General features: G+C 35.0%; 3 protein-coding genes across 8 annotated transcripts; 2 read left to right on the top strand and 1 right to left on the bottom strand.

Annotated features, from left to right (window-relative positions):
- The first annotated feature begins 13335 nt into the window (after nt 1-13335).
- On the top strand, nt 13336-19641 carry LOC123528069 (uncharacterized). Its single transcript, XM_053531240.1, has 3 exons — nt 13336-13693; nt 17599-17703; nt 19616-19641. Exons 1-3 carry the CDS (start codon nt 13381-13383, stop codon nt 19639-19641), a joined length of 444 nt encoding a protein of 147 aa, XP_053387215.1. The 5' UTR covers nt 13336-13380.
- An 8215-nt stretch (nt 19642-27856) lies between these two features.
- LOC128551002 (uncharacterized) lies at nt 27857-30537 on the bottom strand. The gene is made up of 2 exons (XM_053531239.1): nt 30446-30537; nt 27857-28290 (listed from the first exon to the last, which is right to left on the bottom strand). The coding sequence occupies exons 1-2, from the start codon at nt 30534-30536 to the stop codon at nt 27857-27859; spliced, it is 525 nt and encodes a 174-aa protein (XP_053387214.1). The 5' UTR covers nt 30537.
- A 9166-nt stretch (nt 30538-39703) lies between these two features.
- Nucleotides 39704-59825, top strand: LOC123564312 (multiple epidermal growth factor-like domains protein 10). Of its 6 annotated transcripts, XM_045357807.2 has the most exons (7): nt 39736-39797; nt 40858-40906; nt 44162-45427; nt 46009-46224; nt 47845-47965; nt 50438-50535; nt 57906-59824. In XM_045357807.2, the coding sequence occupies exons 2-7, from the start codon at nt 40858-40860 to the stop codon at nt 58100-58102; spliced, it is 1947 nt and encodes a 648-aa protein (XP_045213742.2). In that variant the 5' UTR covers nt 39736-39797; the 3' UTR covers nt 58103-59824. The 6 variants fall into 6 exon arrangements, with proteins under 6 accessions (XP_053387476.1, XP_053387475.1, XP_045213745.2 ...); XM_045357808.2 differs by lacking the exons at nt 39736-39797; nt 40858-40906 and adding an exon at nt 42027-42444; XM_053531501.1 differs by lacking the exon at nt 44162-45427 and having other exon boundaries at nt 39704-40906; nt 57906-59825.
- The last annotated feature ends 9141 nt before the right edge of the window (nt 59826-68966 follow it).

Here is a 68966-nt window from a genome sequence, read left to right as displayed (position 1 = left end):
GACGGCAATGCTGAGGAAAACAGTGAAGCTTTATCCTGTGAAAGCAAGTCAGAAGTAGCCTCAAGTCAGGGAGGTCAACACAGATGAACCTAGAGCCAGCACAAGCAGTGGGTCCACAGACTGGACAATGGTAGGAGCAGGGAAAACAACAGCAGAGCTGAGAGCGAGACAGCTTGAAGACTTGGACATAAAGACGGTTCTCTAGACCAAGGAGGAGGGTAAAAAACTTGTGAAGGAACGGACAGACATTATGAGCCCATGTTCTAGACATTACCTTCTGTTGTGAGATCAGCTGAAAGTAGCAGATGGTGTGCTTGTGAAGGAATTCGTAAAGAGAGATTGGTCAGGAACATATGGACAAGTAATTGTACCAGAAAAGGTGAAAGGGAAGATACTACAATCTATGCATGGAAGACTATTGGCAGGTCACATGGGAACAAAGAAAACTAAGGCTAATTCTCCAAAGATTTTACTGGTTCTGTTTAAGAGAAGATGTGAAACTGTTCTTTCGTCAGTGTAACATTTGTGCTAGGGATAAGAAACCACCTTAACCCACTAGAGCTGCTATGGGATCAGTTCGGACTGGTGCCCCATGGGATGTGTTAGCGACTGATTACTTAGGTTCTTTTCCTGTAACCCCTAGAGGAAACCGTTATATCCTTGTGCATACTGATCATTTTTCAAAGTTTGTTGAGGTAATTGCGGTCCCAGACCAGACGGCCGAAACTTGTGCTAAGAAAATTGTTTATGAATTTGTTTGTAGGTGGGGATGTCCAGTATCAATCCTGGGTGACCAAGGCCGGACATATGAGAGCAAAGTCTTTCAAGAGCTGTGCAGATTGTTAGGGGTAAAGAAAGTGCGGACAAGTGTGCGAAATCCTAGATGCAACGGTTAAGTCGAAAGATTTAACCGGACACTAGTCCGCATGATCAGAGCCTACCTTCAGAGAGTACAAGAAGACTGGGACTTGAACCTAGGATGATTAGCCGGAACATACAGGGCGACGTCAAACGAGGCCACAAAGCTGACTCCGAATTTGCTAACGATGGGAAGAGAAGTGCGAATCCCGGCAGAGCTTGTGTTTGGCAGTACCACCAATAAGTCTGAAGTACCAGTGACCAGCTATGATGACTATGTTAATGGTATCCGGTCAAAGATGAACCATGCCCATGACATAGGCAGGAAACAGTTACAGAAGTCAGCTGCACAAAGCCAGGAGATATATGACAAAAGGATGTTGGTGAGTAACTACGAGAAGGGTGATATGGTTTGGTGTTTAGCTGAATCCAGGAAAGTTTGGGAAGCTCACAAGCTGCAGCCAGCTTTCGAGGACCATGTTTGGTGTTTGAAAGTTGTCTCCCTTGACCTTTGTAATACAGCTAAACGATCAAGGGGCGCTCCGGAGCGTGTTGTTCATCATAACAAGCTAAAACCATATGAGGGATGCAGTGTTCCGAGACGGATTAAAAAAGTGAAGAAGACATTAGACCTCTAATCTTGAAATCAATATTCATCATTATCACATAAACATGTTTGGTTTATAACTCCCACGTCATTGTATCAGAAAAATAATTTTGTGTATTGATTTGTTTGTAGTTGCCTTTTCTCTTAGCAATTGCGCCAAACGTGAGTTTGTCAACCGCGACGTAACGGTTTGTAGCATGAGACACGAGAAGGGTCGGTCAACCTCCTTTCCCCACCAAACAATAAAGACAAAATCGCAAAAATTCTACATTTTGTCATTTCAGAACACTATGGCTGAACCTAGAAGGGGTAAGACGTACATGTGTCTACACTGTCAGGCGGTTGGGAAGACCTATGTGAAAATGAAGTATCGTCTAACAGCGCATGTATAAAAACACCACTTAGCGTTAGACAAAGCACATTACTACTGCACTCTATGTCTCATGAGGCGCACCACCAAATCAGCTCTAATTAATCACGTTACAAAGTACAGCAGACATCGTTTGACCGCAGCAGAATTGGGAGCAACAAATGATGAACGCTACTTGGTAGAGAATCCTCGGGCGGCTGAGCTTGTGTGTGGCAGGGACTACCGGGATATAACTCCCATGGAAACCTCCAAATTATTCCGGAGAAACGACAGAGATAGTGTAGAGGACTTTTCTGATCAGGAGGTAGAGTTTTGCCAGGAACCAGCGCAAGCAGTAAGAGCAATGCCAGCGGTCAGCTCCTTGCAGTTTGTGAGAAATGGTACATCTGGCCTTATCAACGTACAGCTTACGCCAGAGATGCTCTCCAACCTTCTAAAAAACCAACACTTGCGGAACAACGTCTTCCAATCATCATTGTCGCAGGCAACCAGTTCTGAGATGCCTGTTACAAAATCAGCAGAAGTTCCTCTTTACAGCCCTGTTGTGGCCTCAGTGCCGTCTTATACACCTACACTTATCGCACCAAAGACACAGCCACTCCTTAAGTCGTCGCCGTTCATATCATCAGCCAACAAGAGTACTTCTTCGTTGAACCCTACTGGAACTGCGTTTGGTCCACCTCAGCTGTCCGTGTCACAGATTGTAACTTCGTCAGAACCGTCTACTTCTCATGCCCAGACACATCGCATTAGTACAGAAGAACGACAGCTAAAATCTACATTAAGCACACCCCGTATGAGCAACACAACCAAAAACCTAATGCCAGACATTCTTGGGGATATGTATGACTTCGGGTCGGAGTTTAATTTTGACCATGACTGGCCAGACAGCCCTATCTCAAATGAACAGCCTATCAAGACATCGACGTTACCTGTTAGCCAAGGACCTGCGTCTACTGCAGCACGAATCACTAATCCGCAACCTACAACAGCACAGATCACTAATCCTCAACCTACACAGCACACATCACTAGTCCTCAACTTATAGCAGCTCGAACCACTAGCACTAAGAAAGTCAAAGAAACTGTTACTTTAATTTGTGAGGGAGAACCAGGGCCACAAAAGGGCGAAACTTGGCGCAGAGGAAAGTAAAAGACAGTATGAAATGATAGCTAAAGATGTAGAGGATAGCACTAAACAGCTAGTTTCTGCTATAGAAACCAACAGTAGAGCAATCAGAGGGGTTGATAAAACACTTGGACACTTTTTAGAAGTATTGCAGAAGATGAATAGGACGATGGAAAGGATGGGTGAGGAGCAGAGGAGGGAGCACGAACGTAGGCTGGAGGAGAGTCAGAGGCGAGAGAAGGCGGAAGCAACAAAAAGAAGCGACGAGAGAGAGAGAGACAACAGTAAGGAAACCTCCAGGAAGAATGAGGGGAAAGAGAACAGAGTGTTAAAATCCTTTGTTAAAAAGGTGTTAATCAGTTAACACAGATAAAATATATGTAATCAGACATGGACATTCAGAACTGTATTTCTTTTTACGGGTTTCAAGTGGTGCTGAACAGAGGTAAATTAACTTCCAACCATAGGAACATTCGGAACTGTATTTCTTTTAACGCGCTTCAAGTGGTGCTGAACAGATGTAGATAAATCTCCTATCTCAGGAACATTTGGAACTGTGTTTCTTTTATGCGTTTTAAGTGGTGCTACGCAGTTGTAGTTGAATCGCGCAATTCAGGAAAGAATAGGACTGTATTTCTTACTAGATAAACTTTTAGACGTCTCGAGTGGTGTTGAACACATGTAAAGGAATTAACAAATTCAGGAATATTTACATTTACTCATATTTAGAGAACTATTTACGCGGAGCAGTATTAGACGAATCACAGAACTCAGGGACATGAAGACTGTATTGCTTGTGCAATTTGGTGGGGAGCCACAATGTATTATTATTGTTTATTTTAGTATTTATTACATGTTTTCAGTATGTATGGTTTATGTGTTAATATAGGTATATGGCAGCCTTATTAGACATTTAATGTTAATTTTGCTCAAAATGAGGTTGAATTTACTAGTCAAGGTATGGAGTGTGATTATGGTCAAAGACCATGTAAAATTAGTGCTTGTAGGCATTTTTGTATTCAAATTTAGATTTTCTCCTTTTTATATGTGCTAGTTGACTTAAAGTCATCATTTCAGATGTTTTGTCTTTAATACGTAATTGTTATAATATTAGTTAAATTTTGCATAGTTTAAAGATTAACTGTCTTATAAGTGAAAATTATTAGTTAAAGATTGACTGTCATGATGTAAAGTGAAAATTCCTTAAAGGTTTACTGTAAGGATAAAATGTTTTGCAATCTTTAAAGATGAATTTTCTGTATTGATGTTAGCTGAATTAAGGTGTAACTTTGGCAAAGTGATTATTTTTATTCTGTTTTGTCAGTCGGAACTTTGATATTGTAAGAGGGGGGTGATGTAGTGCCCCAGATATTTTACAGTACATGATTTTTATTGTTACTTTAATGTATGGTACATGTATATGATACCAGTTCAGTGTAGAAATTATGCTATGTCAGATATTTTAAGCTGATAACTGTTTATCCGAACGTGTGTATCCGAATTTGTGAGGTCCACTTAGAGATCGATTTTTGCATAATGAACCAGGTAGCATTGTCATCTTTGGATCATTTCTGTGAGACTCATTTACCACCTTCAAGTCATGATGTATTTAACTGCTTATCAGATGTATTTACGAGGAAATCTTGCTTTGTTTACAAATTTACATTCACTTCCGGGTTGTTATTAAGCGGTGTCACTGTAACTTTCTCCTTGGCAGCGATAGAACCATTTTTATTTTGAAGGCAAATAGACAGAAAGATAAGCTACAAAAGGACTTATGCTGTAAGTATGTGATAGATTATCATATTTTTTAATGATTCAAGCTAAAGTCTAATTATTTTAGTTTAGCACTTTTATCGTAAATTATGGTTGCCGACTCTGAATACTGGTTGCCAGTGCGCAAATTTTGTTTGTGTACATTTTTAGCCAATGGCGTTGGCGTCTTGTACGCATTTTGTTTTGGTGCATTTGATGCATTTTTTTTGCGTACCCGCACAAATTTGCGGCGTACCCACTTTTGGTTGTAGTGCACAGGTTTTGGGTATATATACTCGTTGTTCCCGATTTTCGGGGTATCCACAGTTCAAAAACATTGAAGGGCAAATTCTTGTTAGTTCACATCAGATATTCAGATTAGATTTATTTCAAGGCCGGCTACCATATTTATCATAATAAATCAGAAATATTTTAAGGTCATTAATTCTTTAATCTGTCTCAAATATCAGACTGTTTATTTTCTTTGTATTAGACAATTTAAGGCTGACTGATTTTCACAGTATTTTAAAGAGAATTTAAAAGTCTAGGTTTGTGCACTACAGATTTAAGAGAACTGTTTTATCATAGACTACTGTATTTCTTGTCCTGTTAATTGTTGACAGATCATTGTATTTTCACGTGATATTTTTAGTAGTGCCTGACCGTGCTTTTTCGCGTATTTTATTCGAAGCGTGTGACATTGTAAGTCTTATAAGATACCGCATGTATGTGCTATTTATTGTTGTGATATTTTCGTTTTATTGAATCGAGAATTCTAGTCACTCATTGAGTATTTGTTAGGGAATAAATAAATAAATCATTTTATTCTTTAGAATTCTATTGTTGTATTCACGTGATTAATTAATGCTAAGTGTAGTACATTTCCCAAATGCCCTGTGGAGACCAATCCTTTCTATCTGAGTAATTCTTGTAAGTCCTTTAAAGAGCCAACACAACTTATACCAAGGTAATCTTGTTGCCTTAGTCTACGCAGAACTTCAAAGCCAGAGCTACAGTCATAGTCCACACCGGGTTGTCTTCACGTCATTCGTAGTCTACATGGATCCAGATTGTCGAAGTTTCCTCACAATCTACTTAGACACATTCAACTCAGTCTACAGACGTAATACATATATACTCAGATTCAGATATCCTAATCCATTGACACAATACAAGGCTACCGAGGTGTCGTTGGGTTAGGTAATCTTATTCACGCTACCAGTTAAAACTCTTAAGGCCACTAACTCGCTACAGTACCTCTTTTAAGGTAAACGTCTTTCGGATTCATTCCCCAATACTGACTGTCAGCAAATTGTATATGTATCAAAATCTGTCTCCGACTTTCACAGCGGTGGACGGATAGCTCAGTGGTTTGCACACTGGCCTTCCAATCCTGAGGTCGGGGGTTCGATCCCCGGCAGCTACCCGGGAATTTTCAGAAACGCTTTTCAGTGTTTCCCACCCAACTAGAGGTGTACTGGTCAGGAACCCAGGCAATCCTTGCGTGTATCAGTGCTATACACTGGGCACGTTAAAGAACCAGGCTGTCTATTCGCAACGAGCTAGGCTAAGTTAGCCGGACAAGCCTTATCTGATTTCTGATCTCTCTGTCGTGGGGGCTTTGTCTCACTCTGTCCCTCTGGTCAGATCGCTCTGTAGAGGATGAATAATGCGCCCTGCATATGTGGCTGCATTTGAACTATGTAAAGCGCCTTTGAACGTGAAATTGATCATGAAAAGGGCGCTATATAAATCTGGTATAATAATAATAATAATACAAAGATACTCTACTCCAATCAAATACTACTTTACTTTTAAATGATATCAGTGAATCCTAACAAATCCTGTAAAACAAAGATCGTTTATAGTGGTAAGGACATTGTATAATTAAATTACACTCTTTGGTATGAACATACTTTTCTCAGACAGAGAAACAAACCTAGAAATCCGGTTTCTACGGGATCCCGTTAGAGCCATTGCCGCCGCGTACTGTGACAAAAGAACGATGCTGCGATGTTGTAAATTGAAAATTTCGATTTTTCACCACCATAATTTCGTTATTTCGACTTTTAAACATTGTAGTATCCGCTCTTTTGTTCCTTCGAGCCCATATTACGCGGTGATGGTCCTAACGGGACACCGTATATATCTGCATACTACCAGTATACCATTTTTGTAAAAGTTGTTTTTATTAACTTAGCGCGCATATGGTTCAATTATGATAATTATTATGTATATATGAATTTTATTGTAATATCCTTGCTGTATTTATTTGCTTATGCATCAGTTCCTTCGAAATGAATAATTATTTGTCTTAGAATATAACCAAGACCTATAACTAAGGGTGGCGAATACCCCCAGAAAGCAGCTTTTTTGTCAGAGGTACAGGGGTATTGAAAATATGATACATTGCAATTGTATATTGTACAGGGAGAAAATGTACAAAAATGCACAGAAATGTTGTGCAAAACTGTATAAGTTCTCCAGATTTCATTGATTTACCTTAAAAAGAAGAAAGTAGGTCATTAAGTTCAAATTCAGTAGGTCAAAATCAATGTCACTGAAAGTCAGTTTTGAGATGTGTGTTCAAAACTGTACAAGTGGTCCAAATCTTATGGCAATATCTTAAAAAAGAAGAAAGTAGGTCAGTAGGTCAATATTATGGTCAACAGACCATGTATTCACTAAGGGTCACCAATTATATATACTTAACAGCATATGAAATATGTTAGAAAATTATTATTTCTATTGTTAGAATATTTTCTAATATATTATCTTCTGAAGATATAAGAATGTTATAATTACAAAAGGTTATACGTTCATGAAGATGAAACAAATCATTACCCGCGTTTTAGAGTATGTGGCGTCAAACCTGAACTTTTATTACCTCTCTTGAACAGACTCAGTCTAATCGAGTCTGCTAGTGTTTTCCTTGACTGCGTTCTATGCTTCTAAAAGATCTTCTTTTATTAACTAACCTAACAGTAATCTTCAAGTACCGTGTGTCGGCTGTTAAATGTGTCCTCATACTTGGACGAGTGCTGTTATATTTTCGGTCATTTGGGATCATGGGGTACATCCAACTTTACTTCAATAAAATATTACGCCTAATTAGGTGCTAGGGGGCGTGAGGGATGTTGCACATTCCTTTACCTCTCATGAACAGACTCAGTCAAACCGGGTCTGCTGTAATTTGCTCTGTAATGTTCTCTGCTGCAATTTCCTATTTTGAAAGATGTTTTAATAATGAGATGGAATACTTTCAAACGAGTACAGTGATTATTATTTTGAAATGGCATATGGAACACTAGACTTTGTTTGAACAAGGGGGTTCCCTGTCTGTCTGAAGTACTTGTACTTATCACCATCTTCAAGAATCTAATGCATCAGGTACCGTAGACTTCATATTAACCATAATATCAAACAATCCATTTTCGTTTATATCCATCAAAAATACAATACGTCGTGGAATGTTAGTATAATTATACACTCTATTTTTAGAGATAAAGCTCCAACTGCACCTGTTCAATAAATTTTCCCTCCAGTATTTGATCATGAATCAATCGTAGCGAAGCTTTCGTGTCCTTTGTAGTGTAAAGTGTAATTAAGCGCCACCTAGCGCCTAGAAGTCTACAGATTTCCTTCCAAAATGGAGTCAAAACAAGATAAAACAAGAGCTGTCGGAGGACAGCAACGCTCGACTATTCAACAGCCTTGTCAATTGAATGAATACAAAAGTTGAAAAAGGGGCATAATTTTGTAAAATGCAAAGTAGAGGTATTGAACCTCTGTACTGCATGTCATATCATGACAGTGAACAAGTGTGTGAAGTTTCAATCCATTCCAATTAGTGGATACTGAGATATCAGATTACATACAAAAATTTAACCAAAAACTGCTAAGTCGAAAAAGGGGCATAATTTTGAAAAAAAAGAGAGTAGAGTTATGGGACTTGCTTAGTGCATGTCAGATCATGATAGTGAACAAGTATGTGAAGTTTCAATCCATTCCCATTAGTAAGTACTGAGATACCAGCTTACATACAAAACCTTAACCAAAACTTTCTAAGTCGAAAAAGGGGCATAATTTTGTAAAAAAGCAAAATAGAGTTATGGAACCTGTGCAATGTAGATCAGTTCATCACAGTGAATAAGTGTGTGAAGTTTCAATCCATTCCCACAAGTGGTTACTGAGTTACCAGCTTACATACAAAACCTTAACCAAAAATTTCTAAGTCGAAAAAGGGGCATAATTTTGTAAAAAGCTAAATAGAGTTATGGAACCTGTGCAATGTAAGTCAGTTTGTCACAGTGAATAAGTGTGTGAAGTTTCAATCCATTCCCACAAGTGGTTACTGAGATACCAGCTTACATACAAAACCTTAACCAAAATCGGGACGCGGACGCGGACGCGGACGCGGACGCCGACGCATGGGCGAGTGCAATAGCTCACTATTCTATGAATAGTCGAGCTAAAAAATGGAAAAAGATATAATTTTAATTTTCAAATTTCACGGTGCATATCCATATCGGCGGACTCCTTGCGAAATCTGCTATATTGGCGGTTTCTTTGCGTCGGCACCGGCTATTCTTTGCTATTAATAATGTCCAGGTCGGTAAAGGAGGCGAAAAATCGAGCTGTCATCCATGATAATAGGTATGCTGCTCATAAAATAAGTAAAGCACGGAACATAAGAATGTCTTTACTATGTATTGTAGTGTTTACTTTTTAATTATCAGCGATTGACCGCAAACTCGATGAAATTAGTTGATGGTGTACTGACATGGAACACTAACCCGACCTTTTCCAGAGTCTTTAACGAGTTTTTGCTTTGATGTCATACATAGCAAGCGCACTATTTGTATTCATTTTTCAATATTCTTCCAGAAATACTGACAGATAGGTCGAAATGTAAATGGAATTATTCAAAAACCCTTACTTTCGGTTTTGTCGGGGTACCGGTGGTCTCTCTGCACACCAGTTTTTGATGCACAGGCTCTATGCTAATGGCTATTTGGACACATTATAGCTTAACTAATATGGTCTTTTTATAACTGTCAACCTTCACGCCTTATTTTAAAACGTCGAAAACCAAGCTGAAAATGAGTTTACTATCGACCCATAATATTACTGTATTAAAATACTTAAAAAAGATTTACGTTGAAGTGACAATTTTCTGTTTAGATGTAAGATTTTTTCAGGAATCCTGAAGACGTCTGAAAAGTCATCACAGGGCAGCATTTAAATCTATAAAATATCTGTTTGTGTAGTGCTACGAACAGCCGATTTATCTCAAGAAAAGCTACTTTGAAAAGTTGTTTCTCCTCTTAAATTTCTTTCACTATTGTCGGTTTCAATTGTTCTCAGACGAGTGTAAAATTAAAATTGCTTTTTTGTTTAGTTATCTTTATCTTTCTTGTGTTTTTTTCCAGATAACACAGACTGTGCAGGGTTTTGAAAATGAAACCCCTATGTTATTCGAGTCAATTTAATGTGAACATTGTCTCGTGCAGACTAACATGTGGTTAGAAAAGATTCAGTCATATGTATGTATATACAGAATCTACAATACCTGAGTCTTCCATAATTCTACAAGCTGCTGTTTCATGGTTTATTCAACTGCATTTTTTTTTAAAAACGCAAAGTAACTTTCTGTCGCTGTTTCCAATTTTGTCCTGAGTATAAATCAGATAAAAACAATTTACATTTGACTTCATAAAGTATTAATATCAAAGTTATTAAATCGTACAGATTAGTCCACAAGACTGGATTAATAGACGGCGGCTTCCGTGGCCGAGTGGTTAAGGTCACTGACTTTAAATCACTTGCCCTTCATCGATATGGGGGTTCGAGCCTCACTCGGGGCGTTGAATTCTTAACGTGGGGAAGCCATCCAGCTGGCTTACGGAAGGACGGTTGTTCCATCCAGCTGTCCGCTCGTGATGAAATAATGCACGGAGGGGCACCTGGGGCCTTCCCCAACCATTAATGCTGAAAAGTCGCCATATGACCTATAAATGTTAAATACAAATACAAATACATGGCATTTATATAGCGCAAAAATTATAAAATATTCTATTGCGCTTTACAATTACATAACACACATTTAACATATATACATACAAAATATGAACAGGATTCTAGAACTTAGATTTAAAGATATGGACATATATAAATACTATTTTACACCACTTCTGAATATTTTGTATTTTAACAAGACTACACTCATTGTTCATAAAACTGCCTAAATAAATGTGTTTTCAGTTTTGATCTAAAGCTGGCTTCAGACTGAATGTTTTTCAGATAGCTAGGCAGATCGTTCCACCATTTGGGACCAACGACTGCCATAGATCTGTCTGCTAGTTTTGTTCGCCGTCTAGGGATGTTAAAGTTAGTGTCACTTTGTGAGCGAAGTCTGTATCGTTGTCGAGTAGGTACAAACATTTCCCTCAGGTATACTGGAGCTGTACCATTGATGACACGGAAGACTATTACTAAAACTTTGAACATGAGTCTAGCCTTAACTGGAAGCCAGTGTAATTCTTTCAGAAGTTCGGTACTTGGTTTTTCATAGGAAGCATTCTTGACTACTCTAGCGGCATGATTTTGGACTCGCTGTAGTTTATTGATTTGGTAGGCTGGAATTTCTGTAAATAAACTGTTGCAGAAGTCAATGTGAGAATGAACCAATCCATGCACTAATGACTCAGTTGACTTCTGTGTGAGATGTTTCCGTATAGCCCTAAGGTTTCGTAACTGTACATGAGCTATCTGACACTTTTTCTGAATGTGATGGTCAAAGTTGAGTGTATTGGTCATAGTTACACCTAGGTCTCTGACGTGATCGACGCATTTTACGTCACACCCACCAACGTTTACACTTGTGATGTCCAATTTCGCTAACTGTTGTCTTGTTCCATACATAATAATTTCAGTTTTAGACTGATTCATTTTCAGTTTGAAGGTTGTCATCCATTTTATGATTTCATTTAGACAACTGTCGAGTTGTTGAAGAACAGTTGTCTCATTTTGAGAATTTCCCGCTTGAATTTTTAACGCAATCTTGTGGTCGTCCGCGTATCCATAGAGATCAGCTGGATATTTCTGCACCACTCGGTTAAGAGCCGATATATACAGGGTAAAGATCACAGGTCCGGCACAAGAACCCTGCGGGACACCAAACCTCAGTGGCTCCGTGTCAGATGCCGACTGTTCGACTAAAACTTTCATTGTTCTGTTCGTGAGATAAGATTCTATCCATTTCAAGGGAGTGCTATGTATACCAAAGTCATCTTGAAGGATTTGAATTAGTATCGGGATATCGATGGTATCGAACGCTGCACTCAAGTCGATCATGACCACGATTCTTATTTGATTTTCATCTATGGTTTCCAAAAGATCATTATACATTTTGACCATTGCTGTTTCAACCCCATGATATGTTAAACACAAAAAAAAAACCAACTAAAATAACTAAACTTGCACAGCGGCCGGTCCATTACTTATACCTTCTGTTTTTCGTTAACTAGAAAGTCGAATTATTTTCAGAAAATGTCGAATACTTCACGTTAATGGAAACAAACTGGTTATTGTAGTCGATAAAAAGTTTCCAGTAAAGGTAAAGGATAGACAAATGCATTGAAAAAAGATGTCTAATTACGAGTAAGACGACGTAAAATAAAGTAAATGTAGTTTGGGTAGTGTAGCCGCGAATGAATACAACCACTGATAAAATGCTTGCAGGTTTTCGTTTTCCTATTTTTTCTGAATCATACTTTCAAATAATGAAACAATGCAGGCGGATAGTAAAGTAATTTTGGCAAAAATCAACCAAAATTCAATAAATATCTAAATTACGCAGAGAAAAGCATGGATAAACATGTTTTATGGTTTCTTTCTGATGTATATGACAAAACTATTTAAACAGAAAAAGGAAATGAAGTTGTCCGTTTATAACATATGATAAAAATGTAGTGTTTGTTATAATTTCAGCATATCCAAGAACTTTTCTCAAACATAGAAATTAAAGAAAACATCTTTTTCTGTTATTAAAATTTGAAATTTATTTAAGAATTAAATGCATTTTTGTGCATTTTACGGGTATAAACAATATTTAGACTTCTTGCAAATCCTTAAATCGCGCTCGGGATTCTTGGATTATTTTCAAAAAGTCCCAATGTGGTTTATACCCATATAAACGCACACAAACATTCAGTTCTTACATTTACTTTTTCACAGTAGCTTGCTACAAATAGTGGTTTTCTTTCTATGAGTATCAAGAAATCAAAATAAATGTCAGGATAGGTTTATTTTAAGGTTTAGCTTTAAAATATTTAATTAGCGAGTGATAACTCTTGCTACCCATGTTTACTTACTCTTGTCACTGTTGTTTTTGTCACACGTTCTTTTTCGAAAAATCCGTAGTAGTTTTTGGGATTCAACAGTATCCCTACATGTTAAAAAATTAGATTATACTGAGATAAAATATACAGCACTGAAATTATGTAAAAGTGGAAAGGAGTGGACTAAGCACTATAAGTGGCGTATGAATAATACGTTTTGACTTCATTTTTGAAATTTGTGGACTTGATTTGTGAAGTGATAGTTACTGAGTATGGCCACGACCAACAAAAGAAATACAAAAAGACAAGATTACAAAAAAATGCACGAAGGAATCGATCTAGACGTTGAAGGGTTCGATAAAAGTCTAAAGCAGGAACCAGTTATAACAACGAACACCTCTGGCGGGGCCTCCTTAGAACCGGAAGATACACAGATGAGTCATACTAAAGAAAGTCATGAAAATGGCGATCTCGCTACGAGCAAGGAAGAAGACGAGGAAATGCGTCTCATAGAGCAGGCGATCGAGGCAGCCGAGGCGGAAAAACAGTCGATTTTGAAGACAAGAAAGAAAGTAGAGTTACGGGCGCAGTTGCGACGTAAACAAATAGAAGTGAAGCAGCTGAAAGAGGAAGGTAATGCTGTTTATCATTTTGATATTGAACCTACCCCACCCCCAGTTCCAACACCAAAACGGCCAAAATTGCCGACTCATAACAAGTCAGAAGGCCAGGACACAATAAACACTCTAAGAAAAAACAGTAAGCTTTCAAAGAAGGCAAACAAGCAGATGAAACAACTAGGTCTAACAGACCCTGATTTGGATGTGTCAGATTCGGACAGTGACTCGGAGTCAGAAACAGACTCTAGTACCACCAGTTCCAGTGACAGCAGTGATACCGAAAGTAGTTCAGATTCTGAAATAGAGACAAAAAGAAACACAAGAAATCTAAAAAGAAATCAAAAAGTAAAAAGTCAGGTATTAAAGCCAAAAGTTCTGACAAAGTAAAATTCGCACAAAAATATCCACACTCCCAACTTCGGTATGAGTTTGTTAGTAAGCATATTTCTTTTCAAGATATAAATTTGAATCTTTTTGTAGCCGGGGAACTTGAAATAATATCAGATAAAAATATTAAGTCCAAGGAAAGAAATTGTAGGTTAAAATTATTGAAGCGTTTAATGTATCTGAGTTCCTCATACAGCTTTTCCATTCTAAAATCTTATTATGCCGCAGTGCTCAGAGAGATAGAATTGGGTGAAAAATCATGGTCAAACGATTTTCATTATTTAGAAGTGGCAATTTTACATAAGTCTGGGTCAACTTTCAAGGGTAACGCTGGTGGATTCAAAAGTAAACCACAGTATAAATCCAAATATGATACAAAAACAGATGAGGGCAAAGATGAATCACCAGTTTGGTTCTGCTTTCTATATCAAAGAAACAAATGTCAACATAAATCAGGTCATATGGTAGTTGTCAAGGGCCAGATGAGACTAGCACAACATATTTGTGCTACTTGCTGGCAAAAAGACCGCAAAAAACTGCAGCATCCAGAAAGTTCTAGTGAATGTGTTCACATGTCGGCTTGACTGGTTAACCCAATATTGTCTTTTGAAAATAAAATAGAAGACATTTTCTTGCCAGATTTTTGTTATACCCAAACAAAGAAAATTGATAAATTTTGCAACCACGAGGTCATTTCTGTTAATAAATTTGATAGTTACAAAAAGTGTTCCATTTACTTCACATACAAATACTTGCAAATTATGCATCCAGGTCAAGAAAAGTCCCAGTTTTTTTAAAGTTAATGATAGAATTAGAATGCATCAATTAGTAAAACAATCAGGCAAGCATAATTTTGAAGGGTGTCGTTTTAAAGTGAATGATAAAATTGACAGATTATTTGAGACGAAATCTTGAGAATTTTGGTTATAAAGATTTATTGGTTTGCGATTTGATTGAATTTGGATTTCCAATAGGTTTCACAGGAGATGATAAATTGTTTCCTCCTCCCAAACCAGTGTGGCAATATAAAAATTATGAAGGTGCCAATGAATTTCCAAAGCAAATGTCAGAGTATTTGATTAAGGAGATGAATGAAGATGCTATTATTGGTCCATTTAAATCCAATCCATTTTCTAGCAATTTACTGATTTCTCCACTAAATACCGTTCCAAAGAAGGATATTTCAGACAGACGGGTTATTTTAGACTTAAGTAGTGCAACTCGGTGTGCTGTAAACAGTTTCATTGATAAAGATGTTTACTTAGGTGAACAAGTAGCGTTAATTTTTCCAAAAGTGGATGATTTTGCACGTTTAATTGTTGCCAAAGGTCAAAATTGCCTTATGTTTAAGAAGGATTTATCCAGAGCCTATAGACAGATTTATATTTGTCCTGGCAGTTACAATCTAGTTTCATATGTCTGGAAGAAACATGTTTTCTGTGATGTAGTGTTGTCCATGGGTTTGAGAAGCGCAGCTCAAATTTGCCAACGAGTCACCAATGCTATTGCTTTTATTCTTTTATCATTATCCTTATCTGTTTTAAAGTATTTGGATGACTTTGCTGGTGTTGAAAAGCCACAGCATGCAGAATTTGCTTCGTGACATTAGGTCGAGTATTAGAGAGAGCAGGTATAAAGGAATCTGTTTGCCCCCTTGTCAGATTATGTCATTTCTTGGTGTTTTATTCAACTCTATCACAATGACAATGGAAATAACCCCACAGAGACTACATGAAATTACAGGCCTAATTAAGTCTTGGTTAAGTAAAGATTCAGCCAATTAAAAGGAAGTTCAGCAATTGCTTGGTAAACTCAATTTCATTGGTGCTTGCGTCAAACCAAGTAGGGTATTTGTATCCAGGTTACTTAATTGGTTGAAACAATTGTACAGTATGGAAAGGTCAAGGCAGGTGTTAATTCCAACTGAGGTAAGGAAAGATTTACTTTGGTGGGATACTTTCCTACCACTGTACAATGGAGTTTCCATGTTGTCATTAGGTGAGTGGTCAGAGCCTGATCAAATTTTCTCCTCTGATGCATGTTTAGATGGCTGCGGGGGTTTCTGGAATGGAAAATTTTTCCATACTCAATTTCCAAGCAGTATCTTGGACAAAAAATTACACATAGGTGCTCTGGAGATGTTAGCCTTGGTAGTTTGTCTACATCTATGGGGTGAAAAGTTTAAACATCATCGAATAGTGGTCCTATGTGACAATAAGTCAGTGTGCATTACACTCAACACTGGTAAATCCAGCAGTTAACGAGTTTGAAATTCGTGCTCAACATATTTGTTCAGAGGAGAACCGTATTTCAGATTGTTTATCAAGATGGCATAAGGATGACAAGTATAAACAAATCTTTCACTCTACGGTCAAAGATTTTAGGTTACGGGAACATGTTGTTCAGTACTCAGATTTCCAGTTTTTAAATAACTGGTAATCAAATTTAAATTTTAGAGACCCAGATTAAAGAATTAAAAGATGAACTTGCTTACTCAAACCGGAATGCTTATGCAGAAGGATCCAGAAAAAATTTAAATATACAATGGAAATCCTTTTTATTGTTTTGTACTTATTTTAAATTATGTGCTATACCAGTTGATACATTAACATTACAATTATATGCTCAATTTTTGAGTAGAACATTTAAATCTGTCGACTCAATTAAAAATTAGGACTGTTAGTAACCATAAAGTGGTCCAAGACCATTCAGCAAGGTGAAAGAGTGCTTCAATTTCCTCTGGCACCTATTCCTCACTCACCATTGTGTCCAGTTACAGCCTATAATAACATGATTTCCTTGATTCCTAGGTCTCATTCCTCGCCACTGTTTGTTTTGAAATCTGGCAAATTTGTTTCATATCGTATGTTCTTGAAACAGTTACGTTTGGCAATTTCACAGATAGGCCTGGATCCTTCCAAGTACTCGACTCATAGTTTTCGTCGTGGTTTTACAACGTTAGCCTTTCGTTTGAATTTACCACCTGACATTATTCAAAATTTGGGGGACTGGAAATCTGATTGTTACAAAAAGCACCTAGAATTTACTTTGTCAGACAAGGTTAGAGTGTCTAAGTTTATATCTAGCAACTTACAGAGAGGCATTTTTGAAGCAGATGTGTTTTCAAAATGTTTAGTCTTATTTTCATGATACGTGTGTTTGTCTTCGACCTTAAGAAGGGGAGACGATCCTACTTACAGTGGCAGTTTTGACATCACTGGGTAGGATCACGTGGTTCAGTTTATCATGTTTTGAGACTTTTCAGATTGTATACCCATTTGTGTTATGTTTTTTGTCTAAGTATAAATTAGATTATGAAAGTGTATATATAGTTTTAGATTATTTCCTCTGATAGTCTGAATAGTTATTTAGGCATGTTCAGTGTATACTTGACAGTAAACTGAGATTCAAACTCAGTTCGAAAGTATTGCCAGTACTATTTACTTGTTTTACTCATATTGTCTTTATAATTATTTATTTTAATGTTATGATTACTTTTGCATGTTTCTAATACTTTTTTTTTCTTTGCAGACTGTCACAAAATCCGTAAAGTTCTCATTGTTGGGGATTCCATAGTGAAGCATTTACCACATATTGAGGGTGTTTCTAATTTGTCTTTTAGGGGGGCAACTATAGGTAAATTGCAACATCTTTTTGATCAAAAAGTCATTTCTTTAACTAATGTTGATTATTTGATACTGCATGTAGGTACAAATAATATTAGCAACAATTGGTCAGTAAGAGATATGCAATCAGCCCTAACTAATTTATTGGCCATTGTTCGTAAAAAATCTAAAAAGGTATATATTATTGTGTCCTCCATTTTGCCCCGTCCAGTAGATATGGAAATAACTTCTGAGAGGATTAAAGAATATAATAAATCGCTTGCCGATGTATATGCCAAGGAACTAAATTTCAAATTTATTAAGTCATACAGACCATTTTTTTTTACTAAAGGTGTGGTTAAAAGGAATCTCTTTGCAACACTGGACGGGGGACTTCATTTGAATTTTGAAGGTTCAGCTCGTTTAGGTCATTATTTGAAAAACGTAATTGCGCACTTGCCTTAACACACTTAAATGATTGATGAACAAAAAAGGTAAAAATCAGATTACCTACATTTTCATTAGTTACTAAGGTAGACAATCGCGAAAGAGAAAGTCATTGTTATTATATCATTGTTAGCTCCCTTAGTTTAGTGTCACTATTTGTTGTCAAATTTTATCAATAGCCTTGTTTATCTAGCAATAAAATAATTTTACATTAATTTAATCCAGGGATTCTATGAAGTTGAACAGTGTGTACAAGAGAATTTACTGTATAAGAGGTAGGCTATTATGTTGAACTGTTGCCATTTGTTTTTACTGCGTTTTGCTCCTTACAGCTTATTTGCAATTTGTATTTACTAAGGATACATGAGATTAAAAAATTATGTTTTTTTTTTTTTTTTGAAACTATTTGAATGTCTTTTTCTAGAGACATATTGGTGTCTCCAGGCATAACCTTATCATTTCAGTTATACAAGCTACATTCATCATTCACTACTATTTATGAATTTCATGTATTCTTATATTAAATCTTAACCACCTTTTTGCTTATGACATGCATTTCTTTTGTTCTGGTACTATTGTTTGCCTTACCATATTTGCCTTGGCTTAGTTTGCTTTGTCTTGCTTGCTTGCCTTACAATTTTTGCCTTTATTGCCGTGTTTATTTGTGTCGTTTGCCTTATGTTTATTTGCCTATGTTTTGCTTGTTGCTGTAATTTGGCGGTTTTCAGTATATATTTATATATTTGATAATTAAATTGATACACATTGATTATATTTGGCATTAAAATTCATATATATTATTTGTCGTTTTCATTTCCCTTATTGAAAGAGCTAATTGGTTTATTTTAAGGTTTAGCTTTAAAATATTTAATTAGCGAGTGATAACTCTTGCTACCCATGTTTACTTACTCTTGTCTATAATTACCTTTCTTGAGAATAATTAGAATAAACCAGTCCATATTTTTTGAGTTATTAAATTTCATTGGTCATAGTTCCGAATTACATTTTGTTACGTACTTTTTGATTGGTTTATTCTTGGCGCATTAGACTGTATTTCCCCGCGGTTTCTGACGTAGTTTGAGGCCAGTCCTTTGTTTAGAGTTAACTCTTTTCTTCACTGTTGTTTTTGTCTTCGAACTGATCACACGTTCTTTTTCGAAAAACCCTCCCACCCTCCGCTAACTTACAGCCAAATAATTATGTCATGTTTTTTCCTTCGTTTCAGTTATTAATTACCTTATGTTTACATAAATATTTATACAATTTTGTTTTTAATTAAATTCATTCTTGGATTACATGTGCATGTGTGTGTGTGTGTGTGTGTGTGTGTGTTCATACAATCTTGAACTCTGTATCAGAGATGAACTTTGTTTATTCATGTGCTAATGATGGTGTTAAGGTTTATTAATACATGAACTTGTGATAAAATGAGGTGTTCATGAACTCTGTTAGGCGCAGAGATGACGAGTTGTGTAGTGTCATGAACTCTGTTTCAGAGATGAACCGTGTTGAATTGTCGTGATGTTGATATAATGTATTGCTAATGTTGTTAAAAGTTAACCTGCCGTATGGCGGTTTTCAGTATATATTTATATATTTGATAATTAAATTGATACACGTGTGATTATATTTGGCATTAAAATTCATATATATTATTTGTCGTTTTCATTGCCCTTATTGAAAGAGCTAATTTCGATCTTTTCACAGCCAAAACGACCTGCCCGCGAACAATAAAAATGCAGTTCCTGAATTTTTATTTAAAATAACGTTAAATCCAGTGAAAAGTCATACAGACGTGTCGTTTCAATTTTGATCGTTAAATAAAAAAATAGTTAAGACTATAATTTAATGTTGGCGTCAAATAAACACTTTTTTCTTTCCATACAAAATGTACATATACTAAATTATTTGTGTCAATAACGTGATATTTTATGTACAGAGTTTAAAAAATTTAGAAAATTTAACGAATTTGTCCTTGATTTTATACATTGTTCGCTTCAGTTCTTGGCCTTCATATTTGATGACCAATTCAAAATGATGACCCAGTCTGGAAAAGTTTACGATAACTGAAAATGAGTATACATATAGTGTACAAGTAGGTTTATTTAAAAACTTAAATGAATGCCTTTAATATGAGTAGTGATATGCCCTGTGAAAAGGTTCAGAGGAAAACTTAACACAGAAATAAATGTAGGTATCTCAAAACAAAATCGTTCTTGTCTTTCAATATCATAATAACAATCCAGGTCTTACAATATCATAATAACAATCCAGGTTTCCGTATTTGTTTTTTTTTTTTGCTTCTGAGAAAAACAACTAGATGTTTTTTTCCCATCCTCAAACAGTATTTCCATGTAAGTTTTGTATTTTGAAGACGAAAAAAACTGACCAGCCGGCATTCTAAATACCATTTAATTTCCTTTATTCCTTGTCACATTTCACCTTTTTTGTTGTGAGATGCCAAAATGTTATTATGGACAAATGTATTTTTTCAACAGAAATTAAAATGAATATAAGGTGTGAATATGAACTAAGATGTTTATTGCAACATTCTAACACGGCTCGATCTGATTTCCAGTTAAACAAAGAAGGAAATCAAGCTCAGTATATTCTGCGATAAACAACGGTTGACGCGCGGACCGGTAAGAGAGCATTATGACGTCAATTATGACGTCAAATTGCCGTATGACGTCCGCTACATTACTCCTCGCGTAAATGAAGACCAGTATAGTGTTTATTAAGATATATCAATGAGCATGTCAGAATGAAAACAATCAAGGCCTTCTTGTGATTTATCGTCTAATTTACCATGGTTCATCGTTCAGACGCTTCAGTATTTAACCACTCGGGCTAACGCCCTCGTGATTCAATTCTTATGCATCTGAACTCTGAACCGTGATAAATCAGACGATAAACAACGCGAAGACCTTGATTATTTGTTAAATGTATATTAGGGAGACGTGGGATGAACCAGGCAGTAGCATCTTTAACACGTCGGAATCATATTTTAATATACGTTTTCCTTACTAATTTATTATGTCATATTGGAAAATGGGACTGCATGTATTTAATTGTAATCAGTACTAATTTACAAAAGTAGGCTGAATAAAAGTGTGTTTTTTCTGGATGATTAGTCATTTTTATGTAATATGATTTATCGTTATCAGAATCCAGACACCATATTTAGCCACTCAGCTTCGAGAGAAGTCGGTAGTTACTGACACCTTAACCGCTAAATAATTCATGAATATCGAACTCAGACAGAACATGAAATTGCAGAACTCAAGACATATAGATGCATTAGTTAAACGGCATTTCCTTCCACGATCAATCACTTGTGTGTAAAGGAATATTAATTGGTCTTTGCTTTATAAATATACAATTCAAACACGACCAGCAAATAGCCTACATACATGTAGAGCAAAATCTATCTCGGGTTATTCTGCAATAAACCACTCGCATGCAATGACGTCATCCAATCCAGGTGCGTAGCACGGTCGTAAAAAGTAGTTACCATTTTTTCTAACACTGTTGATACAAGTATGTCGTATTAGAATCGAAATAATAAGTTCCCAATAGTGATTTATCGTAAAATAATCCGAGTGTTTCGTTCTTATGCGAAACAATATATCACTCAGGCATACAACCTTCGTGATATATACTTACGCATAAGAATTCAAAACTCGGGTTATTTTACGATAAATAAACCTCATTCGTTAAATGTTGTCATAAAGAAATGTTACGCCTATATTATGTTCAATAAGCAGTTTGAAAGCTTCAAAATGTGAAAAATGTAATAATCTTTAATTTTGACTTTATACACTTAAATACAAACAGCCTTAGGTGGCAAAAGTTTCCTTTTTTCATTTTGCTAGGAGAATACAACCGTTCAGCACCTCCAATACATTATTCAACAGAAATGTAAACATGGTATTTACAATATCCCGTATTGGTTATGAGTATCCTGAAGTAAGCAAGTAAGCAAGTAAGCCAGCAAGCCAGCCAGCCAGCCAGCCATGTGACGACCCTCTTGTGACAAGAGATTACGCGGGAGTTAAATACAGTAAAGAATAGCCAACCATCTAAATCTAACGCGGTTCTGTTAGAGGAAAACCAGAACGACGGACTTCTAGGACTTGAGCACACAAACCCGATTCACCATTTTACCGAAGTTTGAAAACAGAACACAAGTATAGTTTACAATCACAATATGTATAATTTCATTTCATTTGTTTCATTCTACAATTAATTTATCATTCATTTCACAACATATAAACATTCGTAAATACAAATCATATATGAAAATATAAAAAATGTGAGGGTATTTTACTGCCCATGCTGCGAGATCCGGTCTGTCACTGTATGCATCTAAGGGCGCGTTCCTTCTCTAACATTAATTGATAATCAAGTAATCATGCAAAACACATCAAGTCACGAGCCTAGCAATATTCAGAAGGAACCTCGAAAGGGGACAAGGCCGGGCTGTCTCAGTTTGTTCCTTATATGTATAAAGTACCTTTATGGCCTCGCATTCCTTTATCGTATTAGTATACCTTTAATATGCAAATTAATTACTCCTTTATAAGCACTGTGGCTTTTTATGAGTAACCTTTTAGGTTAAATGGGAAAATGTAAGCTTACTAAACGCACTTAACTTGAGGACTTTTATTTACACAGTTACATACAATAAATTGTACGAGGAAATTGCACTTGATACAAAGAGCGGCTGCTATGGTCAAACGGGGGGTCCAGAAGTAAGTTTGGTGTCTACTGGCTATTTTGATCGGTCAAAATATGCTTAGAACGATTTGGCTCACTACTGCTCATTTGATTGGCTGAGGGTTGTTTTTTTTTATTTCTCAAAAGTAGGTTACAGCATATGCCATATAATATGTGAAATAGTCTATAAGTAGGTGATTATAAACCGAGTTATTTGTAAAATTAGCATAATGTAAACTTGTGTAAAGCCCTAATCTTTGCCATGCTAAATTTCTTTAAAGAGTTTGTCTGTCCTTCAATTCGGACAGTACCATCGAGTGATTAAAGGTTAACAAAAGATACTGACCGATAGGCGAAACAGCGCAGATCTTGATCAGACTGCATTGGTGTGCAGGCCGATCAAGATCTACACTGGTCTCAAAGGCAGAATTTATTGTGTCCATCAAGGGTTAAAGCAATACCATAGTATATTACTACTGTTGTGCTAAATAGAGGGAATTAACTCCTACAAGCGTACTACGCTAATCATAACACAGTTATTTATCTTTCGTATTTGTAATACCTTCATCTTATAACCTAAATAAAGACAAAAATAAAAGATACCAGATCTGCATGGAGGCTATGCCAGAAAGCTAGAAGAAAAAAAAGTTGAAAAAGGACAAAACAAAGTGGGGTTTGGTGGTGCAGCATTTGGGAAATTCAGAAACAAACAGTTCAGAAAAAAGAATAGTTGTTTAGTGAAAGCAGAGATAAACAATCACTCCATTTCACATTGAATTTGTTTAATTTGTTTTCTTTTTAGCATTAAAATGTTCAAGTTTCAATAGCATTTCCATTTGTGTTTTGAACAATTGAAAGCTTGGAAATATGTTCCTAGTTCGACATTGATATATAATAAATTTCGCATTTAGTAATATATTCATTAAGGCAATGCTATATTTTTCGTTACCTAGAATAATATCTGTCTCTGACCATTCAGTGGAAATATTCGGACAAGTTTCGTTTATCCATTTTTCGACCTCAGTTCAGTATAGGTTACTGTATTGGCAATCATAAAATAAGTGTTTTAAAGTTTCAGTTTCTGTATTACAGAAAAAACATAGCGAATCATTTCTTAAACCCATTTTTTGCAGGGAGTAATTTGTTGCAATGATTCTATGGTTCAGTCTAAATTGAAACCATTGCAACTTAGTATCTTTAGTTACAATGAAAGAGAATTTATATATATATGTTTCCAGTTAAAACACGCATTTAGATTTAATTCCTCAATCCATTTTCTCCTTGAAGACAGGATTATTTTTGGCCTGGCAAGTAGGGAAGCATAAAATTTTCTACATCCTTTTATTTGACTATTAATTATTTTAACTGCAAATGGTTGTAAAGGTGAAACTTCCCTTTTTTGCATAATGTGGAAATCTAACCTTGTCAATGAAATCTCGTATTGATGCAATAATACTTTGGTATTGTAAAACATTTGTTCTGACTTCATACTTATCAATGAAATCATTATATAACAGAAAATTTCCATTTCTATCTAATCGTTGACTAATAAAACCCCTTTCCTTATAAACATGTGATAGTGAAAACTAGCACCACCAATTTTAAAATTACTGCTGTGCCATACTAGTAGTGCACAGAAATCACTCCAGCTTTTTGGATATTGGTCATTTATTCGTAAGATTCCTTTAAAGACATCATTTCAAAAGTGATTTCTGACAGAGTTCATTTTATTATTCATAAAATTATTTCCATATTTACTGTAAGTTTGAAGAAAAGGGTAGAGATCTGTAATAAGTTCAAAATATGTAGTATTATATCTCATATATCTGGAAGCCAAGTCAGTTTTAAAGCGATAATGAAAGTATCTAACTCTATCATTTTCATACCTCCGTTTTCATAGGACTGAATAATAGTATCTTGGCCATTCCATAAAAAAAAAAAAAAAAAAAAAAAAAACCATGAAAAGAATTTTGCAATGTTTTTATGATATCATTATTTGGATTGGCAAAGTGTTTTTATGACTATATTTCTACCTTGTAGGACTAATGACCCTTTTATTCCAGTTTTAATTTCTTCAATTTTTGGTAAAAAGTTAAGTTTTGCCATATTTTTGAGGTCATTTGTGAATGTCACTCCTAGTAAATTAAAACTATGAGACTCCCACTGAAGTCCTAGTTCTGGACATTAAACCTGCCATTTTTTAAAGATCCAATCAGAACAGCTTTTGTTTTATCTATGTTAATTTGCAGTCCTGATATTCTTGCAAAAAAGTCTAATGTTTGTATTGTGTTTTTAAGGGACTTTTCAGTCCTGTCTAATAATACAGTTGTATCATCCACATACCTTGACAGGAGAAATTCTATATCATTTATTTTTTGTCCTTTTAATATTTTGTTTTGTTTCAATATTGCTGCTAATACTTCCGCACACAGAATAAAGATAAAAGGGGACAGAGGATCCCCCTGACGGTAACCATGTTGGACCCTAAACCAATCTGACAGGTGAACATTTATATTGACACAAGATTGTCTGATAGAACAATTTAACTCAGTTTATAATGTTTTCTCCAAAATTACAATACTGTAACACTTTGTACATAAAAGACCATGAAAGGGAGGGAAGCAAAAGCCGTTGCAAAGTCCATTAACAATAACATTCCTTATAGAACAATTTAACTCAGTTGATAATGTTTTCTCCAAAATTACAATACTGTAACACTTTGTACATAAAAGACCATGAAAGGGAGGGAAGCAAAAGCCGTTGCAAAATCCACTAACAATAACATTCCAGGAATTTGTTGTTCTTCTGTGTTGAACATTACATCATAGACTAGTCTTGTATTATCTGCAATAAATCTCCCAGGAAGGAAACCAGTTTGGTCTGGACTAATCATATTTGGTAAGACATGTTTTAATCTTTGAGCAATGCTAGCAGAAGCAATTTTGTATAACGTTCAAAAGAGAAATGGGACGCCAATTTTTAATGTAACGTTTATCCTTTCTCCCTTTGGGATACAAGTTACAACCCCTAATTGGCTGAGTGTTGCTGGGTTACGCCAATATGGCAGCTACCATGACTGAAGATAAAATGGGCGACAAGGAGCGAAACTTCCAGGAAATTCAGCACGTATTAGTAAATATTAAGTAAACTACATTGAACCATGAACAGGTATTTTGCTGACATATAGAAAATGAGCATTATTGATTATAATATGTGTTTCTTTACCAGCATATCTGCAGAGAGAAAGAAATAGTGGGAAATGTTCAAGGTAAATATTTGGACTTAAAGCTTATGGGCTCAGACACGGTCGTTTTATAACACCCCCTCCCCCAGCACAGACACACTGCCGCCATCACCACCACCAGCAGCAGCAACAGCACCAGACAGGCCGAAGGTGCCTTAATGTTACATATCTAAACTTAAAAATGACCATTGTAATGATCATGATACAGTTCTACAAATAATTCCAACATCTTTTGAGAAAACCCCTGTATTTGTTCCGCTTTCAGAAATCCGATTTCCGATCTTCGACCTCCGTCACACATGTCTATTAATAGCCCGCCCGCTTAGCTCAATAGAGAGAGTACATATCTACGAATCTCGGGGTCGCGAGTTCGATCCATGGGCGGGGCGTATATTCTCCGTAACGATTTGATAAAAGCATTATGTCTGATATAATTCGTCCTTCTACTCGGATTCCAGTGGGGAAGTTGGTAGGTACTTACGGAGAACAGGTTTGTACTGGTACAGAATTCAGGAACACTGGTTAGGTTAACTGCCCGCCGTTCAATAACTGAAATACTGTTGAAAAAAATCTTTTTACATGTTTATACAGTATAGTAGAATTATAAATTTCAGAGAATTGAAGCATGGTGGAGGCACCTACGACAAATGTGCATTGGATTCTGGATGGACTTTTTCGGGGATATGGATGACCAAGGTTTACTGTCCACAGCAAATGACTTACATGTGTAAGTTGTTACTATACTGGAGTCCGGTTATCTAAAAGTTATGTTAGGATGTCTTGCTGTCATCATGCATCTATCACACTTTGACTTGATTTTCCATAACATTCTATACTTGAAACAGATCTACTACAATCTTCACTGACTGATGAATAGCAATAAGGAGAATTACAAACACAAGAAATAGAACTCTGCTAACATGCAAAAGCTGCAGTGATATTTCTTAGTGTAAAAGGGCATAATACTGTCAAAATTTAAGCAATACTTCTGACACCTGCTATGTGAGGGCATCTCATGATGTAAGATTTGTATGCCATGGAATTTAAAATATATGGTCAAGAAGTTTCTGAGAGACATGCTTACATGCATAACTTTCAAAAATTTTAACAAAGGGTATAACTTTGACTAAATGAACATCAGGGTTATGTTTCTTGCGTATGAGGTCACCTTATGATGTCAAAGATACTTATGAAGTATAAAAGCAGTCAACTTTGTATTTTTTGAAGAAACCTGCTTACATGTTAACTTTAAATCAAAATTGCTAACTTAAACAAAAGTGACAGACTGTCACAAAATATGCCCATCATTGAACTTGGTCTAATTCACAGGCCATAATCTAGGAGTGCCTAAGGTGATTTGGCTGGTTATTACACTTGGCTGAGATATTAAGCCAACAAACATTGTCTGCAAGTTTGGTGAAGATCTGATGAAATCTGTTCAACTTGGAGTGTGGACACAATCTGTGACAAACAGAGGCATCAACACATTAACAATATTTCCGGTAATTCAAAGGCCATAATTCCGAAGTACCTTCGCCGTTTGGGCTATAGTTATCGAACCTGGCCGAGGACTTTTTGTCAAACACATTTAGTTCAAGTTTGGTGAAAATCGGATGAGAACTGTTCGACAGAGAGTACAGAATAGATTTGAGACAGACACAAAGACAGATATACACATAATGAACGGCTAAACAGGCTTACCAATAAAGGACTATCAGAAAAACTAAAGAATATCAAGCTTTAAAACAAAAACAAATGTATGCATATATTAATTTTAAAGAAAAAATCTGATCACCTTTTCAGTTTGTAAATAAATTCTCACTGGATTTGATTTCCTGCTGTCGCAGTATAATCCTACTGTGAAAGGATCATCTCCAATCGTTTCTGGGAGTGTATGCCCGGAGTAATTTACAACTGTTGCATCTACTTCATTAACATGCAGGTTTCCTGCTTTACAGTGTCCCCTCGGAAAGTACAGGTCAATAAGTAAGCTTTTCAACTCACTGAGAGTACATCCTTTATTTACATCTTGAACGAACTGGCCGCCTCCTTTAGCGGGATGAACAAGTCTGTACAGATCTTGATGGCCATGTTTCCATCCAATATAGAGTCTTTTAGTTAACTTCATTTTCCTAGAATTTCTGTTTGATTTTGACTTTGAATTTAATTCTCGAAATTTTGACATAACTGGTGAATCCAACGACTTTCCTGAAATGAAGAATATTTACATGTTCAGGTGAATTAATATGAGGTTCTTGCAGTTTAGTTTTGTATACTTTGTGCACTGTCTATCCACGCAAGAAAATCGTATGAAATAAGGAATTCAATAACACAGACTTTAAAAACATCCTTCTACATTATTTCTGTATAAGTGCCGCAACTTTGGTATAAATGACCAACGAAAAAAGCTAACAGAACATTTTTCAACTTTTCAAGAGTGCTTACAACTTACTGTGTCTTTAAAACAGTATCATATTTTCTGTGCTACAGTGACATAATCTGTTCTAACATTGCAATTTTTTTCTTAATTAAATTCTAGATCCTCCAGGTTGCAGTATTTGACGATGCTATAAATAATGGGTCAGTCACACTACACCATATAGATTTAACGGACATCCAATGTATAACAAAATTTTCAACACGTTTTATTTTTTCGCATGTGTTTTTTTCCCCGTTTCTCATGTGGCTCCTGTGTTCCTTGTCTGGAGATATATGTTCCCTCCAGTGCAAGGTTTTGAGCGTGTTCAAAATTTGGAACGTACACTACCAGACAAAGTTTCTGTTTCATGTACAGTTACTGTACTACAGATGCAATGTGCTTTGTTCCTTACTCGTACATTCCTTATTCCGTACTTGTTTGGATTGCATTCATTCTTGTCCGGTGGACCTGATTCATGACCGGACTACTACTTGACATCCAAAGGATGTTACATATGCTCGGTAACTGATAATACATTCCTCAAATGATCAAAGAACGTTTCTTCACAAACAGTCGTCAAAAAATGTTTGTAAGTTTCTCATGCGTTGCACATACGTTTTATGCTGTACAAGTCCCTTACTGTTAGGAGATGTCTGTTAATTGAATGTTGTTCATCCTGTATATATGTGCATTGATCTTGCCGTCACTTTGTGTTTTGTCAGTTTTACACTGATCGCAACAAATGAGGGAAGTTAAGAAAATTTGTTCATATATATTGCATAAAAAAAGAAAATATTTTTGTTTTATTGTTTTCAAACAATATTTCATCCAAAAAATGCAAATGTAAATGGGGATAAAGTAACAAATAGTTGGGCAAAAGCTTAAATACAATCCATTTTATTCCAACAGAAATAAAAAAGATATTGCATCAAAACTTAAACTCTCAGTTAATTCTAAAAAATCAAGGGTATAGAGTTATGTACTCTTGGTCAAATGAATGTGTGATGTTTGGGAACAACAGTTTGTTTTAACATAAGTTATAAATAAGTAAAAAAGAATATAATTTATGAAATACTAGTGCCATAGTTATGGACATTTTTCATATGACATGCATGATAATGTAAATGAGGAACAATCAATTGAAGTTTGAATCATCTCCATTAAGTAACTAGAGCTATTACTAAAGGTGATGAATGTACCCCCCACATGCACTGACACAGTACATTGCAATTTGACGCACACAAGATTGCATAATTATGTGGACTGTATATATATAGACTGTATGTATACAGTATAGTAACAAAAAACAAAGTCCCATAACTATGCAGAATATTTATCTAAAAGAACGTAACATGCACCATGCACAACTAGGGTTGGTACTGATCACTTGTGTGAAGTTTCATTAAATTGTGTGCAAGGGTTCAGAAGATTATGCGCGCACAAGATTGCATATGCAGACTGTATGTACATAGTATGTTAACAAGAAACAAAGTCCCATAACTCTGCAATTTTTGTTGTTGAAAGAACCTAACATGCCCCATGCACAACTATTGTTGTTACTGATTACCTGTGTGAAGTTTCATTAAATTGTGTCTAGGGGATGAGGAGAGATGGTGCGCACAAGATTGTGTCTATGTATATAGTATAGTAACAAAAAACAAAGTCCTGTATCTCTGCAATTTTTTTTCTGAAAGAACCTAACATGCCCCATGCACAACTACTGTTGTTACTGATCACTTGTGTGAAGTTTCATTAAATTGTGTCAAGGGGATGAGGAGAGATGGTGCGCACAAAACTATGTCTACAGACAGACGGACAGACAGACAGACAACCTGAAACCAGTATACCCCCACTTACAACTTTGTTGGCGGGGGTACAATAACTGCAACAGTTGAAGAAGACCAAAACTTTAAACCAAATACAAATTTAATTATAAACATGTACCTTTCAAGTAGTCCTTGCATCTCTGTTTAAGCCTGGCTTTGTCTCCAATTGTTGTCACCCCTAATGCAGTAAACTCTTCTGGCACAAGCATTTCTACTTCCTTTGGCCCCACCTATTAAAATACGCTATTTATTTTAACTGTTGCTTAATGCAAAAATAAAATTTTGACAAAACAGATATCAACACTGTAAACTTTGATAAAAATCTCCTGATAACCTAACTCTGTTATTTCAGTACAATTTTAAATTTCAAAGTAAAACTAGAGCTGCTTTTGAGAACACAGCACATCTCCCACAGCAGCATCTTAATAGTAAGTCAGTCTTTATATACTGAGTCTGTTTCCCCACTACAAATATGCCTTTATACATGTACTATTAAATTATAATCTATTAACTCACTACAAATATATACTTTTATTCATCTGAATTGGCTGAAAGCTGCAGCAGAAGTTGATTACACAAGAAAGTGTGATGGATGAACAGACAAAACGACACACAGATAGATCAAACACTACATGCATTCCGGGTCTTCAACTGACGGGGCATTAAGACAACATGATGAGTTGTAGTTATGACTCAATAACCTTAAAATGCATACAATATAAAACAAGAGCTGTTGGAGGAAAGCAAAACTATTCAACAGCCTTTTCAACTGAATGAATATAAAAGTATAACAAGAGTGCTAGACTGTCAAAAATACACCCGACATTGAACTTGGCCAAATTCAAGAGGCATAATCCAAGAGTGACTAGGACTATTTGGGTGGTTATCTTACCTTGGCAAGATATTATGCCTGCAAACATTGTCAGCAAGTTTACTGAATATCTGATGAATACTGTTTGACTTAGAATGCGGACAAGGCTAAAGTCGCAGTTTTTTGGTATTTCAAGGACCATAATGCAAGTGCTTAAGGTGATTTGGTTGGTTATCGATCCTGGCCGAGAGATTATGCCAACAAAAATTGTCAGCAAGTTTGGTGAAGATTGGGTGGAAACTGTTGGACTTACAGAGCGGACAAGGCTAAACTCACATTTTTCGAGTAATTCAAGGGCCATAATTTAAGACTGACTGGGGCGATTTGGCTGGTTATTGAACTTGGCCCAGATATTATGCCCACAAGCATTGTGCTTGTGAGCAAGCTTGGTGAAGATCAGATGAAAACTGTTCCACATGCTTTTGACAACGCCTGCCAGTGGCACCTCCATAGGTTTTTACAAAATTATACCCCACTCTTTCAGAGACAGGCATATTAAAAAAGGGCATGTTGTAAAATTGCAAGACATGGTTATGGAACCTAAACAATGCATATCAGATTATAACAATTGACAAGTATGTTAAGTTTCAATCCTTAACCATTAGTAGGTACTGAGATATCAGCTAACATACAAGAACTTAACCAAAAACTTATAAGTTGAAAGAGGGGCATAACTTTATAAAAATTCAGAGTATAGTTAAGGAACCTGTGCCACGTAAGCCAGTTCATCACAGGGAATAACATACAAAAACTTAAAACAAATTGGGACACAGACATGGAGGAGTCCAAAAGCTCTACCTATTACTTGTGGAAACCACAGGCATCTCTAACAACGTAAACGTTTACCAGTCAACTAGATACAAACTTATTTGGTTTTAATGACATCAAACTTGGCCACGGTACCATGTTTCTCTCTTCAGAGCAATTAAAAGTTGGAAAGTTTGCTACACAATTGAGATCATACAAATTAGTAAGAACAGTGAACACAACCTTACATCTAACAAAATGCCCTGAACCATGAAAATTCTTGGACGATTGTCTACTTTCAAAACAATATATATAAAGTGTGTGATATAAATGTACAATGTCTATTTTTAAAAACAAACAGATGAACCATGTGTTCATTTACCATAAACAGAATGTACTTTGTGTTCAAACGTTCTGGCTAATCTCATCAGAAGAGGAGTAATACTCATTTAACAATTACACGTCCTTTTAATTTCTGCATTACTAAGTGTAGTAAAATATATTATGAATTAGTAGTAAGCCATACCTGATTCTCTACAAACACAGGCAACAAATGCTGCAGTCCTAGAGAGGATAATACTGACTTCATTTCATCTGCAAAATATACAAACAAGAATGAAACAATGTATCACATAATTATGCCGGGCATAATTTATAAGGTTTAATCAGGGGGCATAAAACTCGATAGACTAATTAATGAAGAAAAAATGGGCCTACTTCTAGAAAACAAGAGAGCCATAATGGCTCTAGTTTACTGACCTGAGTTATGCTCTTTGCATGAACAGTTTTGGTAGAGAAAATGTTTATGAAATTATAGTAAAAGAGTGCCAGAGTTTAACAACAAGAATTCTTTCTCTGAAATACATATCAGCAAGTAATGTCACTGAAGAGTAAGCAGTTTGGGGAATGATGTGATATGAAAATAGCAACAAAAAAATCTATACAACATACAAAGTTTTCACACACACACACACACACACACACACACACACACACACACACCAGCAGCCCTTTTTTGACGAAACAGAAAGTTCTATTTGTACAATCTTTTTAAAAGTCACCTAAGTACTTTCATATGTGTCCATTTTTTTTAAACTTCTGACAAATACATTTTTGAAGTTTGCAATATATATACATACTGCAAAAAAGTCAAAACTTATCAAAATAATCTCAACAATCTTGGTAAAAGGTCATCCTGTTTCTGCCACCTCAATTCTCACCAATCACATTGTCGCCTTGTCTCATAACATTATGTACAAACAGATTTAACAACTAATGCTTGGGAGGTTTTCAAGACATAATTATCATTCTTAGTACAGGATTCTGTACACAAGGACCATTCTTGTGCAATTATCTTATAAACAGACCAGCAGTTTCATACAAGTGATTTTTTTTCAGTTTCCACTATACACAGTAACCAAATAAAAAAAAAGTGAATATAGTGATCAAACCATCTTTAGAACAGAAACAACCATCTTTTTTTTGGAACAGGGTTCCCACCAGACTTTTGGTGTGGGGTTTTTATACCCCCTAGGTAATCAAACTGGGGGTGGCACTTCAAAAGTAGGGTGTTTTGATATTTTAAACTTCGTTTTCTACTATAGACTATATCATTATTTAAGGCCATACCAAATTGATTCATAGTTCTTCGGAAAATTTTCAAAAAAAAATGGGAGCGAGCGAGCGAATTTTTTTTTCTTTTCAATTTTGATTTTTTCAGAGGCTGGTAGCTTTTACATGGAGCGAGCGGGTATTTATTTTAAGGGAGAGCCGTAGGATTAGCCTGTGAGGCTATTCTTACGGGACCGTAGGAATAGCCACTTCCTTGTTCTTTTCACTGTACTGAACAATAGTAGAACGTGCCTACTCCATCACCTACCGGCACATCGAAGGCCATGTGTTGCACTAGCACAGACACTCCAGGTTTAAAACAAATTATGAACAACATCATAAATCCTGACTTTTTGAGTTTGAGTCATCAGCTACATGTATTACGAACGCATGAATTCCGATCAGTATCACTTTGACGCATTAAAACAGTGATAAAACCTGTTTTGCTGTTATCATTCCGGACCGCGTAAATAGAAAAAAAAAATTTCGGATATTTTTATGTACGTGCGGGCAGGTGAATTTCTTTTTCTTTTTCTCGGGAATGAAATCATTGATGCGGTAGTTCCAACGAACGACAAATCAATTTGGTATGGCCTAAGTGCTTGGTGCAAAACTAGTTTATTTAATACTTTATCAATAACAGTTTAGCACAAAGCTCTAGCATTAATGTTGACTTGTATTATTGAAACACAATAAAACTAATATCAGAAATAACTTTATTACTTTTATTTTGTTTAACTGCTATGCAATTACCATTCTTTGTTGCCGATGTATCAGTCTTTAATATTAAATGCTACGTATGAATTGGTATCCCCCGCCGAAAGGGTTTGTGGTGAGAAATGTTAAAAAAATATATCCACAATGTATTTTATCAAATCGTCATGGAGAACATGCAATCGGACTCGCGAACCCACGATCCGTAGATCGCTCTCCCTACTGAGAAGTGTATGCAAAACGTCAGATATAGTTGTAGACCTATTATAGTGTAACAACCAGTTCACTGGCCAGTTTTAACACAGCTGTTTCCCAAAGACCGCAGCCCCCCCCCCCCCCCCCCCCCCCTCCAACCAGATTCCCTATATATTCTGTATAAAACTGACTTTTTTTAAAGAGCTACCAAACATAGCTAGACCCATTTCAGAGAATAAATCATTATCTCATTTTAAAGAGTTATGATAAAACTAATATAAAATAAAGAGAAAAGTAGGGGTCATGTATCTTCAAAGAGAGATTTCTCTTGTCACATTTACTTACTGTATAATCACATCAAAATCACACTGCTGTGACCTGGAAGTACTACTCATACTAAAACTGAGTTTCACTTCACCAAATACAACCTCCTCTTTTTGATGTAATTTGTATTTTAAGAAAGTTTAGACCGTTACAAAAACATAACCGATTAGGCGATTACAAAAAGCATGGACGACCGGCTTCTGCCCACCCGATCGCCGTCTTATCAGTTCTAAAAATAGAAAATACACCGGATTTGTATACAAACATGATCTCTCCTTCAAAAAGAACTCTACAGAGCTGATGTCCTTTAACTTTAAGTTTGATTCACAAAGCAACAGTAAAATTAAATAAAATATGTTGTTACCGTCACCTTTAGTGTGACACCATTTAACATGCTTTTACAGAAACAAGCCTATTAGAATGTTTATTTTTGGTTGTAGTTGAATCATACACTAAATCTTGTAGCTTGAATCAAATAGTATGAATTAGTAACAAAGGGAAGTAACTGACTAAAGTGATGTTACACACTGGAGGTTTCTAATACGGTTACCAGACTGTGGCTGAAAATCAGACTCTGGTATATAGCGGATATAAGAGGTCCGAACGAAGAGTATATTTGTTCTTTACCCGCAATGAGCCACGCCTAACCCTTGTAGCTAAATTTTGAAGAATCACTGGCGGGTCCAGCCTCCGCACTGGCACTGCAAGATCATTTGACTTTACAGATTTTTTAAGTGTTTATAGTCTGTTTAAAACATTTATCATTTATATGCACTGTCTATTAAATTGATTGTCACATACAAAAATAAATTATCAAGTTCAATTTGGGAATACCTTTCTCACTGACTCTCTCACCGCCATCTTCTTCTGAAGCCATTTTCTTTCCGCGCGGTTTATTCGGTGTATTGATAAATAATACCCAGGAAGAATTACATCGATCAATTTGTCCGGAAATTTAACCCCAAGCGACAGTGCGACAATGCGACAATGCGAGGTTTTACTAATTCTCGCAACTATGTCTGTTGGAGTTCAATTTCACGACGCGAGAATTAAGAAAGACAAGCGACAATTAAGACGATAATTGTCGCCCTCTTAACCTCGCGAGGATTGTTAAATGTCGCATGTACATATGTTTTTGGACAGGGCGACAACGCGATAATTATCGCGTTGTCGCGCGTTGGCGAAGCGACAATTTAAGTGGCATAAACAGGATTCCGTAGTAAATAGCACTATAAAGAATTTTTAATCGAATATATAAATACGACAGTACAATATAAGGAGTGGTAATTGAATGTGAGCTAAAATAGACGAATAGATAATAAAACATTTCGTCAAACAGTATCGGCAGCAACCACTTACTAGGAAAATGTACTAGATCTAGGATATATGATGACGTAATAATAACTACCTGCACATGAATGACGTCACGCTTAACTGCATGCATACACAATGGCGGACATACTTTTGGATATGTAAAACAAAATTTTGAAGCTTGAAAAAATGAAATAGTTACTGGTGATCTAACAATGTTTACAGGATGAAGGTTCCTACATATATATAATGGAAGATCGATATGACATAATGTAATTAAGCCAGAAAACGCGAAAATTTGCATAGGAATTAGGGCTAAATTAGCGAGGCATGCCGGTGTAACATTAAATACTGACCCCGTTGAACGTTGAGAATTGACCCCGTCAACACTATAACATTAAATTTTGACCAAAAGGTCCCTTTTCAACGTTTAAAATTGAACCCGACAACATTTCAATATTAAATTTTGATCAAAATGTCCTTTTTCAATGTTGAGAATTGACCTCGCCAACATTTAAACATTAAATTTTGATCAATGGCGTCAATTTTCAACGGGGTCAATATTTAATGTTACACCGGCGCATCACACTATCACTGAATGAATATGGAAATGCCATGAATGCATTTGACTTAAAGTTAAACCGAAACCGTATTATTTTTAGCTCACCTGAGCAATGCTCAAATGAGTTATTGTGATCACTAAATGTCAGGCGTCTGTCCGTCGTCTGTCAACATTTAGCTTGTGTATGCGATAGAGGCTGTATTTTTCAAATGATCTTCATGACATTTTCGTCAGAACGATTGCTTTGATGAATTCTAGGTCTATTTTGTATATGGGTCATCTGGGGTCAAAAACTAGGTCACTAGGTCAAATCAAAGAAAAAACTTGTGTATGCGATAAAGGCTGTATTTTTCAATTGATCTTCATGAAATTTGATCAGAATAACTTCCTTGTTGAAACCTAGATCAAGTTCGAATATGGTTCATCTGGGGTCAAAAACTAGGTCACTAGATCAAATCAAGGAAAAATCTTGTGTATGCGATAGGGGCTGTATTTTTCAATTGATCTTATGAAATTTGTTCAGAATGATTGCCTTGATGAAATCTAGGTCGAGTTTGAACATGGGTCATCTGGGGTTAAAAAGTAGTTCACTAGGTCAAATCTAAGGAAAACATTTTGTATGCGATAGAGGCTGTATTTTTCAATTGACCTTCATGAAATTTGATCAGAATGATTTCCTTGGTCAAATCCAGGTTGTGTTTGAATATGAATTATCTGGGGTCAAAAACTTGGTCAATAGATCATATCAAAGAAAAACATTGTGTATGCGATAGAAGCTGTATTTTTCGATTGGTCTTCATAAAATTTGGTCAGAATGATTTCCTTGATGAATTCTAGGTCGAAGTCGAATATTGGTCATCTGGGGTTAAAAACTAGGTCACTAGGTCAAATCAGAGAAAAATCTTTGTGTATGCGATAGAGGCTGACTTTTTCAATTGATCTTCATGAAAATTGGTCAGAATGATTGCCTTGATGAAATCTAGGTCTAGTTTGAATATTGGTTATCTGGGATCAAAAACTAGGTCACTAGATCATATCAAAATAAATATTTTTTAAACTCAAGAGACCACATTTTTGGTCCAATTCTAATGAAAATTGGCCAAAAGATTTGTTTCCATGAAATCACTAGGTCAAACATGTTTACACTATTATGATGTGTTTCTCAGGTGAGCGACCTAGGGCCATCTTGGCCCTCTTGTTTATTAACTTTGTTAAAATGTTACAGGAAATGATGAATCATATTACAGCGCACGTACTAATTACCTATTTTAGCTCACCTGAGCCAATAGCAGGTGAGCTATTGTGATCGCTCACCGTCCGGCGTCCGTCCGTCCACACTTTTCTTTAAACTACAACTCCTCTTAAACCACCAGCCCTATTTTGATGAAACTTCATTGGGATGTTCTTCGGATGGTCTTCTTTAAAATGTGTTCAAAAAGTTGAATTCCATACAGAACTCTGGTTGCCATGGCAACCGAAAGGAAAAACTTTAAAAATCTTTTTGTCCTAAACCACAGTTTATTTGGCATGTCTTATCATCTAGCGGTCTTCCACCAAGACTGTTCAAATGATCCTTCTATGGTCAAATACGGCCCCGCCCTGGGGGTCACATGAATTACATAGACTTATATAGGAAGACTTTGAAAATCTTCTTGTCCAAAACCACAGGTTCTAGAGCTATGATATTTGGTGTGTAGCATCATCTAGTGGTCCTCTACCAAGATTGTTCAAATTATTCCCCTAGAGACAAATATGGCCCTGTCCTGGGGGTCACATGGTTTACATAGACTTATAAAGGGAAAAACTTTGATAATCTTCTTGTCCAAAACCAAAGGGCCTAGGGCTTTGATATTTGGTGCGTTACATTATCTAGTAGTCCTCTACCAAGATTGTTCAAATTATGCCCCGGGGGTGAAAAGTGGCCCCACCCCGGGAGTCCTAAGTTTTACATAGACTTACATAGGATGTTTTAAAAACATTCTTCTTGTCTGGAAGTTCAAGGCCTAGGCTTTGATACTTGGTATGTAGCATTGCCTAGTGGTTCTCTAACAAGAGTGTTTAAATTATGCCCCTGTGGAGATAAGAGGGCCTGTGCCAGGGGTCACTTGTTATAAACGTTATATAGGAAAAAATACTTTAAATATTTTCTGATCATATTTCCTAGACTGTTTTATTACAATTACCTGATGAACCCAAGTAATTAAGGGTCACTTGACTTTGACCTTGACCTACCGACCTACTTTTTGTTTTTTAAGAGAGAGCCTTGAAATTTGGATGACAAATACAGATTTGCACACCGATCTTTATACAGTTTGCACACCAGTCTTAACAGCAAAGAAATTTGGACCACGTCAATAACTTTCGATAAAGATTTCAATACTCATCTTTAATGTTCTTAGTCTTGACCTACTGACCTATTTTTTTTTGTTTTTGAAGCTACAGCAAAAGGATTTGGACAACATGTATAATGTTTAATACAGATTTCAATACTCATCTTGAATAGTCTTAATCATGACCTACTGGCCTACTTTTTCGTTTTTGAAGTTACAGTATAGAAATTTTGACCACCTGTATAATTTTTTTATACAAATTTCAATGCTCATCTTGAATAGTCTTAATCATGACCTTCTGACCTACATTCTTGTTTCTGAAGATACAGAATGGAAATTTCGACCACATGTAGAACTTTTGATACAGATTTCAATACTCATCTTCAGTATTATTAACCCTGACCTACTGACCACCTTCTTTCTTGTTTTTGAAGCTACAACAAAGAGATTTTGACCACCTGTATAATATTCAACAGATTTCAGTACTTATCTTGAAGAATCTTTACCATGACCTTCTCACCTAGTTTTTTTAAGCTTTTGCAAAGAAATTTGTTCGAACAAGCAACTAACCTCAGGTGAGCGATATAGGGTCATCATGGCCCTCTTGTTTATTTTTATTATAATCACATCTGGTTTATGTAGACTGGTTGCACTATTTGTTTTCTTCCTTATACCTACTCACTGTTTTTTTCCATTTCCGTAGTAGACACACGGAACATATTACACTTAAAATATTATAACTTAAAAAATATAAAGAACTTGGATTTACAAATAAAACTGATAAATTTACGCCGCAAGCAGATAAGTACAGATTATGTTTACTATAATAATTGATACAAAATGAATTTAGGGTAATCGTAAACTGATGTGGTTGTGACAGAAGTATAAAATAATATTTTTGAATGTCTTGCATTGCCAACAAGTAAATTTCCGTATTACCTAAGTCAACAATCTTCGCTGTATTCCTGTGTATTTTTGATTTTTATATATAATGACGAAATGAAACTAACTCTTTCTGTTTGATTAACACTTTCTGTTTGATATATCTCTGTTATACCAAAAGTCTTCAAAATTGGTTACATACGGAAACCCTGATGTCTCATTTGGACTTATTCCTTAATACATACTTATTATAAGTTATTTGTTATTTTTTCTGACTTCATTGTTAATACCCATTTATTATTACTTATTTGTTACGACCTAAAGTTTGAAAGAGAGGGAAAAAAGAATCTCTGGTTTAAGCAAATGTAGCATGGTTTTAAAGCGTGTAGCCGCTAGTTAACGATTTTGTCATTTTAGACACCTATTACAACTGGATCAAACAGTCAAATCGATTCCATGAAAAATATATAAAGCACGATTTAAAAAGTTCCATTTATATAAGGCACATATAATAAAGTTTTACTCACGCGTTGATGTCTTAGCTCTTATTCTTTGCATGTCCGTTTCTTTGGAGATAACTTAAGCGTAGTTCTTTCTAGATTAGCTCTATAATAAAATAAAACTACAAATTGATCGTTTGCAAGCATATGGAGCAACCAAGCATGCATGTGTTTGATTTAGTCTATTTGTGAGATGTAATGAAAACTGCAATATCTCTCATGTCCTGCTTGAGTATAGTAAGTTGAATGAATTCATTGTCATACTGCAATACTGCGACAGTAATAACGATAATACTTACTGTTTAATTGCTTTAAAACTAGATCCGGCCGTACTTTCTGTCGTGATTTTTCCACATTTTGGCATATTTTGGTAATTTTTATTATTCTAAAAATGCCTTAGGTCTTGCATTGAATATGTGATGAACTTCCCTTAGAGAGACTAATTTACAATAAGTCAATTCCTACATCATTCTTTTATTTTAGATGTCACCTTTGCTCCATATCGCTTTCATGCTGTTTGCCATAAAGTGTGGTAAGTACTTTATATAATATATACTATCATATTTATCATATTTGCATGCGTATTTCATATTAAACTCCAACCAAACATGACTTAATGATTTTCGTGGCGTCATATTTTGTGGAAAGACCATTGTAGAAAATGAAACAGTATACTAGACGAATGTTATGAAAATGTACAGTCTTATTTCATAATTAGCTTTATTTCTCAAAGTTATATAAAAACTGTAAACAAATTATTTCTCAGTATAACTTTAAAAGCAAAGAACAAAAAGCCAAATTCATCCCCGTGTAATTATACATGCTTTTCACCAGTATGATGGTAAAACACCAATTATTTTTATGGGTGAATGCGTTACTTTTAATTTTCTGAGGTCTTTGTGCATTATTCTGTTGCAGATTATTTTATCAATATTTTAACTTGTATATTTAAGAAAAATACATAATTTGTAATTTAAGTTGCAGTGTGTTATGTAGAGATATAATTTCGTTTTGTGTAGCAATGGACATTGAATAGTATATAGTTATTGAACAGTATATTTCCTCAAGGAACAAATGTTTCAAACTCCCCTCATTCCTTTAAATTTTAATTGGATAACTAAGTCTGGTGTAGTGTTAGGGTTTTATTGTACAGTGACTAGGTGTGGTCGGCGACCATCTTTTATACTGACAGTTTTGGAATTTAAGCACAGACATAATCACGCCATAGAAATACTTCGCCGAAAAATAATGTACGACAAAGGCTCATGCTGTGAACATTCGGCATACTCGTGTCAGAAGGTATTCCAAGTTGTGATATTGTAATCATATTAATATAATAAAGATATAATGATAATATATTCTCGGTATGTTGCTGATGTTTAATACAAGCCCCATGTTTTTTCTTATTTTTTAAAAAGTCCTAAATTTAAAATACTTTTAACAAGCTAATGGGAATGGCAGCTCTCTCAATGTACACTAGCTATGTCAGAATTCATCGACAAATAAAGGTGTGCCCGACACTTAACGTGTGATATATCATGTAAAGAATAGTTATAATAGCTATTATATTTTGAAATTTGAAGCAAAGTAGTCTTGCATTTTACATAGTGTATGCATGTTTTCTTTCGTCTTTCGCACGCAAAAGACTTTGAAATATTCATTCTAATATTTCAAAGTTATAAATATGCACTTATCTAATTTATGTTCTGTCAAAATGTAGACCTTAATCCAGTACATGACAGCCGTCTCGGTCAAGGTCGGTGACTCTGTTACAAAATAAAAAATGATAGGAATCTTGGTGCAGTATTAAATAGCATTATGGTTATGGAACAGCAAATCAACTCTGTGTACCGGGCTGGATCTGGAATAGGTCACATCAGACGATATCTTACCAGTAATACCACAATGGTAGACTACTGTAAAGCCTTATTAAGAGGTATTCCTAATACCACACTTGACAAATTGCAACACGTCCAGAATACGGCAGCTCACGGTATCATTAAGACGTCCCGTCACAATTATATTACATCTATACTGAAGGAGCTTCATTGGTTACCAGTGAACTACAAGGTACAGTACAAGATTCTAACCCACACTTTTAAGGATCTACACGACCAGTCTGCTGCTAATAAAAGACTGGTTACAAAACCTAGGGTCACAAGACACGCTGTCATTGGATGTGCAAAAGATTAATTCGTTCACTGCTCCCAAGACTCGTCAAGATTAGGGATGTTGACACGCTGATTACTTTCAGAAGCTAGCTAAAATCCGCTTCTTTGCACAACATATCGCAAATTGACTAATACTTTTTTTTTCGTATCAAAGCGTAGAACAGTATTGTATCCTAAGGTTACTTACGTTTTCTTTTAATATGTGTATATCTTCTCTTGTTTGGTTATGTTTATATTTTTATATTCATGTTTTGTTATAAATAAAAAGGCATAATTTCTGTTTCTTTTGAATGTGTAATAGTTTGTATTTTTGAAATGCATTCTGTAAACCACTTTTGATCGGGTATATGTGCATGAAAAAAGTGCTATATAATTGTGTTATGATAATAATTATAGGTTATTAGCTTTGTATGGGGAAATATATGCACGAGTTCTTCAGCTGAAATATTGCGCGACTTTAGGAGCGCAATATTTTTCCGCTGATGAACGAGTGCATATTTCCCGATGTAAAGATAATAACCATTTTATTATATACGCATCTTCATGTATAAATATTATGTAAATATCATATATATGTTCAATAGCCTGAAAAGGATTGACAATACTGAACTAAATAGAAAAAAATATTGCAACAACACACACTGAATTACGTCGCGCACCCGATGTGAAATTCAGGCGTCAGTGTATGGAAAAAATATTGACGTTTCCGGTACCAGTGTAACTTAATGGGGAATAGAAACCTGTATGTAATAATTATCATCATAATACATCTATATTTCTTAATTAACGTAATGTCGTCTGTGCAGGTAGCTGTGCGAACAAAGCGTTATTTAGCTGTCAATTTCAGTGTTGTGGGTTCGTATCCTACGTCTTACCATATCATTTTTTAAACTGTATCAGCAAAATTAACAGACAGGAATCTTGTCGCACTTATGAGCATTTTATGGTTTTTTTTTTGAAAAAAAAACTCTTGTATTCAAGTTAACTGTTATAATAGAAAATGTCGAATAAAATTTTTAGATAAATAGACAAATTATCTGTCACCTGTGTTTCCAGAAAATGAATACTACAAGAGAACACAATAAAGATTTATGAAATATGTTACATAAAATAATGTAAAAATAAAAACAATATCATTAAATTACATTACAGTTGATTAAAAAATATCTGAGGTGATTTCCTACCCGTGGTATCTTAATAACCGAGATATTTTCAGAATACAAATGTTGCGTAAACTAACGAAAACGTCTGAAAATATTAGCAACAGGTCAATACTACTAACAATACTGTCCAAGTTACAAAATATTTTAACATAAACCTTGAAATCACGTAAATATATATGACCCTATCCCGCATCCCATGTACTAGCACTTATATAGAGAGGATAAGTAATATTACTTAAGTTCATTGAACTATTTTACATGATGAATCCTTATAAATTCATCTCTTAATTAAAATTTTGCCATTTAAAATAGTTGGGGTTTGTCTTATTTAATAGCAAACTGCTCACATATTTGGAAATAAACAAAATAAGATACACTTTTTTTTACTATAATTTTAACAAAAAGTTTCAACACACCGACCTAATGTAGTTAAGTACTCTTATTGGATTTCAGGATCTAGCGTATCGATATGTAGTCCAGGATGCAAATGTATCTGGACCGGTTATTGTCATGGCTGCAATGATGGATATTATATGAATAATAAAAAACTATGCGAAAACTGTTCAGCAAATTGCTTAACATGTTCATCAAATCGAAATTGCACGGAATGTAATGCAGGCTTCTATTTAAAACCTTTTGACAACGGTGAAAATATCTGCCATCCGTGTGCTGAAGGTTGCAGCGTGTGTTCTTTCAAAGATGAGTGTTATCAGTGTGACAAGGAATACTTTAGGAATGGCGGGTTGTGTAGAAAATGTCCCAAAAACTGTAAAATTTGCAAATCAGAAAATGAATGTCTTAAATGTAACGACGGTTATCATCAAAATGGCACATTGTGCTTGGAATGCCCTAGAGGGTTTTACTGGCTTAAATCTGTTTGTTTACCTTGCCTCGAAAACTGTGCCTCATGCACGATGCATTATGAATGCACTGAATGCAAACCTGGATATTTTGGACGTACGTGTACACAAAGGTGTTCTCCTGGATGCATAGGCAACGCATGTGAACAGAAAATTGCAAAATGCAGTTGTCAAGACAACTTTATTGGTGAATCGTGTAATTCATGTAGTCCTGGAAAATTTGGGCCGACTTGTAATCAAGACTGTCCTAAACGGTGTTGGACTTGTGATTCATACGAAAACTGTACTGTTTGTGCTGATAGATATGTCGGTAATAGGTGCGATCAGAATTGCTCTAGTGGATGTTCGGAGACTGGCTGTAACCCAATAAACGGTTTTTGCGATAAATGTAAGTCTTCGTATTATGGACATAGATGTGAAATGAAGTGTCCAAGAGGGTGTTTAAATGACGTTTGCGACAGGGAAACGGGTGTCTGTCATCAATGTAAACCTCTTTTCAACTGGCCAAAATGTATAACTTGTATGGATGGATATTGGGGTAACGACTGCAGAAGCGATTGTCCCGACAGCTGCCGTTCCTGTTTATCCACTACAGAATGCACAAAATGCAAAGTTGGACATCATGGTCAGATCTGTGAAAAGAAATGTTCCTATGGCTGCTTATTAGATTCATGTGATCAAGACACGGGGATATGCTCTGAAAACTGTAAAGTAAACTTCACCGGAACGTACTGCAATCGGTGTATATCTGGAATGTATGGAACTAATTGTAGCGTATCATGTCCGGAGAACTGTTATGGTGGGATGTGTGATACACGAGATGGGATATGCTTGCTAGGATGCATTCCCAAATTTCATGGCAAGTATTGCACTTTACCGTGTCCAGACAATGCAAGAAAGCAATAGCTCAGTGCAACAAGGTTGTAACTCAATTTTAAAAACTTTATCGGGGAAGAAGAAATCATACTGGCATTCTGAGGAACAATCATCTTTGAATATTTTTATCATTATTAGACGTAATTAAAATATTATAGAGAATGTAAAAAGTATTCATTAAGGATATACTTGGAGATGTACCAGCTATGGCCATGTTGCACTGAAATCTGTTGAAGTTTGAAATATCATAAAATGACATCACATCTATTTGAGATAATTCATGACAAAACTGATTTTGTTTAAGACTATGAATTTAAACTAATTTGTCACTTCATAAATATATTTTTATTTACTTGTTTTTACTCTCAGAAATTGTTCAAATTTTAGCATACCGAGCAGCTTTTGTAAATTACTACTTTATCATGGTTTAAATGGTTTCAGAAATGATTTATGACATTGCATTAATATGTAATCCTTGTATTAAAAGAGACCCTGTCATATGTGACCTTTTTTAAAGTGGTTGCTGAAGGTCACATATGACAGTCTTGGCTACCATTTTGTAAGGTCCTCGATGTGCGTTGGTGTGTAGTAGTAACTGCGTGAAGAAGTTATGTGACTGGTCAACAGGTAAATGTAACTTTGGATGCAATGTTGGCTTCTACGGAGAAGATTGTCGTAATTCATGCAGCGATAATTGTCGCAACATAACATGCGAAAGAGAGACAGGATCATGTGTCAATGGATGTCTAGAAGGTTTTGAAGGAGATTCATGTTTACAAGGTGGGTGGATATTACGTATTCGAACTCGTGACGTAATTAGATCTATGACTTTCATGTCATTTCAGTCTGATATTACGTCCAAATTCACAATCAACCACGTCTGGAAACAGGCGTAATCGTTAGTGATTAATATACGAACATGAATTATAACTTCACAGTATGAAGAACAAAATAAATAGTTTGATTTGCTGTAGGTAATACATTTATCTCATGAACAGAAACGTTCTTCAGCATGCTTCGATAACAATCTATAGAAAAACAGCTCTCAAATATAAGCATGAACATACAGCATTTAGCACAATGTGTGGTCGTGCTCGATATTTTCACAAAAAATTTATTCCGGGTGTTCATGAAGGAAGCACATGAGAATAGATCTAGATATGAATAGACATCTTCAATGATCTGTTTTTTGTTTTCAAAAGTTGTAATTTAGCTTTAGATCGTGATATATATACACATTTTATTGCGCTAATACACTTAGAATTAGTCGAAGACGTTTTGCTCCCCATTATCTGCTCTCCGGTACCGGTAACTGACGGTAAATGAAATGCGCCAATAGTGACGCAATAAAGCTGGGACGTCACCAATGGCGAAAAACAAATCGATACTGTAGGTCAGGGGATGACTTAGAAGTGCGTGCTCATGGCATACATACCGCGAATTACACGAGACAAACACAAGAATAAATTTGCTTTTCATGAATATTTTTCTTTTTGCTATTGCTTGCAGTCATGCCTGAAAGACTGAAGTACCTCGATTACACCGATTTTGAATAGTCGTTGCTTGGACCGTCAGGGGAGGTAACTAGAGTCACGCATAGGGACTAGATCTAGATATTACGCAATGTACACCGTTCTTGCGATTTAGCAAGAAAATTACTGTGTATGATTTAAGAAAAGACTACAAATGAAACTAAATCTATGTTAAATCGATTCGTTCACACGTTTTATGAAAAAAAAAACAAAAAACGAAATCCTTGCAAATACTGTTAGATCTTAAAATAAGTCTTTGAACAGCTTTCATGTATAGATCTAATGGCAATGCTTGCATTTGTATCCCTGCAAAATAAAGAAAAAATATATGTTGAACGTAAAAAGCGCCTAAGATAGTTTTAATTTGATGATAAAATTGAATTTAGTTTATATATAGTAATAGATCTAATATGATGCATAGTTTTGATAGATCTACTTCTCAATGTCAGAAACATATTTCTATCAAATAATGTATTCAATTTTATAGCGAGTAGTTTTAATTCTAACAACGTTAAAACGTTCTATATATTTTTCAAATAGACTCGAGGAAGAAACTAGTAAGCCCTTTCGTCGCCGGGAAAAATTAGGATACTTGCTTTCATCTTTGGGTAGATCCATATTTTGCTCAATAATTCATGTTGAAAAGATGAAACATCTATAACTTCGCGTTTTAGAGAGGGTCAGTATCATTGAAAACGGCTTTCTCGTCAGATTCTTTTCATAAAAATAGATAACAATGACAGTATTAAAACACCGCTAATTTGTTTTTCTCTGGCGAAAACATGATTGAAGAAATCTGGATTGTCATCACTTTAAGACAAGACTAAGTTTGATTCTAGATACATATTATTTTATGTTTTCTAAACAGGGAGAGAAAATGGAAGAAGTTCTGGCACAACCAAACTCGCTTATATCGTGATACTGTCGTTTTCCGTAGGTGTACTTGTCATGTATGCAGTTGTTACAACTATTCTGCTGGTCAGGAAAAGGTTATATTTTTATCCCTTACCTAGTTTAGTTTTTATGCCCCCGAAGGTGGACATATTAAAATCGCTCTGTCCGTACGTCTGTGCGTGCGTGCATACGACTGTTCTTGTCAGGGCTCTTGTTCTGTCAACAATAAAGAGATCTTAAAATAACTTGGCCTAAATGTTCCCCATAATGATACAACGTGTCATGTGTAATATTCAGACCACTAGCTCCAAGGTCAAGGTCACACTTAAAGGTCAAATGTTAACAGGGTATGTTTCCTTTCCGGTTCATAACTCTGCTCTGCAAGGCATGAAGAGATTAACTTGGCATAAATGTTAACCATAATAAGATAATGTGTCATGCGCAAGATCCAGACCCGTAGCTCTAAGGTCAAGATCACACTTAGATGTTAAAGGTTAACATGGTCTGTTTCTTGTCCGGTCCATAACTCTGCCATTTATCAAGGGATTTTAAAATTACTTGGCATAAATGTTCCCTATGATGAGATGACTTGTCATGCACAAGACCCATACCCAAAGCTTCAAGGTCAAGGTCACACTTAGAAGTCAAATGTTAACATGGTTTGTTTCTTGTCTGGTTCATTTATCAAGGAATTTTAAAATTACATGGCACAAATGTTCCAAATAATGAGTTAATTCATTATGCACAGACAACTATAGCATTCTTGAGCACGCTTCGAGGGCATTTGTTACTAATAGTGACGGCTCTCGTTCGTTAAAATGTTTCACATGCATAATACATTTTGTGAATAGTTTCAAACTACTCTTATGGAAAGCATTTATTGTTTAACGTTTAAAAGTAACATATCTAATTTTTAAAAATGTATTTAGCTCTATTGATATGTTTGTGTCTAAATGTGCTAATATTTAATAAACAGACACAATAGTGGGTATGAAAATTTCAAACAAAATGTATATCTAACGTGGCGTATAAAATTTCATTTGCTGAAGTCCTCAAAGATGTATTTTTAATATACATTGAACGACCTTGAAAACGCATAGCTATAAATGATGTGCCAAATTTTATTTGGAGTATTTCAAATAAAATGTTTGATACCAAGATAGTACCTACTACGAACAAATTATAATGTGTAATTTTGAAATCATCCACGCGTAAATATAAACGATATAAATGACCTAGCGAGACAATCATGTTTTTCGATCTGCTATAAATATTTAATGCGACATGTAAACAAGTTGTAAAGCAATGTTTTAATAATGCAGCCTCCCCGAACCACAACTCACAGCACTCTAATGTGCACATAACTAGTACACACACGCACGCACAAACATTTATTACACAGGCAGAGCTAAAATCGAGGACAAAACGGAAGAATAACAATCAGGCTATTTATGGTAAAACCACAACTGGGACCTTAAATCAGTTCTTGTAAAGTTATATTAAATGCAATTTTTAAGGATCAAAAACGAATGTACTCAATGTCTTTGGAAAAAAGACCGCCGTGAAGAGAAACATCCTGAAAGGTCCGACGAAATAATTCTACCAGATAAAATTGAAAACTTGGCACGGTCAATAATGTTACAAGCAGCATCTCCACAGAATGGTTTTTTATATACTTTAAAGGCACACGAGGGATAATTTTATATACAATTTGAATGTTGAAATACTTAGTGGAAAAGAGTTTGATTGTGCATGTATTTAGTATGTTCAAAACGATACAACTTGTTTTCTTGTTATTTTTTTTAAGAAAACGGATAACTAACTTGTTTAAGGAGAGAACTATTCGATTAACACCTAAACATTTTGTAAAACTGCACGAGCAACAAGTACAAAAAAGTTATTCTAACTATAGGATTTTGCCGATATGATCCCAGGTATCAAGTCAAAGCCAATTTCTTAACATTAAGCCTGCTAGTGGCAAGCCATTTCTGCAACTGCGACAAGTGAAGATTAAGATCAGCCTGCACGGGTCCTGCACATCAATGCAGGCTGATCATGGTCTGCACTGTTTGCTATTCATTGAGTAATTTTCAGTGAATACTCCCTTTAAATAATAAATGGTATTGCCCAAAGTGAAGGATGGACCGGTCCATTTTAGATATTTAGCAGGCTAAAGGTTCACGAATTTTGTATCATTTTTTTCTTGTTCGCAGTGGATATCTCCTAACGAATACACGCACATGATTTGACATATCTTTATGAAATGTTACATCCTCATCCTCACATAAAATTCAGTTAAAATGTTTTCTTCAAACTGTATTTTAAGTGTGCGTTTTCAAAGCCGTTTAGTGTATTTAGAAAGCCTATACAGATACACATTTTTGGGAAACTTTAAAATCTCCGAACAAATAAAACAAAACTGTTAAGTTCTTATGACTATAGAAATAGAGATCACTAACTGATGGGAGGGCCAGTATTTTTCCAGGCGGACTTAACTACAAAGTGTTTGTTTGTGCATATCCAATCAAATTAACTTCGTTTCTTATCTGAATAAATATATATTTAAGAAAAAATGGGAAACGACGACCGAAAGTTCCTTTGCGTTTGAGGGATGCAGTCGAGTATAGCCAAGGAAGAACAACTTGTAGAATCATAGAAGATTCAGGTATTAAAACATTCTATCTTTTAAAGAATATTACACACATACACACGCACGCACTCACAAATATCCAGTTAACTTTCCGAGACAAACTATATAACTTCTCTGGTCAGTTAAAAAACCGAAATTGTCACTTCTGATTTGTGAGACATTAAAACAGAGATATGAGTATATATGCAAATGCTGAACCAGTCGGAATGCGTTGTGTATATATAAAAGCATCGAAACTAACCTTATTCGGTTAATGGACTTGTAAAATATGTAGGCTCATTTGTACTGCTAGATGCTTTGTCGTAATTGATCTGGTAAACTGTGGTGGTGGTTGGTTTGTACATGTATAAATTCTCTCTATCTTTAATAATCTATATTTCGAGCTTGAATCATGACGGATCTCACGTATGGGAAAGGCAGCTGTTCTGAATTTAATTATATCCCTTAATGCACACTATGTCGATAGATTCATTGTATCCACGAGACCCAGGTAACTTTCAGAGAGAAAATATGCAGCTTATCTGGTTCCAGTCAGTTATAAGTGTGAAATGTCACTGCTGATTTCCGAGACATGATAACAAAATTGGAGTTTATGCAAATGTTGAACCAGTACGAATGTGTAGTTCACTTAAAGTAGCTTCGAGACTTATCTTATTGAGTTAGTTGGCTTGTGAAATATGCACGCTCATTTTTACTGCTACGCGCTTACCGTAATTGACCTGGTATGCTGTGGTGGTGATTGGTTCGTATTAATTCTCTCTGTCTATAATAAATCATAATTCGAACTTTTGTTCTGGCGGATCTCACAAATGGGAAAGTCAGTTGCTTTGCATTTAATTATATCCCTTAATTCACACTATAAAATGATAAATTCATTTTAGCACGATATCTTCTTAACTTTCAGAGCTGTAGTACAATTGCAGCATTTGGGTTAGTGGACTGTGGCGGTGGAAATTCTCTAAATATATACTCGTTCTCAGGTGATTTCAATGACATATGTGTTTCTTCTCATTACGATTTGATATATAACCATGCTCTCGATATTTTGCTTGATTTAGTTTGATAATACATTGTAAACTTGTACCTTACTTCTTGAACAGAAAAAAAAACTCAAGAGCTCCACTTCAGAAATTGCTAGGGGGCGTGATGGGTGCTTCAAGTTTCTAATGAACAGACTCAGTCACACCGAGTCTGTTATATTTTTTGCTTGATTGCATTTTGAGCTTCATTGGTAATCGTAAAGATTCATACTGGACGTTTATTTTTATTGCAAATAAACAACATTAAATTTTGTTTAATTATCGTCACTTGCCTGTATTCCGTTGGGCTTTTTGTATATTCGTATAGATTCTCTAAATAGATATATATGCCGAGATGATTTGTAAAAACCAGTCAAAAACACAACACACCAATTACGACAAAGCGCCTGTCAGTAACATCGAGCATATTCCACAACAAATCCACTAGCGCAGTAAAATTTGATTCGATGCTGCTTTATATACACACCCGAATTGTACCACACATTTGCACTTGTTGAATATATATTTTCAAATATCTTTTTTATGTCTCGCAAATCAGCAGTAACATTTAAGTCTTTTACGGCGCGTATGTCTTTTCGTCTGTCTGTCCATTTGTCCGTCATAATTCGTGTCCGGAGCATCACGTAACAACCATTCATGGTATTAACTTATCACATGGCATATAGGTAGGTGATACTGTTGAGACGATAAGCAGAGCGCATGAATCGGGTTGGTAGACTAAATATCAAGGACACAAACGGAGCTCATCAATCAAATTTGTCCTTCATATTCCGTGTCTTCTTGAGCATAACTTGATAACCATTCATGGGATTGACTTCAATCTTGGCATGGTAGGTGCTTAAAGTGAGCTATTATGATCGCCCTGTAACCGTCGTCCGTATGTCGTCAACAGTTATCTTGTTCACACTCCAGAGGTCTCAGTTGTAACTTAATTTTAATGAAATTTTGTCACAGTATTAGCTTAGAATAAAACTTAAGAGGAGTTTAAAACTGTGTCATTAGGGGTAAAAACTAGGTCACCAAGTCAAATGATATAAAGTGTTTGTTAACACATTTTCTATTTCATAAATCTAAGAAGAAAATTTGTCGTTTAAAACTTGTTCGATTTATGAAATCTATTTTAAATTCAAAACTAGGTTACTTGAAGTTAAAATCTAGGTTGCAAGGCCAAATAATAAAAAAAACCTTGTTTACACTTAAGGGACCACGTTTTCTACCATTCCTTTGTCAGACTATTTGTCTACGAAATCTAGGTCATGCTCTAAGCTTCACTAAGTCAAATCATGTAGGAACATTATTGACAATCTAGAGGCCACATTTGATCATCAAATGTTTTTGTCAAAATGTTAGTCTCTATGCCATTCAGGTCAAGTTCAAAACTTGGTTACCTTAGGTTAAAAACTAGGCCACCGTGTCAAATTATAGAAAGTCCTTATCAATACACAAGAGGCCACATTTTCGATTTGATCTTCATAAATTTCATCATAAATTTTTGTCAGAATATTTGTCTTAAGGAAATGTAAGTCATGTTTAAAACTTGGTTACCTGAGATATTAAACTAGGTCACTGGTTCAATTCATAGAAAAAATATTGTTTACACCACAATTTCTACTTTATTATCAAAACCTCTTGCCACAGTATGTGCTACTACAAATACAAAAAGTTCAAAACTAGGTAACAGGAGGTTTAAATGTAGGTATCTTGGTACAATAATAGACAACAATGTAAACACTGCTTGTCAGAATGTTATTCTCTATGAAATCTAGATCAAGTTTGAAACTGAGTTATATAGGTCAAAATTCTATAGGTCAAATCTTAGAAAAGCGTTGTAAACGCGCTAGAGGAGGTCTTATTTTATATTTGATCTTCATAAAACTTTGTCAGACTGTTTCTCGCTATAAAATCTTGCTCAAGTTCAATTTTGGTTACATGAGGTCTAAAATCTGGTCATGAGGTCCACTCAAAGAAATGCCTTGTTTACAGAAGTCACATTAACATGATCTACATACAATTTTGTCACACAGTTTAAAATATATGATAAATTTGTAACTGGGTCACTTTGGCAAAAAGCTAGGTCACTAAGTCAAATTATTGAAAAACATGGTAAGTGATCTACCTGATTTACATAAACAATGATCAGAGTGTTTCTCTCTATGAATGTATAGAGAACGTGCAAGATTTCTTCGCGTACTTTGATTTTTGTAAATATAATGGTTATTACAAGTGCATGGGAAATGAGTAACAATGTAAACAATGGGCTCTGTGTCTGTGTCTGTGAATCATTGGTCCTGGAGGAAAGAATTGATGACCGTCGATTTTAGTCATAATACTAAATGCTAATGGCTTCTTGTGATGCAGAAAGGTATTTAGTCTGTCACTAATTTCATATCAATTGAAATCCTGACTTTAAATCACTTGCCCATCACCGATGTGGGTTCGAGCCTCACTCCGGGCGTTGAATTCTTCATGTGAGAAATTCATCTAGCTGGAAGGTCGGAGGTTCTACCCAGGTGCCGCCCGTGATGAAATTTTGATCGGAGGGTCACCTGGGATCTTCCTCCATCATCAAAGCTGGAAATCAGAGTATTCAAGATGTTTTATATTTTTAGCGAACAGTATAAATGATCATTGTTGCATGTCCGTGAAGGGTTACATTTCCTTGATCATAAGATTGTCTTTTACATGGAAGTATTGAATGCATCTAGTTAAAATAGTGTGAATGTATCTATTTTTGAGAAAAATATGGACATTTGCCTGCATTTCAAAGCTTTTATCTACATACCTATGTTTTGAAAAATAGGTATTGTCTCTATATAACCAAATTAGATATAAGGTTAACAGGGTAAGAGCTGGATCAGGCGAGCGATACAGGGCTTGTTATTATAATGACTTGTGTCATACTATATAAACATATAATACATAGAAATGAATTTAAACAAGAAACACCTAGCCTCATGGGCTTATAAGTCACTGTTTAATACAGTAAACTCCAACTACAGCGAACTCATCGAAACCGTTATATCCAGATTTTCTTTAAAACGAACAAATTCCTTACAAAAATGCAATTGTACTGACATATTTATATAAGGAACCAATTGACCATGCCCTGAATTTCGTCTTCTTGATAAACGTGTACAAATAAAATGTAGTTTACTTAATTGATCTACGATTAAATTGTTAATACCCAACTTGTAGTTAATTGTAATTGATCAATACCGCTTTTCTCCTCTGTTAAAGACAAAGGCGATTTACATTACTCATTAGGAAAAGACAGGAAATGCACGTCATAGAGCAACATGTATTTTATATTATTAACAAATAGACAGAAATGAACTTTGTTGGCCGTTTATGCTGATGTATTTTTAAAATGTCAATTTCCATAACACTAGGCTTTTGAAATAATATATAATTATAATTGTTTGTCACCATACGCTGTTTGCCCCAAACAATAACGAACATTAATTAGCGAATATCAGAAACACTATGGTTCAGTAATATCCTTAAAAATATTTTAGTTATGAATTTTTGGTATTCACCATATCCGATGATAGTTTAATGTATTTTTGGACATGGAAATGTGTTCCTTATCTGATAATTCGCTATAAGCGTTTAGCTATGCGCATTTTATTTTACATGGAATAAACAAGGGAAAATCGGTACATTTTGAAATTATTCCTTATAACACGAAATTCATTATAACCATGTTCGTTATAAATAAAATTAACTGTACAACATTTATCTTTGTACAAATTAAACTGAACTGAACGTGACAATGTTAGAACAATTTCGGTATAATGGACTAGATATACAGAAAGTGCATGGTTACAAAAGCATACATTTATTGGTGGCAATTAATTTCGATCATATAAACGATTCAAAATTTAAGGGTAAAGACTGCGGAAACAACCAAGGCGGAACAATATAACAAATAAAAAGAAATGGCCCTTCAAACCCTTTTAAGGTATTAGAGCACTAATAGTAATGTTTACAAAATGGCCTTTGCTTGGTATATTCTAAAAGATAACCGTATTTTGCACTATTTTGCAATTTTTAAACAATTTTTACCGTGCCGTTTTTTATAAATTTTGTATAACTTATGGTATCTCCTCAAGCTCAAGTAGAGACAAATTTCAAAGTGATAGCCACTATCCAAAACGTTTTAAGAGAACTCATTTTACCCTTTTTTTAATAAAAGAAACATCAAACTATTGGTAAACAATTATAAAACACAAAATAAAAATGTCAATATCATTTTTTCCTATGGTGCCTCAAGTAAACGGATTGTATGAGACAGAATTCATACTTCAACATTAAAAAAATAAGGTCGAATGCTGCGTTTCTGTTTTGAATTTGGCTTACTCCATTTAAAATAACCTTAGGACAGAGGCAAAACCTACCTAAATTTCTACCACAATATATAATCTAAGAGTGAAAGCAAAACAGAGAACTTTCACCGTGTGTAACTCAATATTTTTAAAGATGTGTAACTCTACCCCTTCTGTTTAAGAAGTAAATTCACTTTGAACACCAAGAAATCACTTATAAGATTCATTTTTTTCCATTTTTGTACAAAAAAATCAATAATAAGTCTTGAAAGAAGTAAAAACCCACTAGGAAAAAAGGAAAATAAGAAAAAAAAAATTTGGTCCCAGTAGGGCTTGAACCTACGCCCCCCTAAGAATTGCAGTAAAAGTAGGTTTATGGTAGGAATTGAATACTCTTCAAAAAGGAGGTTCTCTATTAGTGATCTAATACCTTAAGGATATAGCATAATTAAAGAACATACTATTTGAGAACTATGAAAAACGAATATAATTTTACTCTAGAGTGGTGGAACCTATTCTCGTGGTATTCCTATGCTCGCGATATCTCGATAAATACGCTCTCTGCAGAAGCACAGATGAAAATATTTTATCATGCTATGTTCAACACCGATAGGTGATCATATGCCTTTACATCAAACGTAGCGATAGCCGCGCGTGCGGCTTACGTGACATATATCGGAGTCATACATTTTACGCAATCTGTTTTCGTAGCACAAATTTCAGACAAATACGTCAAAATCACCCAGTAAAAGTTAATATATCAGAAATCATGCATTACATTTAGATTTAAAATATATTTAAGAGCAATTTTGATAAAACAATTGAATGTGCAAATCCAATGACGAATTATAATGAATTTCCATGAATACCCTACCCCTACTTTCAAATTTGACACAAAGCGCAAAATGGCGGTATTTTATAAATATTTCAGGAAATTTCTTATTTTGAATTAGTTTAATAAAAACAGAATTATTATTCTTTAAAATGAAATTTAAAGAGTAATATCTATATAATACAAAAAAGTTTACTGCCGAAATAATGTTTACTCCATTTATGTTAGAGAAATATACACATAGAGGCACATACTAATATTAAAATGTCATGCTCATTTTTGTTTTTGACATAAGGAATGTGTAATACTCTAAATATTATACTCGCATATACTTGTTTGTTCATTTGTAGCCTTTTAATTTTTTTCTCGCTTTAGTTTAATAAATATAACATACCGCCAGCATAGGCTCCCTTTAGAACAAAAGTTCACCTTTACACGTATGCCGTGTCGATAGCTCACAAGATGACTAAGTCACGTGATGACGCACATCAACAACATGTTGCGATAAAAGGAGGACAACTTTATGTCTTTGCATAGGCAAATCGAAATGGCAAGTTTTTCTTGCTTCTTTAATATATTATGTATGTACAAAATACCGCGAGCATAGGTTCCATCACTCTACGCTTTGGATAGGGATTGCTTTGTTTTAAGATTTTTAAAATTAAAAGGAACACGACATGGTAATAAATATCTCTTTTAAATAAACATGTTGATTTAATTTGAATTAAAGAAATTTATAAACCCCATATTAGTTATGTATTTCATTGACAATTATATGTTCTTATACCGTGAGTGATACCTTACTTTTATATAAACTAAACAGTCATAAATACTTATTGTTTATACTCATTTCTTATACCTATAACGTTTAACGTACAGGACAATAACTTTCCATTTAATTAAATTAAATAGTTCGATGCAATTAAATAGTTCGATGCATTTTAATAACTTCATCTTTATCAATATAGCGTGTACTGAAATCGCATCTGAAGTAAATTATCAATTAAAGTAAACATAAAATAACCACCATACTGCTTGTTTCTTATAAAGCACCATCTGGCCAAAATGAGCAACATCAATGTTATGATTTGATCACTTAATTGTAGAAACTTTTTGATTGTTGATTTAATAGTGTATAATATACTTGTATTGTTATCCATATCATAAGCACAATACTTTTTTTATCAGAACATGTCTATGCAGAGCCAGCTGAAGAACAGACTAAAGAAGGAACGCCAATGAACATTTTACAAGATCAAGTCAGCCAAGAAGATGTAAAACCAAACAGTCATTTGTACATTCATCCGATATATTCTGTATTCCAAAACACACCTGAATATGAAGATATTGATAACAAAATATTATCGTCCGGATCAAATTTTTAACTGTAGGAAAGAAGTGTTATATACACTTCTGAAACATTGTATGAGATTTAGATATTTGACATAATATATGTTTTATGTTAAATTGGAAACACATTAAATTGGATTATTCTTGTATCAAATACGGATACTTTACGACTAGAAAAAGGTCAAATTAAAAAGATCTATAATTGTTATCAATGAAATTAAAACTTCCGATGTGTTATGGAGGAAAACATTCCAATGAAAGAGAGTGAACGTGCATCAAATCTTTAACCTTATATCTGGACGCTGACACTGGCTGCGGGATAAGTAGGATAGCTAAACAAATTATACCCTTATGTGTTAATATAACACTTTAACAAGGGCCATTACTCTGATGTTTTAGCAATTATGCCTATTACCTAACTTATTTGTGATCTTGTGACCATTTGCAATGATCAAAAGATGAGGTGTCTATAAAAAGTTTCATGAAGATTTCTCAAAAAATACGTAATCATAACTGTATGTCAAAATAACTTGTATATTAGCTGTATTAATAACTTGCTTTATAAGAACAGATAATGATCGACTCCTTTTGTCATTTTGTCATTTCTATTATAAAATTTAATTGCTCTAATTTTGTTAGTTACAGCCATAACCAGTCAATTTCGAGAGCAGGTATTCATTGTAAAATACCATATACGAAGTAAGACCAATCAGAAACGCTCTCTATCAAAAGCACAAATCAGATAGCATAGAGTGAGTGAGTGAGTTAGATTTTACGGCGAACCGACGCATAAAGGTCATATGTCGCTAAGAAAAAGTTATATTAAAAATGTTAATTGTGAAACATTAATTTAAAAGTATAAAAGTATATACATAATTATACAGTGTTAAACGTATCAGTTGCAATCATAATGGCATTGAAAAAGATGTAAATAAAAAAAATATAATGTTCATATTTTGTGATAAATGCCTGTCGGTTATTAAGGATAAAATATTGCCGAATGAAACTTTTTCAAACAATTCTTTCAAAGAGTGATAAGAGTGATGGCTATTGATAATAGAGAATCGCCATTACATCTGAGAACTGTTACATGTATGATTTATATATTCATATTTAACATTGAATATTAAAGTCTGTTTATTAACAAACTACAGGTAATGCATTGCAAAACATTATGTGATCTTTTCCCAAGACCTATATGCAAACGAATATTTGATATATTGTTGCGTTTTCATGTATTTGTAAGTTTTCTTCGCACCATTGTTTAAAACTTTAAGTTGACCACCGGACGTTGACCGCCATGTTTGTTTACATTTTGTATGTACACATTACATTTAACATAATACAATACAATATAATATATTTGATAATAGAGAATCGCCATTACATCTGAGAACTGTTACATCTATGAATTATACATTCATATTTAACATTGAATATTAAAGTATGTTTATTTACAAATGACAGTGTTACATCATTACACCGACAAGTCCTTATAGAGCCCATAAATACCCCAAACATTGAGAAAGCCACACGGCGACACACGCATCATGTGGTTAAAAATTCCAAAGATGATGATAACAATTTGCATGTTTATTAAATCGTCTGAGAATTGTATTGGTAATAATCATAGGAGCTACATTAATTTAAAAAAAAATATACAAAATACAAAATATTCAAATAACAGAAATGTTTGTTGTTAGTTCCATCAAACAATGTCTGATATTCCTTTAACTGCCCCGAAAATTTCACAGAATTATCTCCGGTAGTTTTAAAATTATAGCAAAAAGACTACTGGTAGCGTTAGAAAAGTTGTTAAGTGTATAGGTGGGCACCAAAGAAATGTTGTGACCAGCGATGGGAATAATTTGTCTATAGTGTCACTAAAGAGTTAAGTTTTCATTACATTTCCATGTTTCAGTGTTGACGTATCTTTAAAATATTTAAATGGAAGTTTGCATATCGTGAAGTAGCACCAATGTGATATAGAGTGTAGTTTTAAAGAATATTTTGACAGAAAAATCACTCTAAGAAGATACTACTTTTCGATTTAATTACTGTCAGTTTGAAGATTCTTCTTAAATATGAGGCAAATTATTTGTAAGTCTTCATGAGACATGTAGTATATATAGGGAAATAAGAGCTATAGTTAATTTGGCCTTTTAAGTGAAAACTTTAGGCTAAAATGAGATTGGAAAGTGGATTTCTGGCCACATAGTACTAGTCTACAAAACCTGTTTGTAAAACACCAATGCACCCCTCCCCACCTCTCGTAGTGGCGCGTCCAGTTTTCAGACCTGACGTCACTATGACATTGCCCTTTGACCAACTGACCCCAATATAATAAGGGTCATCTACCAATCACAGGAAATCAACCTATGAAGTTTGACGAATGTAGGCCTATTATTAGATTCTTTTACTGGTTGTAGGTGCAGATGGGAATATCCGGCTAGATAATAACTGTTTAGGTGGTTACGACTCTGTCGAGTCACATTCAGCCAGTGACAGAACTTTCTTGCATGCCATATTCAACAAATAATAGTAAAAATAAAATCAAACGAATAAGTAATAGTTGTTGTTCGAGGAATAGGTCTGCATTGTGTTTATAGACCTGTGAGGGATTTGTAAAACGAGCGAGCGTAGCGAGCGAGGTTTTCAAATCACCTCACATGTTTATAAACACTATGCAGACCTATTCCGAGAATGATAACTGACTTACCTACATGCTTCTTTGTTTACATAATCCAGATTGGTTTTGGATTTGAAGAACGTTTGTAACATGTATGTATGATTAAAAACAAATAGTTAGAAGAAGGAACAAGATAATATTTGCTACAATTTATCGGATACTATTAATATAAAAAAAGGCCCAACTTGTTACGCACCTGTAAATATATTTGTCAGTAACTAGGACATGACATTTTGTTTTGCATGAAAAATCCGTGCACATTTGGGAAATATTCGGAAGATTATAGTCTCTTTCTGAGATCATCAATGTGTGTCTACTCAATTAGAATTTGACGCGAATGGCATTTTATTAGTTTTTATGCCCCCAAAATGGACATATAAAAATCACGCTGTCCGTCCGTCCGTGCGTGTGTGCGTCCGGTAAATTCTTGTCCGGGATGTAAGTCTTCAACCCATAAAGGGATTTTAGAATTACTTGGTATAAATGTTTACCATAATGAGAAGACATGTCCTGCGCAAGACCCAGACCCCTAGCTCTAAGGTCAAGGTCACACTTAGAGGTCAAAGATTAACATGGTCTGTTTCGTGTCCGGTCCTTTACTTTGCCATTAATGAAGGGATTTTGAAACAACTTCGCATAGGGGTTTATCATAATGAGACGATTTGGCGTGCTCAAGACCCAGATCCCTAGCTCCCAAGGTCAAGGTCAAACTTAACGGTATACGGTATGTGTCGTGTCCGGTTCATTACTCTTCCATTCATTAAGGGATTTTGAAATTACTCGGCATAAATATCCCTCATATTAAGACGACGTGTCATGCGTGAGACCAAGATCCCTAGTCCCAAGGTCAAGGTCACAATTATAGGCCAAAGGTTAACATGGTTTGTTTCATGTCCAGTCCATAACTCTGCCATTGATGAAGGGATTTTAAAATTACATGGCATAAATATAATGAGATGAGGTGTCATGCGCGGGAACCAGACCCCTAGCTCCAAGGTCAAGGTCAAACTTAGAAGTCAAATGTGTTTCTTGTCTGGTCCATAACTCTGCCATTTATCAAGGGATTTGAAAATAATTTGACACAAATGTCAACCATATTGAGGAGATGTGTCACATTTATGACTGAGGCCTCTTAGGGCAAGCTCAAGGTCACAAAATGACATGTGATTTTTTGCGCATACAACTGTGGCATTCTTTGGTCTACTTTAGGGGCATTTGTCACCAATGGTGACAGCTTTTGTTTTTCATAATTATTATAAGAAGCTTTAAGTTTATTTAGTTCTTTAATTTGATACCTAAATAAACATTGCCGTATAAAAAGGTATGGATAGAGATTTATCATTACATTATCACAATAAGTGCTATCATAATATACCGTAATCAGGCACACGCCAAGAAGACACAACGAAATATGCTTAAAAGAACTGCGCGCACACCACGAGAAGATATTGAAACCTTCAGTCTTCTTGACAATGAAAGTAATGAGTACAACTAATTAAGAGGCTTGTAGTTCGAGGCATCTGTTTTAATTGACATGGCAACAATTTGAATAAATATTATATAATTTAAAATCGATCTGGTCCTCGAAATCTGATTCACATGAAGAAGTTGTCAGATACTTCTGGATGTAAATACAAGTATAAAATCCAGTTCCAGTCAACTGACATTTTTACACGAATGAAAGACTGTCAGGTCGACAAAACTTTGTACAGTGCAAAATATCTTATGATATAAAGACATAAAGTGTCAACTGTTGATATAAATGAACGACACTCGGCAAAAACAGAACATCTTTCAGAAAACAAGAAATGTACTTTGACCAGTTTCCCACCAATTACCACTACCTAAAAACTGCCTTTAAACATGTTTAAACTGTCAATCTTATTTCAAACACGTTTGAATGTATCACGTTCATTAAACTGGGCTATTTTCTAAATTTATGCTCCATGTTAATTGTACAGAAAATTGTCACAATTTACAATAGAATATTAATGATTAATTTGTATTTTTTTGCAATTATATCATTGTCATTATTTTTCTTTGTAAAATAAAATGTCCTGTTTCATGACGCGTTCTCCTCCGAGACGGACGAGTTTGCCCGTATTAACTTTCAGACAAATTTCAAGACCTGTTTAGAACTTAATGTTAAAACTTTACAGTAAAGTCATGTTTAGATCAATTTTCACGATATGTAAAACTGGTTGGAAATTTCTCACTTAAAACGTACTTTTTTTAAACAATTGATACTGTATTTACGGAGTAGGTCACGCGTTCTCCTTAAATGACAAGCACGGAATTCTCATGATTCTACTGCGTTGTTTCGGTTGCTTACGCATAACTTTAAATTTAATCTCTGAAAAGTGCGTAACTGTGTCGACAGATTGGTTTAGTGGATAGAGCATTGGACTATCATCCGAGCGACTCGGGTTCGATTCCCGCTACAGGTAGGACAGGTCTGGCAATTGATATAGACCTCTGAAGTGGTCTGTAAGGTGTTTATAGACCTCATCAGAACAATGAAGCCAGTAGGTGACTTTCTTTATAGTACTTTTATTTCGTACAGTAGCGTATTTAAACAAAGCGCAAGAAATCAACGTCAATAAACAAGAAAGACGTAATGACATTTCAAAGACAAAACAAGATGTTTAGTTCCGGTTTTGTTTTATCATTTGCAGCGTAATGTTATGTATTTTTCATAAAACAATGTTATGTTTTTTAAATCGAAAAATATATGTAACAAAGAGGAACTATCAAGGTATTCGATTTTGTCCCGTTTAATATAATAAAATATAAATTACTGCATAAATTTTCAACAAAGATGTATTTCTTTTCACGTCATCTAAAGCACGAGGTTCATCTTACAAACCTGGGTGTAAGATCGAGTTTTCTTACACCGGTGAAATCACAGGAAAACCCTGTTTTGTATACAAGAATAAGCATTTTTAATTATCAATTTCTTAAATAACAGTCACTTATCAAACTGTACAGAAGTGTTTACATTATTGGCAAGAAATTGTACTGAAATAAGTTTGTAACTGGAAGAGTACGTATTTGGGCTCCTGTTTCACTTTTTGTTTCTAGGTAAACGTGAAACAAGAGGGTTATGATGATCCTATATCGCTCACCTGTTAAACTTGGCCTTGAAATCATCAAGATAAACATTCTGATCAAGTTTCATGAAGATAGGGTCTTAAATGTGGACAAGGTTAACGTGACCTAGTTTTTGACCCCATATAACCAAATTTTGAACTTGGCAAAGGATCATAAATGTGGCTTCTAAAGTGATAACAAGTTTTTCCTTTGATTTGACCTTGTGACCTAAATATTCTGTGCAAGTTTGTATCAAATCAAAGCATAAATAAAACCTCTATACGGCTGAAAGACCCAAACTAGAAAATTTTGTCCCTTTCAGGGGCAGTAACTCTAAAACCCATGATGGAATGTAGCCGGTTTTCGAAAGAAACCGAGATCTTATTTTGACTTGGTTAAAATCGAATGTAAATGTCACTTCTATCGTGTTCACAAGGTAAAAAAAACAACAACAAATTTTGTCTCTTTCAGGTGTCAATCAGGGGCCGTAACTCCAGAACCTATGATTGGATCTGACGGATTCAACATGGAATCCAATATCTATTGTTGTTTAAGATATTTTGCAAGTTTGTATCAAATCAAATCAAACATGAAGTCTCTATATGGCTGCAAATGCTAAAATAGCAAATTTTGGACCTTTAAGGGGCCATAACTCTGCAACCCATGATGGGATCTAACAAAGGAACTGAGATTTTATGCCAATACAAGTTGTTTGTAAGTTTGATTAAAATCAATTGCAAAATGTGGTCTTTATCCTGTCCACAAGGCAAAATGGCAAATTGTGTCCCTTTAAGTAGACATAATACTAGAGATCAGTCAATGACACAAATATTAATTCTATCCTGCATTTACATGATCACCTGCATGACACAGGTTAATAGGAATAATGAAGTAAATGTATGGTTAAAAACTTAGTGATAAGTCATTTCATTGTAATGTCAATTTTCATAAAATACTGAATAGCTGTTTTTATATATGATGTGTGATATGGCACAAATAAAATTATATCTAAATTTCAGCTAAATCAGTGGATCTGAATTTATTTCATTAGACTTAAACATTTTCTGAAGTCACACTGACAACTTTTTTTGCAATGAGACAAGTTCTTCACGCAATGATGCACGTATAATTGGGGATTAAATATTTATCGATGATTTTATAGGTAGGACTATCCGCAAGCGCAGCTACATGGAAATTAAGGAGGTAGGTTACCTTGTTACAAGGGTAAATTCAAATTAATTGAACCGCAGCATCGTTTTATATTTCGCGTAATATGAAGTTTTAACTGCTAAAATCTCAATATCATTTGTCCCTGTCCCTTCAAGTTCAATTTTTATCCAGGTTTGAAGAACATGACCCTTCAAAGGTATTTCATATTGAAAGAAGAAGGAAAATACGGATATTTAACACTTTTCAGTGTATTTTAGTTCCGTAGAAGTCAGCATTATCTATAATTTTACTAGTATGCACGTTAGCTAATATAAGCTTAAAATGTATATGTCGCGGGGCTCGCGTTTCCATGGCAACGCATCTTCTCTCATTCTTTAACAACTATGTATAAAAATAGGGGTTTTCGACGGCTTCAGTGCCATTCTGTTAATGACCAACATGGAATATTTGGGTAATATTATTAGCAAAATACCAAGCACTATACATGGTACCCTATTTTTCTTAAAGTTTAAAGTAACCATGGCAACAGAGATGTTTAAAATGGCTTATATCTTGCTTTTTGTCGTAATTTCTTATAAAATAATATTGAATAAGATTATCTTTCTAGTTGATGTAGCTTTAAAACATATTATTTCTAACGTAAATTATATTTTCGTGTTATCTGCATTTATTCAAACAAATTTCTAAGCTTAGAATACTTACAGCAGTACCCCTCGTCTGGAATTTTTCATGGAAAAATCGTTCAGCATGCTACTATTATTCTCATGGATATTGTTGAAATGAAAATAAAAAGCTGAAGCTGTGTTTTTTAAATAGACTAGTGTCAACGCTTTTGAATTTTACATTTAGATTCATAGGTCACGGGCTTCGTTTCCATGGTAACATCAATTCAATTCAATAAACCGCAATTTTCTACTGAAATTAGTTTTAGTATATAAGTAACAAATTATCAACGTAACCTGAACAAGAGTGCAAGAATGTCACAATATACGCCCGTCACAGCAAATTTCTTTACTCTAACACCTGTATTTGCAAATGGAATTTTAACTTTGTGGTTGTTTAGTAATAACTAAGTGTTTTGTTTTTCTAAGTCCACAAAAGAACTCCTTACCAGGTAGAGATACCTTAAAATACACCTAAAATTGGAAAGTAACATCTATGTTGTACCACAGAAAAGTGGTCTTGGTTTTTCCCTACGGTCAATTATAAAAAAGTTACAATATAAGTTATTTATAGTAACAACTAAAGGAAGTTAATCTTAATAAAAAAAAAAAAAAAAAAAATCAAAAAAAAAATTGTAAGTCCTCACAAAAATCTTTACCAGGTAGAGACTGGTCAAAATACACCTCAAAATTGGATGTAGCATGCATATTGTACTACAGAAAAGTGGTCTCGATTTTTCCCTATGACTAGTAATGAAAAAGTTACAATATAAGCTATTTATAGTAACAACAAAGGGAAGTAATTCGAAAGAAGGGAACTGCGCATGACACTTCGTCTCATGATGGTGTATAATTGTGTCAAGTTACATCAAAATCCCTCCATGCATGAAGAAGAAATGCTTCGGACAAAGTCATTCTTGTATCTGACCTTTGGCCTCTAAGTGTGACCTTGACCTTAGACCTAGGGACCTGGTTCTTGCGCATGACACTACGTCTCGTGGTGGTGAACATTTGTGCCAAGTTATATCAAATCCCTCTATGCATGAAGAAGACATGCTCCGGACAAGGTTTTCATTCTTGTATACTTTGACCTCTAAGTGTGACCTTGACCTTAGACCTAGAGACCTGGTTCTTGCGCATGACACTCCGCCTCATGGTGGTGAACATTTGTGCCAAGTTATATCAAAATCCCTCTATGCATGAAGAAGAAATGCTCCGGACAAAGTTTTCATTCTTGTATCCTTTGACCTCTAAGTGTGACCTTGACCTTAGACCTAGGGACCTGGTTCTTGCGCATGACACTCCTTCTCATGATGATGAACAATTGTGCCAACTTTCATCAAAATCCCTCTATGCATGAAGAAGATATGCTCCGGACAAAGTCATTCTTGAATTTGACCTTTGACCTCTAAGTGTGACCTTGACCTTAGACCTAGGGACCTGGTTCGTGCGCATGGCACTCCGTCTCATGATGGTGAACAACTGTGCCAAGTTTCATCAAAATCCCTTCATGCATGTAGAAGATATGCTCCGGACAAGGTCTGTGGACGCCGCCCGCCCGCCAGGGGCGTTCCCATAATACGTCCCGTTTTTCAAACGGGCGTATAAAAACATGTATTACAAATCAAACTGCTAGATTTTTTATTTGAAAATGGCCGTAACAAGTAACCTCTCATCCAGCTACATTCTAAATAACATTGATTACCATCATCCATTTTCTTACATTCCGCATAACATTTCAATATATCTACATAAAAGAAGCAAAATATTGATTATTATTCATAACAAAAGACAAAATAAGAAAATCTTAAATAATATCCTTGATCAAATCAAGACATTAGTATTACACATGTGACTATGGCCTGTTCCTCAAATTAAAAATGCCGCTAAGGGGAGTTCGAAGCATCTCCGAAGCATCTCCGATTGTTGCCTAGCAACGGGAATAGCGGATCTTCCGAAGAGATGGAATGCGGTAATCCGAAGCAGGGGTCAATCTTTGAAGGAATATAGTACAGGTATGATACTATCTGTTATAATTTGTTCACTATAAAACCATTATCAGAACTTACTGGATGACCCTCGTATTCGGTCTTAGATGTTGCATATTAGCGAGAGCATTGCGTTTTATTTTTTATTATTTTTTTTTTCATAATCTAATATTTTAGGTAGTAACTCTACTTTAAGGTGGCTCCATACCTTAGACCAAAAAAGTAAAACATTAACGTACATTAAAGAAATTTGGTCTGAATGTAGATCGAAAACTACATTTTTCGAAAATGCATATATGCATATATATTTTGCACAGTTCCTGTCTAATGTGTTATATGTAGCGACACCTAGCGATACCTGCTTTTATCCAAAAAAAGTTCGTTTTTCCGCCATTACTAAGTATAGTCCGAATTAATTTTTTCCCGCCTGCTCATAGTTTTTATTTTTCATATTGCAAGTAGCTAGATACTCAAGAACCAATTTTCAAGTTATATCTAAGCAATTATTGAAGGAAATCGCACGTTCGGGGCGGCAAAATAAGTACTAAAACTGCACCTCAGTTCGCATATTTCGTCTTATATATTATTTTATTTTATTTTTTTTTTTTTTTTGCGCGGTAAAGATTTTTATTTTTAGGCATTACATTTTTAAGGTATGTTGATTAAAAAAGTGATATGAAAAAAGTATGTGTTCACAGTGGAAATTTCGCAAAAATACTTATACGCAAATAAAAATACGGCGTGTGTCAGAAAAGCGAAACGCCTCGTTATTACGTGACAGTGTACTAAGCGCCAGACTGTGTTCGTAAATCTCTCTATTCATTCAACAAGGCTTAGTATCGATTTGCTTATCATATTTTCATTTAAAAATGTCTTTAAAACGGTGTATAATTTGTGGAGGTCATTTTAACGTTTAAGTCTATATTTACGTTAAAGTGACGTAAGACCGACTAATATGACGTTGAGTTTTGAAAAATAATTTGCTTTAATCTTGTCTCATGTAAAACCCAAACGATAGAGTTCGACCAAAAAACTAGCTCGATGATGAAAACTTTATTTTCCGTCGATTGAAAGAATGAAATTATGGGATCACCGAATTCATTTTCGTCTAAAATTCACACTTGAAACAAAACACAAGCTTTGTTATTGTAAAATATCATAGATAAATGTGTTACAAAAGGTTCAAATATTTCAAAGTCTGCGATTTCAGATTTATGACCCTTGACAGTAAAGGTTGTTTGTATCTTGTTTTTATTGATATTATCCCTGAGCACGCACGCACACACGCACATCCCAAGGT

Source organism: Mercenaria mercenaria, chromosome 19 (assembly GCF_021730395.1).
Source record: "Mercenaria mercenaria strain notata chromosome 19, MADL_Memer_1, whole genome shotgun sequence".
NCBI classification, from domain to species: domain Eukaryota; kingdom Metazoa; phylum Mollusca; class Bivalvia; order Venerida; family Veneridae; genus Mercenaria; species Mercenaria mercenaria.
The sequence above is the reverse complement of the archived record's forward strand: the minus strand, read 5'-3'. Positions and strand labels throughout refer to the sequence as shown.

Excerpts from the sequence above, each read along its gene's own strand:
- LOC123528069 (XM_053531240.1), top strand. The coding sequence starts at position 13,381 with ATGCACGAAGGAATCGATCTAGACGTTGAAGGGTTCGATAAAAGTCTA. Across the intron at positions 13,694-17,598 it reads GAAGCAGCTGAAAGAGGAAG|ACTGTCACAAAATCCGTAAA; the intron begins GTAATGCTGTTT and ends TTTTCTTTGCAG. Across the intron at positions 17,704-19,615 it reads TTTTAGGGGGGCAACTATAG|AGATGAACCGTGTTGAATTG; the intron begins GTAAATTGCAAC and ends ACTCTGTTTCAG.
- LOC123564312 (XM_045357807.2), top strand. The coding sequence starts at position 40,858 with ATGTCACCTTTGCTCCATATCGCTTTCATGCTGTTTGCCATAAAGTGT. Across the intron at positions 47,966-50,437 it reads ATTCTGCTGGTCAGGAAAAG|AAAAAATGGGAAACGACGAC; the intron begins GTTATATTTTTA and ends TATATATTTAAG. Across the intron at positions 50,536-57,905 it reads TAGAATCATAGAAGATTCAG|AACATGTCTATGCAGAGCCA; the intron begins GTATTAAAACAT and ends TTTTTTTATCAG.
- LOC128551002 (XM_053531239.1), bottom strand. The coding sequence starts at position 30,536 with ATGCTTGTGCCAGAAGAGTTTACTGCATTAGGGGTGACAACAATTGGA. Across the intron at positions 28,291-30,445 it reads ATGCAAGGACTACTTGAAAG|GAAAGTCGTTGGATTCACCA; the intron begins GTACATGTTTAT and ends TCTTCATTTCAG.